At 42.5% G+C, this 71,364-nt stretch overlaps 4 protein-coding genes across 7 annotated transcripts in view; 1 reads left to right on the top strand and 3 right to left on the bottom strand.

Annotated features, from left to right (window-relative positions):
* Nucleotides 1-4,895, top strand: part of fgfrl1a (fibroblast growth factor receptor like 1a) — a 62,609-nt gene extending 57,714 nt beyond the window's left edge. The window contains exons 6-7 of the mRNA XM_030062686.1: nt 1-158; nt 320-4,895. The exon at nt 1-158 is cut by the window's left edge and continues 23 nt beyond it. Of these exons, the coding sequence (XP_029918546.1) occupies nt 1-158; nt 320-744 (583 nt within the window). The 3' untranslated portion in view covers nt 745-4,895. The remainder of the gene's footprint in view (nt 159-319) is intronic.
* Nucleotides 4,896-22,207: 17,312 nt separating this feature from the next.
* rnf212 (ring finger protein 212) lies at nt 22,208-33,509 on the bottom strand. Of its 4 annotated transcripts, none has more exons than XM_030062262.1 (13): nt 33,380-33,509; nt 32,935-33,070; nt 31,179-31,240; nt 30,677-30,751; nt 30,205-30,261; nt 29,892-29,950; nt 29,735-29,794; nt 28,057-28,121; nt 27,375-27,435; nt 25,974-26,016; nt 25,699-25,753; nt 23,051-23,120; nt 22,208-22,707 (listed from the first exon to the last, which is right to left on the bottom strand). In XM_030062262.1, exons 2-13 carry the CDS (start codon nt 33,041-33,043, stop codon nt 22,575-22,577), a joined length of 849 nt encoding a protein of 282 aa, XP_029918122.1. In that variant the 5' UTR covers nt 33,044-33,070; nt 33,380-33,509; the 3' UTR covers nt 22,208-22,574. The 4 variants fall into 4 exon arrangements, with proteins under 4 accessions (XP_029918122.1, XP_029918124.1, XP_029918123.1 ...); XM_030062264.1 differs by having other exon boundaries at nt 29,777-29,794; XM_030062263.1 differs by lacking the exon at nt 33,380-33,509 and adding an exon at nt 33,239-33,323.
* A 3,079-nt stretch (nt 33,510-36,588) lies between these two features.
* LOC115366753 (transmembrane emp24 domain-containing protein 11) lies at nt 36,589-39,677 on the bottom strand. The gene is made up of 5 exons (XM_030062345.1): nt 39,548-39,677; nt 38,693-38,784; nt 37,946-38,071; nt 37,543-37,689; nt 36,589-36,738 (listed from the first exon to the last, which is right to left on the bottom strand). The coding sequence occupies exons 1-5, from the start codon at nt 39,675-39,677 to the stop codon at nt 36,589-36,591; spliced, it is 645 nt and encodes a 214-aa protein (XP_029918205.1).
* Nucleotides 39,678-43,904: 4,227 nt separating this feature from the next.
* spon2b (spondin 2b, extracellular matrix protein) lies at nt 43,905-54,713 on the bottom strand. Its single transcript, XM_030062685.1, has 6 exons — nt 54,650-54,713; nt 50,273-50,533; nt 49,797-50,020; nt 48,001-48,192; nt 47,195-47,381; nt 43,905-44,132 (listed from the first exon to the last, which is right to left on the bottom strand). The coding sequence occupies exons 1-6, from the start codon at nt 54,711-54,713 to the stop codon at nt 43,954-43,956; spliced, it is 1,107 nt and encodes a 368-aa protein (XP_029918545.1). The 3' UTR covers nt 43,905-43,953.
* Nucleotides 54,714-71,364: the final 16,651 nt, after the last annotated feature.

The following is a 71,364-nucleotide window of genomic DNA, read 5'->3' as shown; positions in this document are numbered from 1 at the left end:
CCTTCCCACTGGGGAGGTGTGGTCGCGTCCCGACGGCTCGTACCTCAACAAGCTGCTGATAACCAGAGCCAAGGAGGAGGACGCCGGCATGTACATCTGTCTGGGAGCCAACACCATGGGCTACAGCTTCAGGAGTGCCTATCTCACCGTGCTGCCAGGTGGGCGAGAGAGAAACGTGTTTACATCCAAATGCAAAAACTCACATCACAGATATCCAATAAAAAGAGCTCTTTATTGCTCATGAGAACGTTATTAAAAATAGAGCACACTGCAAATATAGTGCTGATTATTCTTCTTCATGTCTCACCTCCCCTCGCAGACCTGAAACCGCATGTCAACCCTGTTCCCACGGCAACAGCCCCCAGCCTTCCTTGGCCCGTCATTATTGGAATCCCGGCGGGCGTGGCCTTCATCTTGGGCACCGCCCTCCTCTGGTTCTGCCAATCAAAACGCACCTGCTCCAATTCGTCGTCCTCCTCCGCCCTGCCCGCCTCCCAGCGTCCGGCGGTGACCAATCGCGACCGAGCCTGCCCGCCGCTCCCCCAGCAGCCAGCCAGTGGGGATAAGGATTGTCTTTCTTATGAGGACTACATCGCCCACCAGCAGCAGCTGCTCCTCGCCCAGGGCGGAGCGGGATTGGCTCCCAAGGTCTACCCAAAGATCTACACGGACATACACACGCACACACACTCGCACGTGGACGGGAAAGTGCACCAGCACCAGCACATTCACTACCAGTGTTAGCATCAAGGCGAGCGGTAAGCTTTGGCGTTGTCACCTTCAACTCTCCTCTCTGCTACAGATGAACATGTTATGGGTGCACAGAGACTCAGTCGCAATAGTCCAACCGGTTATTGTCACACACTCCGTGGAGCCACATTCAAAGCCCATGAGGACTTGTGTCCAAAAAAGCATGGAAATACACAAAGTACAATCTGTTGCTCCGCTCTGCTGACTCTTCCTGCTTCTCCTGCAGCCGCAGTCGATACTGTACAGAGACTCAATCAGGAAACAATGAAGAATGTAAAGAAAGAGACAACAGAAGTGCATCACAAAGAGCAGCCACTCTGGGAGCCAGTCTGTTGAAACAAATCATCCAAGATGTTTTACTCAAGCCTTTCTGGATTTGTTTTTGTGCAGTTCCATAAATCTCAGCCGACGCTCCTTGAAGCCGAATTTGAAGCGCAACCGAACCCGACGACTTCAAAGTAACCAGACGTCTTTGGCTCCCGTGTAACCCCCGAGCATATTCAGAGAGATTTATCTGTCTGCTTCTCAAGCACCTTGGACACAACTACAGCTTCCTCAGTAATAAAAGAAATGCAGCACACTTACCCGACACGAATCGAAATATATTTGTGTATATAACAGAATACGATCATGGCATTAACATTTAGCAGGCTATTCCTTCCAGAGCAACCTATAGCGCGTATGTACTGTAATCACTTGTATTCAGAGTATAACTCAGGCGTCAGCCCAACTGAGCCATATGAACCACAGAACACAAAACATTGTATCCACTCCATTGGCAAAGACCAGAAGGCTGCTGTTTTTTTGTTTTTTGATTTTTTTTTTTTTTTTTTTTTATTGCTCTTGCCAAGCCGACAGCCTTCTAATAACTGTCCAGCTGCTATCTGGGTACTGTATGAAAAAGACTTCATGTCAAACTGAGCTTCTGATCTTACACAACATCATTAGTTATCCCTGATTTCTTTGAGTAGGTTATTTTTGGCAGCGGCTGCAGCGTGACTGATGCAGACAAGCAGATCTGCCAGAGCCAGAGACCTCCACCAGAAAACACTCCCGTATTTTCAGACGGCGAATCTTGCTTGCGGACGTAATCGGCCTGTTACGACTCGGTCATGAGTGAATGTACGGACAGGTCCTGCCTCAGTGGAAGTCTCCTCACTTCCCGGGGATCGGTGGCATTTCCTGTTTGAAGCCGTCTCCTCTTCCGCGTTGTTTGATGCTCGCTGACTCCGGAGGCGACGGAGCGCGAAGCATCAGGGATATCGGATCTCCTCGTGTCAGATGTTCAACCACCTCAGCCAACCGCGCAAAGGGATTGTCAATGATGCCTTGGTATAAAATGGTGCCTCGTAAAAATTGCTTCCAGATTTTGCGGATTGCTGTCAGATCGCCGGATAAGCAATGGATTCTTGTTAATCTGTTATGAGATTTGGAGGGCTGAAAGAAGAGACTTCATCTTAAACTCGGTAGCAACAATAAAACCTAAAGACCCAGGCCTCAACTCCCTTCTTAGGGCATCTCACAAGACGACTCGGGGGCAGTCGACTCACTCAGACAGACCGCACGTCTTGAAGCGGTCTGGCGTGAGCAGGGATCGCATGTGCTCTGTTCTCGTCCGTTGATTGTTTGTTGCGAGGCAAAGGACCTCGGGAAACTGTTGTCTCTTGTGTTTGCATGTGAAGAAGAAAAGTTTTGGAAAAGGGCTGCCTTCTCACCTGTAGGACCTGCTCTGAAAGCCCGATCAAGGAAAAACAGTTGCAATCAAGAACTTAATCTCATAGCTGGGGGCTCAGCTCATTATAACTGAAATGAATATCAGTATTGTTATGATTATCAAAATAATTTAGAGCCATATCAAGGAGAAAGTCATTCAGGTGGATGATCAGTCAACATGGGAATATCCACTGACTAGCTTTGAATATTTAAAATACTCTTTGTGCTGCACAGTGGCAATCAATCACAATCAATAACTGCTCAGTACATGAAAGTATATGTCTGGGATCTGTTCTGTATCGTTCATCTGCACAGCCAACAGCAACTTCTGAGGAGACTGCGGTCTTTGCTCTGTTGTTCAAATGGCATCAAAATGGATAATATTGCTCTTTTCCTTTTCATCTTTTTAGCAGGTTGATCCTGTATTCTCTTGCAGCAGCTGGATTATATGACACCTGGCCTTAAAATGCATCCCCTCTATGCACAGTAACATCCATTTCCACGTTCCACCTCAAACCAAACGCACATTATCGCACGTCACCTCCTAATATTTAAAGCCTTTAAAATGGACGGTCCAAACCTCAGCTTGCTCCCTGTCTATTACTGATGAGGATGTTATGAATGTATCTGAGCTGACGGCTTCCTGTTTGATTTGAATCCTCATCACATTTGTGCATAAAGTTCATTTCCATTTGTGTTACTCCCATGTATAGATTGGAGAGGCATTGCATTTCCACATAGTTCTCTGGTGATCTGCAGAGGTGGTTTGCATCATGAAATGTTAAATGCATCCTAAGTCCTAATTCAGACCTGGATGTCGGTGAAGATTCTCCATCATCCAGGTCATGGCACCTCCAGTAGTGGGCAGCTGGACTGTGTAATCTCTTAATTCAAGATTATGCTGATAGTCCAATTGCCTTTGACCTGCTATTATTAGACATTTCCAACATGATTTTATATGTTTTTGTGGAACTATAACGGATTTTCACCGGCAGCGAGGAAACTGAAATCAGAGGATTGCCGTTTAAACTGCAGCCATCTACGATCAAAAGTCTTTACAGTGCATCAAAAGTAAAATTGGTACCATTGGTGTATTATTTCACAAAAGCTCATTGGATATTTTACTACTCACGCTGCAGAGACTCACTTACATTATCGCTCATGAGGTGGATTATTGTTGTTCATATAGTTGGATCACAGTCACTTAATATTAGTGTATCACAGCATTAGTGGACAGCCAAGTACAACAGACGCTCTCTTTGTCTTTTGCTATTGAATTCTCAGGTGGCCATCTCGTTGTTCTTGTGTGTGCTTATGAAACTGACCACTATATATATTAAAAAAAAGAAGAAGAAGAAAAAAAAAACTGTGCAACATGTTATTACAATATGCCTTCGACTGCTTCAAAACAGGGAACTCTATTAAAGGTACACTCGGGGATGTAGCCGTTAAAAAAGCGAGGTGACACTGTGCAGAGATGTTTCCAAAAAGGAGAAATCTGCGCCGCCTATAGAGCCGCCTGTGTAAGAGCAAATCTATCTATTAAAAGAAAATTCATGCTTATAATAAATACATATTACGGTACAATTACAGAGAGGAGACGCATGTTCCTGATACCTCGAAGCAAATCCCCTTGATTATGTTTCGGCTCTTCAGTAAACATGGACTCCATTTTCTTCGGTGCCTTTTTGCCGATTTAAAGCTTTTCAAATTTTCCCGTTTATGTAACCCCCTAAACAGCCCAGCACATTTTAATTTCTACCACCATAAGAGAAAAAACACTCCAATTGCATTATGGTTAACATTACAGTTTCCCAAAAATACACTCATCTGTGCTTCTCTGTGACAATATTGGCACTTCAGCCACAAAATAAGAAGTGGGTTAATGTAAGGATGTATAGAATAGATCTAAATCGATCTGTACCGCTGCACATTGTGTTATTTTCTCTCTTACCGGAGATGGGCTAAGCATTTTGACACACTGCCCAGGCCTGATGGACTGTAGCTGAGCCACTGCTTTCTGGTGTCTTCCCCTTTGAAGTGTTTTATTTTTCTCTCCTGTCACCATCTCTTCTTCTCCTTTTGAAACATCTCTCAGCAGAGTCACCCTGAACAACAGCCCCAGTGTGTTTTTGACATCCTGAAGTCTACCATTAAAAGATTTTCTTGTAGCTCTGGAAGGGTGGAAAGCGTGCCAAAAAGCAAAATAATACAACATGTCTCACTCAATACTGTGTTTCTCTGTGAAAACAACTTTGTTTTTTTTTTCTGTTTTGTTTTGTTTTGTTTTTTCTGTTGTTGTTTTACATGTTTAGCCCGTCAACGTTTTACATGTCAAAGCTAATGGACTGCCAAATACAGAGACAGACTGTGTAATGAACATGCACTTACCACTAGTATGTTGAAAGAAATAATCCTAGTGTTGAAGTGAAGCTAATTGTTACATGCTGTGGAAATGAGAAGGTGTGCTTTGGACCATTCAGTGCCTCGAGGGACACATTGGCCCACAAAGAGTTATATTAAAAAAAAAAAAAAAAAAAAAAAAAAATCCTGCAGAATTGTCTCTAGAATAAAAAAAAGCAGCAAAGCGTGTTTTTAATTTATTTTCTTTTGACATGATTGTTTTCATATAATTGGGCATTATATATGTAATTGATACATTACATATACGTTATGATTATCCAAAAAAGGAGAGAGTCATAGCATGAACGGATGACATTTTGTCTTATAGTCATGATGTAAGCTATGTAGCAACTACCACGTACGTATCATTGTAAGATATTTGTGCTGCCGGAATATACAAAACATTATCGATAATCTTTGTATCGACAATCTTGTACAGTCTGTTGTCATTTAGGTTGAAATTTTATTTTCTCCCATGTTGAAGCAAAGTTTTTGTCTCATAGAAACATTTTAATCATCTTATTGGTGCCATTAAAAAGACAGTAAATCTCTGTAACATCGGCCCTGTGAAAGTGTGATATTTTCATGATAAGTGATTTTTAGCGTGTGTGGAACAAAAAGGAAACTCAGCCACAAGCAATGCGTGTCCATACAAATTCATGTGGTGTGAGAGGACCACTGGCTGACAGCAAGTGATGAATTGAAACTGGACTTGGCATTTTATCAGTAGTTTTCAAAGAAATAGACAAATACAAAGCTTTCTGTGGTCGCCAGCTATTGCACACATTTCCACTTCTTGATGAAAGTTACACATTTTGCCTCTCTCTTCCCTTCATAGAGAACATTACATGATTTCTCATCATTGAACCGTTGCCCCCTGCAGCTGTTTGAGCCTGCCAACGTGCAAAAATTGTCTAGTACAGCCCTTCAGAGCGCTCCCACACCTATGATTTGCTTCTTTTGTTCCAAATCAGGCGTCAAATGGCTACTTTGTTGCATTTATCCTTCGGTTTGGTCTTCACATAACAAATGTCAAGGGGGCCAAAAGAATGCAGAATGACCATGACTGATTACTGCATTTTAAAATTTTAGTATTTCACAAGGAAATAAGTCAAATCTGAAAAAATAATCATGCTAATTTTGTATACTGAGACACGGAAACAGTGGTCAGTGTGTTACAACAACCACAATATTAGAACAACAGAGGGAAAGAAACACACCAGGGTAGACTCTGGTCTTTTTATTTTGCCTCTCCAAACAACCGTGAAAATTTGACAGCATATTTCGAGTACAGCTTTCGTCAGTGTTACTCCACGTCTGCCTGAAACTCATTTTGGCCACACTGGCAGCTCCGTCTGGCTACCAGCTTCAACCCCACTTGGTTCACTTGGCACCGGAGTCCCAGTCCTACCAGGCGGACATCGGCTCGCTTGTTTGATTCACTTAAGAGTTTGAATGTGTTTTTCCCACCTCATGATGTGTTTCCCAAATGAACCAAACTCTTCGTTTTAAAATGGTCCAAACACAGTTGTTGTTAATGCACCCTCATGTTGCCAGTATCACTGAGGCTGTGGACTGTGAACAGAGTCGAGAAAAGGCTCTATGGTGCATAATGGCCATGTTGTATTTGTGTTTCTCAGTAAATATCTACAGTATCGATCCTTTCCCAGATCTGTGTATCTGTTTCACTTTATCAGTCTGTCTCTCTCTCTCACACACACACACACACACACATCAGTATTCCAGTGCCCTGCAGTACCATGGGACCGTCTTTAAGTGAATGTCCTTCCCTAAATAGTTGTAGCTCTTCAGTTGTGAGAGCTGCTGCAGGCATGTCATCTGTCAGTGTGTCTGTCCGGGGAGATGACAGATGGACAGACGTTGCGTGCAGACGGAGGGTGTGAAGGCCCAGCGTCTGCCTATCTGACTCATTTAGGAGGGGACGATGATGATGAAAGAAATGACTGATGAAAGGCAGCACAAAAGGGTGTAGAGGTGGCAGAGGAGAGCACGACAGGGGAATGGAATAAGACAACAACAACAATAAACAACTCACAGTGTTATGTCCAGGAACCACGGACAATGGCTGTATGTTAACTTAGCATTTATTCACAGCAGCACACACACACACACAGGCGCGGGAATCATAACAACAACAACAACTTCCTGTGTAGCCGCACTTCTCGGCTGTCACGTCACACACTGTCGTAAATCACATGGACAGCCTAGAATGGTATGCTACATTCACCCCCCCCTTTTTTTAAAACATCAAACCCAGTGCAAACATCCGAACCAAGTGCAATAAGGCTTAACACTTACTAGAGCACAGAATAATATTATGGTCTAAACAGAACCAACCTGACTGAGTAAACCGGGTAGACTGCCGATTTACCCGCATAGCCTTGTGGGTTATTCTGCCACATGACAGGCCATGCACTGAGCTAAAACTCTCTAAAAGTCTGTAACATAATCTCTGAGGTAATAAGGCCTCTGACGGGCCCGGACAGGATGGGGATCAAGCTGCGGAGGCTCGACCAGCTGTGGAGCCTCGATCGGTGCATCTGGTTCAGGGTGGTTCCCAGCCAGGATCCCAGGCTGTGCATCTGGAAAGTCCCAGTCCCCAACTGTGTGGTGATCAGCTACAGTTGCCGAGTGTGAGGCAGGTGGCAGCCTCACCCGCCTAAGGCGACAGGCATGCCAACGTGAACCATCAGCCAGGCAGAAGGTGGCTGGTCCCAGCTGCGCTGTAATCTGCTGTGGCGTAGACCAGAATGAAAGTAGCTTGTGGGGTCGACTGGGCCGACGGATGCGGACCCAATCAGACACTGCGAGTGCAGGGCGTTTCACTTTGTGCCTACTGTCAAACCGCTGCTTCATGCTGCGTTGCCGTTCCGCCACTCTGTCACCTGGGGAAGACACCTTTGCTTGAGTGTCTCCCACTGGAGGGCGCAGACGGTCCAGGGGAAGCTGGAGCTCACGCCCCAGCATCAGGAGAGCTGGAGAACAGCCAGTTGTGGCATGCGTCGTCGCTCTGTAATGAAGCAGGGTGCTCTGCAGTGCCGATGAGAACGACAGGCCCTCCGCCATGTGTGCTCTGAGCCCGTTCTTAAGTGTCTGGTTATACCTCTCTACTCCGCCGTTGGCCTGTGGGTGATACAAGGCCGTCCTGATGTGTTTTATCCCCCTCCCTTCTGTGAAAGCGGCGAAGTCGGCCGAGACAAACTGGGGCCCGTTGTCGGTGGTGATAGCGTTGGGCACCCCCCAGCGGGCGAACAGGGAGGAGAGGAAGTCGATAACCACCCTGGTGGTGACGGACCCAGTGGGCAGCACCTCGGGCCATTTGGAGTGGAGGTCATAGGCCACAAGGAGGAAGCGCTGGTGCTGCGGGGTGCCGTGGAGTTCGCCACAGATGTCCACCTGAATGTGGGTCCAGGGCACCTGAGGCCATGGTACAGGTTGCAAGGGCGGAGGCGGGGGGGGACCAGTCTTACCGCTGGTGAGGCAGGCTGCACAGTCCTTCACCATCGTCTCTACGTCTCTGTCGATACCTGGCCACCAGACCAGGCCCCTGCAGCGTTGCTTGACCTTCACAATGCCCAGGTGGCCTTCATGAACCATGGTCAGGACGCGTTCTCTCAGGGTGCTTGGGATCACCGTGCACAGCCCCCTCGCCACGCAGACATCATCCCAGCAGGAGAGGTCGCTCCTGACCCGGTAGAAGGGCACTAGCTCCGCTGGCACTTTGGCCGGCCAGCCATCGCGGACGAAAGTGCGGACCTGGGCGAGCACAGGGTCCTGCTCGGATGCTGCATGAAGTTCTGGCAGAGAAACAGCTTTCTGGAGGGGTGTGTGCAGCATGAGAACCAATTCCGGCTCTGAGGAGTCCAGGGTGGCGTCTGGTGCAGGGCTGGGTGTGGCTCTGGAGAGTAGGTCTGCCACAACGTTGTCTCTGCCAGGCGTGAACTGGGTGGTGAAATTATATGCCTGCAACCTCTCTGACCACCGGTAAAGGCGCAGTGGCCGATGTCCTGATCCAGTTGTGGCCAGTAGAGCTGTGAGGGCCTGGTGGTCTGTCCGTAGTGTGAAGTGCCGTCCATACAGGTACATGTGCCACCTTTCACATGCCCAGACGCAGGCCAGCGCCTCCCTCTCTCCCACCGAGTACTTCTGCTCAGCCAGGGTAAGTGACCTCGAAGCGAACGCCACCGGGCGTTCGGCCCCGTGCTGGAGTTGAGACAGGACCGCGCCCACTGCCTTGTTAGAGGCGTCACAGGTCACAAAAGTGGGACTCAGTAGGTCAAAATGGGTGAGTACAGGAGGGGAGGTGAGCTGTGACTTGAGTTGTTGGACTGCGGCGGAGCACGCAGAGGTCCAGGCCCAGGGTGCGTCCTGTTTGAGGAGGGCGCGCAGCGGCGCAGTGGTCTCAGAATAGTGGGGAAGGAAGCGCAGATAATACGCCGTCATTCCGAGGAACGATGACAGCTGTGCTGGGCAAGAGGGTTCAGGCAGGCGCAGGATGGCGTCGACGTTCGAGTGGAGCGGGCTCAGGCCATCAGCAGTCAGGCGGAATCCCACAAATTCGATGACGGGCGCCGCGAAGATGCACTTTTCCCCGTTCAGTGTGAGGTTGTGGCGGGCAAGCACGTCCAGCACCCTAGTGAGACGGTCATCGTGCAAAGAAGATGTCGCACCATGCACCACAATGTCATCCAAATATGTGACCACCCCGGGGATGCCAGCGAAAATGGTGGTCATAATCTTCTGGAAGCAACTCGGGGCGGAGCTGAGGCCAAAGGGCATGCGGGTGTAGCGGAAGACCCCCATGTGGGATACAAAGGCGGTGAGGTTGCGGCTGTCCGGATGTAGGGGAACCTGCAAATACCCCTGCCGTAGGTCAAGCTTGGAGAAAACTGTGGAGCCATGGAACTTGGCAGATAGCTCTTCCACAGTGGGCAGTGGATATTTGTCTGGGACCACTGCTTTGTTCACCTGCCTGAGGTCAACACAGGGACGCAGGCCGCCCGTTTTCTTCTTTGCCACCACGAGATTAGAGATCCAAGGTGAGGCGTCGACTCGTTCGATGATTCCGGCGTCCAGCAGTTTCTGTAGCTCGTCCGTGACACCATCGCGCAGGGCGAGGGGCAGACGGCGGAGGGGCTGGATGACAGCAGACACGGCAGGGTCGATGAGTGGTTGATGGTGGAAAGCGGTGAGGCAGCCCAGCCCAGTGAAGAGTGATGGCCAGCGCTGCTGCCAGGATGTAGTCACTGTCAGGATAGTGGCTCCCATGTTATCTGTGATGGAGAAGCCTAGGGCGCAGAACAGGTCAAACCCCAGGAGATTGGCACCGTGGCGGGACACTTGGAAGGTGAAAGCTGGAAGCGCTCTCGAGCCATAGCGCACGGAGAAAGTGGCAGTGCCCACCATGCCGATTTTAGTGTGTCCGTAACCATACAGCTCCTCCGCGTCCGCCTTGATTGTCTGTTTGGGGAAGAGCCGCCGGACAGTGGATTCACTAAGAAGAGACCGGGAGGCAGCCGTGTCCAGTAGCAGAGGTAAGCACACGCCATCCAGCTCCACTGTGCACCATGTAAATGGCTTGGTACTCGAGCCCACGGAATGAATGGTGGTCGGGCTCTGTGGGCGGGGCGAGCGGTGTTGGGATCTTGTGGAGGCGGGTGTTGAGCGGCACACCTTTGAAAAGTGATTAAGCTTACCGCATCGCCGGCATCGCTGCCCCGTAGCTGGGCAGACGGGTGCGCGTGTGAGATGAGAAGAAGAGCCACAGTTCCCACAGAGCCTGCGTGCTGTTGCGTCTTGGCGTCCCGCTACATTAACCTCCAGCCTGTCGTGAGGGGAAGCGGGGTCAGGAAGCTGGGCAGCCGGTGCTACCGTCTGTGCCAGTGGAGTGGAGTGCGAGGGAGGCGGGTCCAAGGCTGCTAGCTGTGAAGTTAACTGAGCCGCCGACTCCAGCTGAAAAGCCATCTCGATAGCCGCGGTGAGTGTCGTGTCGTCTGGTGACATAAGCAGTTTCTCGCGCAGTTTGGGATTAGTTGTGTGCTCGGCTAGCTGGTCCCGAATCATCTCCTGTTCCAAGGTGTCAAACTTGCAGAGACTCGCCAGACACCGGAGATCGGTGACATAATGGTGGACGGACTCACCCTGCCTCTGTCGACGTTGGCGGAAGGCAATCCGTCTGGCTATGACACTTTGTGGAGGGGCGAAATGTTTGGCTAATAAAGCAACACAGTCTGCATATTTTGCCGCGGGTCCGAGAGTACGGAAGATGCGTTGTCCCTCGCTGCCCAGGCTGTGGATCAGCGCAGCCCGCAGCCGGGCGTCGCTAGTCTCTGCGCTGTCAAGTCCACAAGCGGTCACAAACGTCTGAAAAGATTCATACCAACGGGGCCACGGGACCGGGGGCTCACCAGGCAGAGCGAGGAACGAAGGTAGAGGTGAAAAGGGAAAACCCTCCATCGTCGCCAATGTTATGTCCAGGAACCACGGACAATGGCTGTATGTTAACTTAGCATTTATTCACAGCAGCACACACACACACACAGGCGCGGGAATCATAACAACAACAACAACTTCCTGTGTAGCCGCACTTCTCGGCTGTCACGTCACACACTGTCGTAAATCACATGGACAGCCTAGAATGGTATGCTACACACAGTGGAACTGCAAATTCCCACATTGTGTTTTTGGAGGTAGGCGGTCATCGCTGTGGCTCTCGTGCACTTTCCAGAGAATACCTGGCAATCGGAGCCGTCAGTGCTGTGACGTCTTTGTGTTTTATCGTTAAAGACATCTGAGTTTCTGTAGGTGACGCTGTTTTTGTTGGCTGTTCACTGCAAATATTAGCCCTTGTTCTTCTCTTCATTCCTGAACAAACCAAGAATTTTTCACGGGAGAAACCCACCAGATATCAGGGGTTTAAGTTCCCCAGGGTAGGCTACTTTTTTGCCCCCAAAGGCAGCACTTTCGAAACCCTAATTTCAATGCGAACCCGGCCAAAGAGGCAGCATTCATGCAACATTCATGCAACATTCAAGACCAAAAGTCACCACAGCCATTCAGGACGGCAAATGTAAAAGCTTTTATGATCAAGGTAAATCAATTAAAACATGTAATTGTAATAAACGTACTTTTTCAGAACCGAGAAACAAAGTACTTTACACACAAAGCACGATTAATAGAGGTCAATAAATAAGAGTCTAAAGGAAAAAAAGGCAAAAGTAAACATGTTGCCCCCCACGTTTGATGAAGTCACCCTTTCTTTAGTCTTATTATATGTAAATTGCTGCCTTGTTTGGGCCTGTAATTGTAGCTCCCCTTGGGTATAGAAGTGTAATTTTGAAAACGCTGTAATACATCGCAGAATGAGATGCAGCATTTCCCCGAGTCTCACCAAAAGCCCAATCAATGGTTCCTGAGGTATCAAGTGACAGATGATTGATCCATCTCGTTTCCCCTCGTGGAGTTGCCAGGTATTTTTGACCAAACTGTTGACTTTCAATGCACACAACCCACAAAACAATTTTGAAAGAAGACATAAGCGTCAGGGGGGGAGAAGGGGATCAATGGGTTGAAGAGATGAAGTAGGTGGAGGAGAAGAGAAAGGGGCTTGAGAACAGGAACAATGAAAACATAAGAAGAGAAGCGGTACCTCACAGGAATTTGTGGTTTTTAAAATTTTTGTCAAGTCAAGAGTTTCCCACGACTATTTTCAAGGGGAGGTGAGTCCGACCGGTCTCTGTATTTTTACGGCTTATTTCCCCCTCGTATCATTCTGAAAACTGACCAGGCTGTGATTTCCTCACATCTGCTTAGTTTCACCGCCATAAATCACTGAAGTCATCATCGCACTGTACGTAGGATTAAAGCTAAAAGAGGCTCTCTGTGCCGTGGAAAAACAAATACTCCATTGTGTAACCTGCGTCTGGGGCTGCGCCGTTTCTCCAGAAGATGTCAAGGCAAAAGATTGGACATTGAACGTTTTGTGCCTGAGAGTGAGGCAGAGGAAAAGGGAAGTGTGTGAAACTGACCTGATGAAAGGTAAATGGCAGGTGTGCAGCTTGTCATGTTTTTTTTGTTTTTTTTTGACATTCAACCCTCACTCCTCTCTAATCGGAGAGATTAGCGTCTTCCCCCTTTTTCATGTTCCTGCATCACCTCCCGTGAATCTGACTGACTGAATCTGACTTGCAGAAATCGGGGGAGGACGACGTGGAGGACAGACAGGAGAGGATAAGATGAAGGGAAGCGAGGGAGGAAAGGTTGAGGAGGAGGATGACACAGAACTAATCTGCTGACAGATGTGTTGAGCTCACCGCTGCCTGATGAGAGGAGACGAGAAAAAGGGAGAGGAGGGCAGTGGAAGCGGAGAGAGGAGTGAGGAGGAATGAAATGCGGCGGATACAATGGGAGGAGAAACGTCTCGAGGAATTTGGCGTCGGACGCTGAGGCCGCATACCACTTGCCGCTTGTTAACACTCCACTTTGATCTGTCATTTGAATACCTGCAGCCAAAACAGTCATCGTCTTTTAACATTAGAATGAATGGGAAGTTTCTTTTTTTTTCTTTCTATTTTGCTCTTTAGACATTAGCTGACACTGTTGTTAAGAACGACTGGCGATGAATGTAACAGCAGAATGAGGTTCGCCTCCTTGATCTGCAACCCATCACTCACTCGGTGTCAGTGTGTTTTCTTTAGACCGATGACTTACTGCTCAAAGACGTTCCCAAAGATGAACATTTGACCAAAAGCAGAACAAATACAACCAAGCAGGTGGGCTTGTGATCTGGTTTCAAATCTGCTTCATTTCAACCAGGCATTTTTCATTCATTCATAATGGAAGCCTGGGAAATGGCAAAATGCATCTTGATTCTGGGAATTCATGTGTGTGTGACCTGTAAGCAGCTGCTTGCTGTGCACTGACTGGTTGAAATCAGGGGTGTCAGACTCATGTTAAGTAGTGGGCCGCATTTGTTTCTATGTGACCTTCATGGGGGTCGGATTATTTGTCACTAATGTCAGTATGACTCAAGTTGGCACATGGATATTTTAGGCAACTTTTTTGAGTCATTATTTTAAGTCAAATAATTTGTAGCCTACCAATCAACCAGAAAATTCATGTTAACGCATAAAATTAACACAAAATGTAGAATTAGATAAGGCAGAAAAGAGAAACAGAGTAATAGGTACAGGTTACCTCGCAGAGGGAAATATCTGCTCTTTACATCTGTCTTAAAAAAATATGCATTTCATGTCAACCTTACACTTTTTTTGATAAATTAACATCATGCAACAAAGGTCAGCACAGCAACTAGCCTGCTGGTTTTTCCTTCACTTTCTCCAGCTGATGGACAGTTTGTGGTGGTACGTCTAATTAATTTGTCATAATTTATCATTAATCATTAATTACTCAATTTTTCACAGAAGCTTTTTATCTTGCTTATTACATGATAATAAATGGATGCAAATATTAAAACACACACACACACACGCACACACACACACACACACACAAAAAAACAAGAATATTTTGATTTTAAATTATGTGCCACCAGGTCTTATCTCTGGCTTGAGCCAATAGTTTGCACCAAATAAGCAGCTCTGTGGGAAAATGTCTTCCTCTGAATTATGAAATAATTTTTCATGTTACCATGGAGACTAGGCTTAAGAAAGAAAACTTTGGATTTAAGCGACCTCTTGGCTGTTTAAGCCTCTATTAGTACAGAAATTCTGCAATGCAATCCAGCCACATCCCCATTAAAGAAAGTCTGACAGCTTTAAATATAGACATGATTCTGCAGAGTTTTAGTGGAGGAGATTGAGGGCGTGTAGGAAATTCAGAAGGGAATTTGTTCGGGCAACTAATACCTATTTTCAAGGTCAATCAGTTTATTGATTTTTATTTTATTTATTTATTTTGAATTAAAGAATTAATCATAATCTAAATGCTCAAGTGAAGTTTGAAGTGAAGGTACTCCATTTGCTTCCTTAGTCTGACCAGCAGCCAGAAAACTCAGTGATATGAAATGAAAGAAATAAGAAAATCCTTGCATCTTCAGACTGAAATCAGCAATTATTTGGGATTTGAGATACCTTTGTTCATTATTAACAAAGTAACCATGTGAAATCCCTCTCTCTCTGGTAAGCCTGTCTGCTCAGAGAGGTCTCCAGCATGTAGCTGACTTGGTGAGATCCCTCGGCTGCTCAGTCACAGGTAAATCCATAGCTCTTAGCTCCCTCTGCTCACATAAATCCCATAAGTCATTATCATACAGAAACACTTTGCATATTTAATCCTAACAGCAGTGGTTCCTCAGAAGTCGTGCTCATAAGGGAGATGGATTTGTTATCTCCTTCTTTGGATGTGATCCATGACATACACTCCCAAAACACACGGCAAAATGACTATAATGTGCAAAGAGTGTGTGATGAGCAATCAGTGAAACCAGTGGTGGTGTGTGAAGGGCATGACTGTGTGGGCAGTATATGAGGTGTTGGATCATGCAAAACAAAAGATTAAAAAAAAAAAAAAAAAAAAAAAAAGCATGACCAAACAGTACTGATTTTGTTATTTTATCTACCAGGAAGTTGTGAAGAAACACACAAGTAGTGACAACAAGCTCTGGCAGACACAGCAGGGTTGTGGGGAGTTGTTATGTAACCTGAATGAAAAAAAAAAAAAAAAAAAATGGCAAAGTGTACTAAATAGAAGGTGTAAATGTATAGCTCTCCTACTTTGCGATGTACTTCCCTGTGTCTGCTCTCTGAATGGCTCCAGTGGGCTGTTGCCTTGGTAGGAGGGTGTGAATCCACTGATTAGATGCCAGGGCTGCCTGATGTAAATCCTCAGCTCTTGACCTCTAGAGTGTGAACTGTAAAACTGGCATGTACACATCCTGTACTTATCTTTATCTGGCCTGGTGTTCTTTTGGTTTCAAATAGTCCTGCAGTTAGAAATTATGTAAAACATGTCATGGAGGAAACAAGGACGCATACTGAAAAACAGCCATTCAGCTCCTTGTTTAGCAGGCCTGAGTGTGGGCAAGGACCTTATGATTTAATATGCATCATGATACATGGATTGCAATATGATTTAGATCATGATGCACTGTAATACAGATACATGGAGCTTAAAATACGACCAACTGCATACCACCTGGATGGGCTAAAATATATATTACATGATAAATAAGGTGAGAAACTGACTCAGAATACAATTAAAATCTTCGTTCCAATTTATTAAAACAGAATACAGTTACTTAACATTAAAATGTGATGTCATAAGATCAATGAAGTTCATGAACAATACATCTTGACACAAGGGGCCAGAAAGTCAACACAGCATTGCAAAAAAAAAAAAATATTAACACTCTACTTAGTCATAGTCATATCAGGTTTTTTGCACAGCTCTACACTGCTTTTGTAATTTACATGAAGATGTCGCATAGTGCAGCTTTTGTTGCGTTCGTGAGGAGTACAAAGTGGGAATTTCCAAGAAAGAGAAATCCCCAACTGATGTAGTTTTGTGATATCACATAATCAAAACAAGCAACATGATATTTATGGTGTTGTAAGCATTTTAAAGGCAGACTATGCAGTGTGAAATGGGAGGGCACACCATTTCATTTATTAATGCTGCAGATGAGGCTGAGGAAGGATAAAATCCCTCAGGGTCACACCAAGACTAATAACCCACAGAGTTAATGGAACACTTGCCTTTATTGAAGCTATTTTTTTTTTTTTTTTATGTCAAATGTACATTAAAACACAAATAGATTAAAAATCTCTCATATTTTGGGTTATGATGGGGTAAAAGTGTTGTCCTGAGGCATTTCAAAGGTGGATTTCAAACTGCATAGCATGCCTTTAAGTAGACTTTCGACACTGTTTGTGTAGACATGCATTATATAAAAAAGATAGCAGGACGCTGATGATTGGAAAGTTTGGGCATTTTATAGCCTAATGTTGAAATTGCATGGTAAGTCAGCGCCCTGGATCGGGTTTCCACCTCATGCAGCCTACTTGCAGTCGATGATTTATGAAAATGTCAGATTTAATGTCAGTTCCAGCGCTGATATCAATAGGACGTCCATTTTGTTCCGACTTGAACAGTCTGAGGTGGGAAGAAGGAAATTCCAAGTCAGAAACTTACCAGTTCCCATTTCTCATGAATGCGGCATTGAAGCAGGGGGGGAAACTTTTAGCTCCTCAGACCCTCTCTGCTCTTACAGGCCCTGTTGCTCTCTCAGGAAGGGCTGCAGTGCGCGGTTGGCTGGGTTGAAGGGTGTGAATCCATACAGGAGATTCCTACGCCGTTGAGTCAACAGCAGCTGTGGTTGGTGATGAAGAGAAGCTGTCCAAAAGGGCTTTTTACCAGCAACTGCCTTTTCACTGTGAAAGAGCCGCTCAGGTGAATGGAGTCAGTGACCATGAAGAGCACACACACATTCACAGACACCTGGGAAAAGACACCCACGCACACACACATAATCACCTGGGGAAAGAAACTCACACACGCCACACATATGACCACGCGCATGTGCACCGATTGGGCATATGAACACCTGTGTTCATACGCCCAATCTGTGTGTGTTCATAAAGCACACACACATGCATGCACTAAAAGTCAGACACAAGAGCACAGACGCTGTGTGCATTGTGTGTGAGCATGCACGCACGCACACACACACGCACACACAGACACAGACACCTGGCTGGCATTGAAGCCCTGCTCTGTTTGCATACCTCTCCCTCTCCACTCATCCTCCTCCACACACAACCACAAAGCCGCCATTAAAACTAGGAAAACAAAAACACAAAAAAGAGGCTAAAAGGGGGTGACAGGCGGTTTCCATCCTTCCTCTCTCTCCCTCCCCTCCCTCCCTCTTTCCATTCCTCCCTTTCTCTCCGTCTCTCTGTACCAAATGTTTACCTTCCCCCGTGAAAAGAGAGGGATGTGGATGGACAGGGCGAGAAAAGAAAGAAATCTGGCGGAGGGGAAGGGAGCCAAGGCCTTTAATGTCTGCCACAGAGCCGTGACAAAAGCCTCCTAATCTCAGTGTTGTCTTTCGGCCCCTTTTTCTCCCCGCACATCCTGCCAAGTGAGTGTTTGTGTGTGTGTGTGTGAGTGTGTGTGCACGTGTGTGTGTGCGAGAGAAAGAAAAGCAGAAAATTAGTGTGTTAGTATACGCACAAGAGCGTGTTGTATTTGTTCCATAAAGCTTCAGCATGTACAGATGTGTTCGTGCCAATGGCAGGCAGAGAGCATGTGCGCAAAGTGATATTGTGTGTGAGTGTGTGTATGTGTGTGTGTGTGTGTAAGTGGAAGAGGGTGTGTATGCATGTGTTTGTGTGTGTGTGCATGTATGTGTATGACAGGAAAGGAATCTTTCCACAGCCCTGCTGACATCACTCAAGCACGCATAGGACAGTCGGAGAAGGCCGGGCCCCTTCAAAGGCAACTGCCTGCCTGCCTTCACATGTGGGACATCTGTGTGTGTATGTGTGTGTGTGTGTGTGTGTGTGTGTGTGTGTGTGTGTGTGTGTGTGTGCCCGCGTGCATGTGTAGGCCTACTGAAGGGAATACAGGCAGTGTGGGCGACCCCTCCTCACCTGTTCCTCCTTGACTCATAAACCACCCCTATGCAGCCCTCGTCCTCTAAATTGCAACAAACCTGCTTGTGTGTGTGTGTGTGTGTGTGTGTGTGTGTACGTGTGTGTGTGTGTGCGTGAATATGTAACAATTCATAATGCCTCATCCTTCTCACATTCTCCAAATGTGAATATGTGTGTGTGTGTTTTGCGTGTGTGTGAGATGTCCTAAGTGTCTCTTCCTCCTGCAGATCTCTATCTAAGGCAGCTGGTTGTACAGAAGCCTCCACACGCACTTGTGTCATTGATAATGCTGTGATGGACAATAGTGCCATCTACAGGCCATTACCTGTAATGACAAGAGTCAGTTCAGAGCAAAATAATCCAATACACCACTCTGCTTTTTTAGCTATTGCCATTTGGTGTCTCTTGGAGAAATGTTTAATGACCACAAATATGGCTGACATTGACATTAGGCTTAATTTTCTTTTTTATTTATTTTGACAACATACCCATGAGTCAGATCTGTGTAAATTTTATTTGATTTTACTGATTTCTTTTTTGCATGGGGATCAACAGGGAGGTGAAGTGCATTTTCTCAAATTCAGGATTTTCCAGGAAGTTTTCTGTATTACTATTACTACTACTACTACTACTACTTTTTTGTTACAACATGCCAGTCAGGCAGATCTGTAGAAATTTTATGATTAAGAAAGAGAGACCAGTAATATATGAGAAAAGGGAAGAAGCTTAGAAATACTTGAACCACTTCAGTGGCATTAGGTTTCACCTTGCTGGTCCCTTAAAAAGCTTCAAAACTAGACACAAAGGTACAAATCAACAGGCACAACAACTAGGGAACTATATGTTGAACAGCCCTTTTTTCAAAGAGCAAGGCTAAAGTAAATAGAGCAGGAGTTCACAAATGTCTGTCAGGGGACAAGCAATGTGCTTCTTGTTGAGAAAGAATCGAGGGGTTTTTGTTAAGGGAAAAGACATTTCTGAGATATTTCCCCCAGTGGATCTTTTGATACTGCTTGTCAACCAAGAAGGTCTTTATGAAGCATGTTTTTTGCAACCAACTTCAACGTTAGGAATGAAAGATAGCGGGGATCGTAGATCACGCACTGCAGGCTACACAGAAACACTTTCTGTCCAGGTCAGAAAGACGAATAGCTCCGGTGTGAAATCATTTAGTTCATGTCGTGTCTTGCCTGGAGGGGGATTACACTTACAGCACCAAAGGTACCAAAGACTGAAATACTGAGTGACAAAGTGTGAAATCTGGATCAGATTAAGTGAGAAGCTTCTCATACAGAAAGAGAGAGCAAGAGAGAGACAGAGAGGGTGAAAGGGGGGTGGACAAGCTGTGGGAACATGCTGCTGAATAATCGCCACTGACATCAGAATAGTTTTCTTTAGCTCTCTGAAGTGGCAGGGCTCATTTGTACAGCCTGGAGCCATGCAGAGATATGTGTGTATGTGCGTGTGCAAGCGAGAGAGAAGATAAGAGAAGTTAGCGTGTGTGAGAGAGGACTCAGCAATTTTTGCCTTTTTTTTTTTTTTTTTTTTAAAGAAAAGTGCTGTAGATATTTAGTGTTATTACTGTTATTACTGTAATTATCTGTGTGAAAGAGAGGTGAAGTGAAAGAAAGATCAGCCCCTGTGTGTATGTGTGTGTGTGTGTGTGTGTGTGTGTGTGTGTGCATGTGCATGAGGGAGAGATTATTCTGATTTAGTCTTCTCTCTGTCAGTGTGTGACACCATGACAGCTCAGTCTGCCTCAGGGAGCCATTTCTCTCTAAGTGGACCTTAAAAAACAGGAAACGACTTCAAACCCCACTGGAGCGCAGAGCAGGATCAGGCCTACTGCCTCTGTACAATACCCTGTCTCCACACACACACACACACACACACACACACACACACACACACACACACACACACACACACACACACACACAGATCTCTCTTTAACTCACTTCTACACATGCAGTAACACAAATATTACTCAAGGTATAGCAGTTTTCAGCTTGTGCACATGCATTTCAGTATCAGCATACACCTTCACACACACGTCTTCTCTCTTTCTCTGACACACACATACATAGAAATGGTGTCAAACTTGAACTCTTGATAACAGACACAATTCACCTCCATCTCTACCGGGGTAACAGAGGAAAAAACACACAGGCGAGACGAGAGAGACACAGAGAGAGTGTGCCTGTCTGGACACATCAGGCCGTCCTCGCCACCCGCTTCCCTGTCAGCTTTTCATTACTGCGATGACTTAAGGTGATATCTTGTTTCTGTTTGGCTACACTTGACACTGTCTTCATTTGCAGCTGGTTTGTAGCAGGCTGAAAAAATATATATATGATATCAGTGAAGTTGCCTCGAACACGTCCGGAGTGTTGAAACTTGGTTCACTGTGCTGCTGCTCCAAGTGCTTCACACTGCTGAAGGAAAGGCTTTCATGACTTCACTGACAACTTCATTCCACCATCTCTTGTTGACTGCAGCCAATGGGCGTATTTTCTGCTGAACGTAATCCTAGCTTAGCTCCGTAAATTGAACAGGTGCTGGTGTGGCGCAGTCACAGTCACGTAGACTTGTGCCTTCGGCTAGAGGCTACTAAGTGTATATGGGTTGAAACCTGTCGCTCTCTCTTGGATTACTGAAGGTAATTCACTTTCAAATCAGCCTGCTGAATGGTTACTTGTGACTGCATGCAAATGTGAAAAAAAATGGAAAACATGTAAAATGCTTATTTATTATCTGCTGTACAGCCTTTTGTGGCTCAGTGATGATAGGATGATGATATTAACGCTGGCTAGTTTGAAGTGGAAATCTATCATTTTTTTTTTTTTGATAACTTTTTTTTTTTTAATGATAAAACTCTCTTCTGCTATTGAAAAATGTCCCAAGTATCAATCGGCTTGTTAGATCGCTCCTCTCCTGAGAGACAGCTCCACAAAAATCGGTTCAAATCAGAGGTGCTACACCAAAAACCAGATTAATCAACCATACAAGCTCCAGCTGCAATCTCAGCTACACACAGATGCAGACACATTAGCTAGTGCGACATGGAAAATTATCTTTAGAAAACCTGATTGAGATGCACTGTTAGCAGCATGCATGAAAGTTGCTATGAACTTGCTACTATATCATAATTTACTTCCAAATTTGAACACGAATTCACTGCCATGGAGCGTACACATGCAGAAGCTTACAGATTTAAGGCACTCTGGACATACAACAAATGGCGCACTGTGTATTATAAACTGATTGCAAACTAACATTATGTACTCTCCTGCCTGCTCCTCGTCATTTCACCACATGCAAAGCTAAACCTTAGCCAGCAGATATAATGCACACTACACTACAATCACATTTCAAATGTGAAAACAGAATGTGAAACAGAAAGCTGCAATTAAACACAGCAGGCCCCTACTGTCTTTTCCTGGTTTAAAAAGCTTTATTACCTTGAAGAGATGACTTTTTCAGAATTTATTGATTTATCTATGATTTACCTCTACCTGCTTGGTCATCATTTTAAAAACTTCTCTTGTGAAAATATCTTATGAAGGCATCTCTTGTCATCACTACAATATTGTCACAATATCGATACCAAGGCACTACCATCAAATATCAAAGATATTGTGACATTTTGTGCATATCATCCGGACTTAATGAACACCAGTGAGGTTCACATTGTCATTTAATCCATTTAATTGTTGAGATGGTGACAAAGTCAGATTTCAATGGCACAGAAAAAGAGCTGAGTTACTAATGTACAGTATGATGCATCACAGCTCAGGATCTTAGACGTTAAACTGATTAAATTTAGTTTAAGCCTGAGGTGCAGGGCTGTTAAAGCATGCAAATGTTCTTGTGATGTGGGGGGCTCGCTAGAAACAGATTGTTGACTTTTGGCCACCTGTAGTTTAAAATATGCTGGATTACAGTACAAAGACCAAAGTTTAGAGCCGCTGGTGTTCCATTAATGCCTCTAGAAACACACCAGTGAGCAGATTCGTTTCCTTAAGACTCTTTATTATGTGTGTGTGTGCGTGTGTGTGTGTGTATGTGTGTGTGTTAAGGTGGGAGGCAGACCAGGGACGACACAGAGGAGTGTCTGAAGGAAGAGGGGGGTTTGAAGACAGGGGACTTCCAGCCAGTGCTCCTGCCATATGACAAATCTGGGGTGACTGCTGCTGACTGGAAACGACTAGGAGATGAGAGGAGAGAAACACACAAGTTCACTCACACAGAATGATTATCACTTCACAAGAAGCACTAAAATCCTTTAGCAAATACCAAAAATGTAGATTGAAAATTGTTACCCCTGCGTTCACAATGCAAGCAACATGATCAACAAATCACCGGAAGTCCAATCATTTCCTTACAGAGTGAGGAGCTGATAATGTGTACGTGTGTCAGCAAGTTTATCAGATGAGACTTTGGTTATTGAAAAGCTTAAACGATTTTTAGGAAGCCTGTGTTCATTCAAGAAACAGTAGCTATAAAAGTCTGATGTTAAAATAACCGCAGTGCAGAATGAAGTTAGTCACCTGACTGTGGCTGAGCGCGCTGAGTGGTTGGTCAGTGCGTTCTGATTGGTCGATCGGTGAGAAACGGTACCTAAACAATGAGACCAGAAAAAGACCAGTGGAAATACTTAACATAAGTCATCCACATACAACAGATTATAACAACTTAAAATAGTCCAAGAGATATTAGTTTGTCATTATGGGCTCATAATATGGCTGTGCATCAGTCAAGTGAGCTTAATGCAAGATTTATTTGGAAAATCCTCTGCTGCTACGGCAAGACAAATGGGTGAGTCAACATCTGGAGTAATTACCCATGTATCTCACAATATTCCCTTTACACAAACTCACACAGAGCAAGATACCCTACAGGACTTACCAGCTGTGGACACAAGCCTCTAACATAGTTAGCCCTATTATAAATGGCACATTATACCCTTATTGTGGAACAACCATACATCATATTAACAGTTATTATTAGGGGCAACAGTATTTAAAATTAGCCCAATCAATCTTCCACTGGTTAAATATTATGACTTCCTCCCATCCAATATTTACTTACACATTACACATAACATAGTGAATATTTACAGGATCCAAAGAACATTTGCTGGCTGTCACATCACTAATCAGCCACAACAGGAGTCAAAGCACTTTGAGGGAACACATCGCACAATCAAAGCTGGGGGCCTCTGCAAGTATCAGCCAAAGTATTACAGCACAGAACTTCTATATTTGTTGATCACGCTGAGCCATTAAAGTGACAGTTCAGGCTCTTACCTCACAGTGGTGTCTTCTACCCCATACGAATATAACTGATACTCCAAGTTTGACCCATCATCTAATTCCCTGTCTGTTCTCAAGTGGTTCTGGCCCTTTAAAAATTTTAAGCAGCAACCCAAAGCTGAAAAAAAATGTTCTGAAGGATGCACAACAACACAGGTTTGGGATTCATTATTGACAACTCATGCTTGCTAACTAGTGGAACTACTCTTAGCGTTTTTCCACTATACAGAGCCGAGCCGTGAAGGGCCGTGCCGGGCTGAGCCCAGCACGGCCCTGTTTGGCCTTGGAGTGTTTCCATTGCTTATGGTACCAGCGGGTCGGCGTCATAGAATTAGAGAGGCGCGCTCGTTGCCATGGAGTTGTTATAGTAACAAGAGGAGCTGTCAGTTGTTACATTAGCTTTTTGCTACTTTTTTATGGACAAAATCTTGTTTGAATAAATTGCCGGCCAGTGGCTTTGTTATGGGTTGGCTGCAGCACCGGTCGGGGTCAGGCGGGCCGGCCGCGGTACCGGTCGGCGTCAGGCGGGTCGGTCGCGGTACCGGTCGGATTCAGGCGGGTCGGCCGCAGCACCGGCCGCTCACCTGTCAGATCCGGCAGACGTGACCGGGTGGGCGCGGTACCGGCCCGCCTGACGCCGACCGGTGCCGCGACCGACCCGCCTGACGCCGACCGGTACCGCGGCCGGCCCGCCTGACGCCGACCGGTACCGCGGCCGGCCCGCCTCACTCCGACCGGTGCTGCGGCCGACCCGCCTGATGCCATCATTATCATCATCTTCACAGATGCTCTGCTATCTGCGCTTAGTGGTCACATTTCCATTTCCATTTGTAAGAAAAATGTAAACTAGGCTACACAACAGAAAAACCCAACAAAAACTCAGCAAGCAAATCAATTTCTTCCATAATCTCTCCAGAAACTAACGTTTGTAAATAATAGCCCACTGGCTGACGGTTTAATGGTTGACACTTGTCACTTGTCAGTTTGTAGCAGCCTGGTTAACTGACATTCTAATGGACCAATCACGAAGGAGATCTTATTTAGGCCCGCCTCCACGGCCCCGTTCTAACCGAGCAGCACCAGATGTCAAACCGGGCTGAAATCTTTCACGGTTGGTTTCCGGAACCAAGCGGGCTGGTGTAGTGGGAATGAATGCGGAACCGTGAATTTCACGGCACGGCGCGGCACGGTACTATAGTGGAAAAACGCTATCTGTCTCTGTAGCCCTACGCAACAGCTTCATCCATCACCTGTGTCACCAAACCGCCTCGAAACTGAGAAATCCTGATCTGTGACAACAATGCATACATTTGTAAACTCTGGAAAAATGAATGCCAACAAGAACGAAGGATGTTGCATTTCCCTCCAGGCGGAATACTACAAGGAGCAGTGTTAGCTTAAGTAGTGAATAAACACTCTTCTATTCATACATTTCTTATGATAAACAACAAAAGAACATTTGTTTTATGCTGCTGTTGTGTGCTCTTCTGAACACAGCGCTAAAACAATACCCAAATTTCCAACTTGTGATTCTGAGCTGGGAGACTGTTCACTTAGTCTTTTTCACAAGTCATTTTTAACCAGTTCCAAGCTGAAACAAACACAACATAAATTTCCCAACTATCTGAAACAGACTTAACAAATGCATGGTTGACAAGTGGGAACGCTGTGTATACGCTGCCAGTATCCCAGTTCAAACTATAAAACCTGGTCATGCTCTATCAACTGAGCGGGACCAGGTAGCAGAACCAGGTCTGTGACACAGAGAGATCACCCAGGCAGATCAAGCTTTATGAGCAATATTTGACAAGGACAGCACACGTTCAGCTACAGTAAGCACCAAAATATAAATCACAAAGTTTTATGGCAGGAACACTGCATACCCATTCGTCCGTCTTGCGGAGGACTGATTAACGACACTCTGGGAACAGGGTCAGGCTGAAAGACATGGAGAGAGACGCCATATAGCAAAGCAGCATAAATCATGACATTTTATTTGCTTCATATTTCAGTGCTTGTCATTCATCTGCTCTCCATGTACCAAAGCCATGCAGTAAACGGTAGGATGTATGATCCCGAACACAGCTGATGATGAATATACACATTTTATAGGTGAGAGGACAAGTCGGTTTACTGTAAATGAGATCATGGAACTTACTTTCCTGAACAGATTTCTTCCATCCACCTCCATGTTTTCACTCCTGCCAGACAAAGACAGCACACCTCATTAATCCTGCTGAGTCCAGCTGGCTGGCTGATTTGTTTTTTTAATACAAAGCACACTTTTTTAGTCCAAAACATGACAGCCACTATCTGAAAACACCAGGACTATAGTAGAAGTAAATAATTGTGTTGTCTGAGTATAAGCAAACAAAACTGAATTTTAATGAGGTAAATTCAACAATGATTTTTCTAACTTTTAAGCAAAATCTTAAAGCACACCTGAGTGTATTTATCCCTGTAGAAACTGCTCATTTTAGTAAGTCATTTTGTCCCATATCTAGTCTTAAAAACTTTTTCTTGAAACAAATGAAAAATTCTTCCCCTGGAGTGAGATGACTCAGAGGTTTTTCTAATGCAGCTGCAAATGCTTTGGGATAATGCACATCACTGAACCGGTATCACTAGCACTAGCAGTACTTTCACTTGTTCTTAGAAAAATAAGGCATTTAAAGTCAGTAATACATAAAGTCATTTATTTAGAGTGATTTCTGTAATCTTTAAAATTAATTTCATGTATTTAATTTGCATTGCAACAAAATATTATGCAGTTGTATGACTTTACCGAATTTCTAGAAAAATGGAATATGTAAAGTCCCCTTCAGCCTTTAAAAAGACTTCCAGATATGAACCAAAATAACTTTCATTTGTGTGAATGAATTAATAATTCAACTTATTTTTTAAATAAAACTGAACTAACCCCCGGGCATCGTAATAATATTGCTACTGCAACGGGGGTTAATATCCGCTAATCATCATCAACACTATTTTTAACTCAACAGAACCTAAATTCACTTTGAATGAAACAACATTTGTACAATAAATCCAGGCAGTCAATCAATCCTGTGTCAGCGGTGTCTGGGAAACCGAACAGGGATTCCTGACTAAACCAGTAAGCAAAGTCAGTACTGAGCTTATTCAGGTGTGAGTGCACGCGTGTGTGTGTGTGTGTGTGTGTGTGTGTGTGTGTGGGTGTGGGTGTTTGGCTAGCCGCAGGGCAGGGCAAAGTCATACAGCAGCTAAAGCTAACATAAGCCACCGGGGCTGAACCCAGGATATAGCTTGTTTGCACTGTGAAATACCTCCTACATTCTCTCTCTCTCTCTCTCTCTTTCTCTCTCTCTCTCACTCTCTCTCTAAAAGGTTAGTGGTGTTATTAGCAAGCTCTGAGGCATAGAGTGAGATGAAGGGCAGAGTAGAACAGCAGAGCAAGAGCCAGGGAGGGGAGAGAGCAAGTCAGAGGTGAAAAGAAAGAGAGACTGAGATGGAGTAGAGAAAGAGAGAATAGAAAAAAATAGGGAGTATTGAAGAGAGTTGAAGAGAGAGAGGCAATACTCACAGGTCAGTGGTTGATGAGTGTCGTGAGAAGGGCATGGGGGAGTTATATGGGATCTGTAGGACTGACAGTGGGGAGGAAACAGTAAAACAATATAGCAACAACCATTGTACACTCTCAATGATGAAGAGATGTTATCAAATGGTGATCAAATCAGTATTTTGTATAGGATTGGACTTGATTGGTCAGTCAGTGGCCAAATTGAACCGGCATCTGAAAACAAGCTTCTGGTCTTGATACATAAAAGCCTGCCATCTTTGCCTTTATTAAGTTTCTATGAGCACTGCAATGCAGACAGAGTAGACTTCTGATCTGTAGATGTCATCCATGTACATCTATGATATTTACTTTAATCTTGTAAAATAATAACAATTATTCTCTTTCTACATAATTAGTATTTTGAAAGTACTCTATAGAGTTGGTCAGTCATATGTGCTATCACCCATACTGTATGGGTGGTGTAGAGATGCACAGGATAACCTGATATGGCAAAATAATTAGAATTGAGAAAAGTATTGTATACATGTCTCCAGTACTGTGTCACTGTATTATTGTTATATGTAAGCTTACATGATGTCCTTGTATTTGTGGTTATGTTTATGGGATAAACGATCAATAAAAAATACTGAGAAAAATACAGCATAAAGGTAAAATAGATGGACAAAAGAAAGAAAGTGCTGTTTACCTGACTTTGGTCCACATGGAGCGTGGGAACTGTGGCTCATCTGAGGCACTGATGAAGCTTTGGCACTGGATGAAAACAGAAATAAATATATTGCATGAAAATGCAAAGTGGTGCCGGGTTATTAAAGAGAGAACTGGGCTTGAAAAAAATACAGTTGAAGGTTTGAATCCCAGACTGTGAATGAAGAATACTTTCCTCTCTCTAAGCAGTGACTGTCTAGATGCCATTGAGCAAGGCAACCTGCTCTTTTATCGTCAGTATTTGCGTGAGTGTGTGGGGGGCTTAAAAACATGCAAGCTCAATCAACAATTCCACAACAGTCCTACTATGAATGGGTAAGACAGAAAACACACACAGATCTATTCTACCAACTTGATTTCTTGATTTGAACTCATTTCACAGTAAAAGTGATAGATTTATTTGAATGTGAATGAAAAGTATTGTGTACTGCAGAGTAAATGATTTTCACCTTATACTGTGGGTGGCTACAGACAGTTGTTTCAATAAACAAATGTATATGTGCAGTATACAGCAGAGCAGAGTTTTTTCCTGATAGCCTGATAGATGCATTGCAGAAGTCCAGCTTTGTTACTGCAAGCTCATGCCACTTCCTTGCTTGCTGTTTGTGGGGGGAAAAAAATCTGCCTCAAGAGTTTTGTGTTACAGTATGTCTATATTTAGTTGTACTTTACAGAACATTTACGATGGACTTGGCTACAGAAATTACAGAGAACAAACCATCAATGCAGAGCTCCATGAGGGCTACCGCTAAATATTTTCTAAGGCTGTTTAAAGACTGGAACTTTAGTTTTAAGGGGTAGATCAGGTATTTAGTGTTGAAATAGGAATCCCATTACATTATCCAAAAATTGCACTTACATAATTTTAAAAATCTGAATTGGTGATAAAATTAGCTAGCCTTCTATAAAACCTTCTCTACACCTTCCCTTGGCTTCCAGTGAAACTCTGCCCTGGTTGTAACTGGTCAGAACTACATGTGCCAGGAGTGACACCTAGTGAGAGAAGAGATATGACAGCCAGGTTGTAAACAGCTTCACACAGTACAGTTCAGCCAAACCCAAAGAAACACTTACTTGTGTGTTTTTGTCGACACTCCAGCATTTAATTTGAAATCATTCCAGCTTTTTATGCCCCTCAGGCTCCCTCATTTAGTCTAGTTTTCCTCCTCTATCTCACAAGAGCAGTATTATGTCTGATGAGTTCAACTACCAAAACATGCTCTGCATGATGCTTTGTGCTCAACCCTGCGTGCAGGCAAGCTGAAGAGCAATCTGCAGGATGGGATATTAAAACCATCCATCAGCTGGGATAATATGAGTTTAATAAGAGGATAATATGATTTGTGAAATAGTTCAAGATTGAAAGAGTGGTTGATTATCTGTCATAGTGGCTTGCTAATGTAGCCTCCTAGCTACATGCTAAGCTTTTTAAGCATTTACACCCTGGTGGCTCCAGGGTGAGGTTCATTTTTGTAAGTTATTTAATTTTTTAAGAGGAATAAATGTTGCTGAATGATAAAAAGGCATCTGCAAGACTTTTAAGATGGGAGATGGGTTGTCAATCCCCTTTAGTCATCCAATTTCTGTGCCAGCAGCACTGGAATGTCTGAATATATCTAATGAAGTTCTTTCTGATATTGAACTGTGATCTGCCCTACTTTTGATGCTTGAGACAGTTCTCCAGTTTAGTGATGTAGGACCTCTGTTCATTCAGCTTCCTGTGGATGACAAAAAGAAAAGGAACATAGCCAACTTCTACAAAACTGCAGTTTAGAAACACTGCAAAAGCACAATACAAACATGTGCTTAACCTACTTGGTCATTTGTTGCATTTCTTGCTTCATCTTGACCAAGACCTCTTCTAATTTCTCACTCTGAGGACAAAGACACTAGAGTTGGTGTTGTACTATTACTTTAAAAGCTGGTGTTTGGCTTTTTTAATGGGGAAAAAAACTTGACTAAAGAGTATCATTTACATCTATTTTATCTAGGCATACCAGTGGCTTTCGGATTAAATAAAAATTACAAGATTTTTTTCTCACCTAGCATGACTACATGAGCAGACTCTTAAATACACACTAACACAAAAAAAAACAACAACATTGCAGCAGGATCAATGTCCCTTTACCCGTTCCTGGTAGTGAGTCAAGAGTCTCTTCTGATGCCTTGCCTGGAACATTAAAACCTAAGGAAATGAATGATGATTCAGTGATATATATTGAGTCTCCATTGAGAAATAATGTTAAAACAGATTAATTACATGTTATGCTACATCTAAAAAACATTGATTGTCTTTTGTCTTTAGTTGAATCTACACGGGAGACATGCAATTCTGAATATAAGTGTTATGTTCAGGTGACTGACAAGAATACAGTCAACAAAAAAGATGTCTTTTCTTTTTTTTACAGCAGCACAATATTATTTGATAAGTAGCTGCATTTTTCAACGTTTTCAACACCAGGGTCCTCTGCAAACTGAAGTAAACCACCACTATGTAAACTTTCATTAAATCCTGCCACAAAGTCATCAGTTATCTCTTATGGTACAAACATGTATAACACAGGCCGGTACATAATTGTTAATAATAAACATATCCAAACCTTGCTGATTTCTGAGAAGTGTTTGGTCGCAACAGTTTTGATGTCAGAGAACAGGGCCTTCACCTCAGAACTACTCTGTCAAAATATTTCATGTTAGGGTAATATCAATATAAGCAGTACTTAAGTTGAGGGGGGATGAGGGTGGATGGCATTCCCCCCTGAAATAAAAACGGTCAAAATCATCCCCCCTGTAAAACTGCCATCCTCACTTTTCATCAAGTGAAAAAAATTGACCATCCCCCCTGAATTTTTTTTTTACAACTCGACTACTGAGTATAAGTACAAACAGCTGTCAGTCTATTTGCATTTAACCAGAGGTCATGTCTTGCATGATGATATTCCTCTAAAATAAAGGGGATTTATGTCATCATTTGTGCTACCAAAAACTAGGCTATGTCATCCACTTTCCCCGCCTTCACAGCTCCACAAAAGCATTCATCTGATCATGAAGTACAAGAAAAAGCATGTGCCATCACAGGTTTAAAGCAATAAAGATACTTACTTTGTCAGACAGGGGAGACACCTGGCATTTGGCGTTACATATTAAACACTCCCCTTGCTTCCCTGAAAGAAAGGTGACAATTATACATAGACAAAAGTACCAAATAAAGGATAGGATGAATAATCTTTTGATGTAGCCTAAATCCAACACAGGAAGAAGATGTTGGCCAGTCAGCCGACACCCCACATGAATAAATTCAGTGTAACCCTGGGTTCCCTCATATCTACTCATTGTCTTTCACTGTCATTCAGAGACCCATCAGAAATAGCCCTGGAGCCAATGATCATGGTCACTAGTGCCTAAAGTGAGCTCCAAAATACCCCCCAAGTGAGTCTATAAAATCTAAATATTATTATTATTTAACTCGAGGACAGTGAGAGAGCATTACTGGAGTGAGTGTTTGTGTCAAAGCTTTCTCTCTCACAACTGTAATACAACATTAGATGAGTTCAATGCCAAACCCCACCTAACAACTAAAACCTTCTGAAATTTAGGTCCCACAGGCAAAGGGTTATCTAGTAGGGGTTTGGAGGAATTAGGCATGGAAAAGTTTGTGAACGCCTTCCTTCAGCTCTGTAATATCATATAAAATCCAATAGGTGTCCCTGTGTAATCACATTTGCACCACCCCGGGGCTGAGTGAATGGTACAACTTCAGACCGGCTTTGCCTCTGTTACAGTTTTTTTCAATCGCTTTATCTCCTCTGTCAACTCAGAAACCCTGGTATCAAAACAGTTAATCCATAGGCCTAATGAGAGGTGCACTTCCCAAAATAACACATTTTGTTTGCAAAAGGCTCTTACCATGACAAAACATTTCAGACATGCAGCAAAAGCACATTTTGTCACCGCCCAATACAACTTGCAGTCAAGCAACATAACCCAGCCACTCACTCACTTCATACTCAACACCAAAATGCAACATACCCTTTTTAGCCTGAGCAGGTTCAACCTTACTTTTTTCCTGTGTGTATTGCAGTCATATTTTTGACAATTTACATAGTTACATATTGTAAAGCAAGTAGCAAAATCCGATATTTCCCTCAAACAGCTCAACTTCTGCCCAAATGAGTAGATTCCTTCAGTCACCTCTACTGTACTGTAACACAGATGACAACAGAATACAAAATACAGCTCTCAGTTTGAACAAGGTTCTCCTGTGTGCTACACATTCAAATGTAAACTTACAGTAAAGACCTGCATCCAAAGTCAGAAAGACTTTGAAGTGAAATTTTACTGTATTGATGGCAAAAACTGAAATACTGTAATTCACATACAGTATTACACAGAAAAACTCAAAGGAGTTGAGAAAAAAAATACAAAATACAATTTATAGGCCCCTTTTTTGTAGGTGCATACTGATTGATTGGTGAATGGTGATTTGTGGAAAGGGTAGTGATGCAGGTGCACTAGTGATTTCACAGTGATGCAGCTCATTTCTATCAGCTGTGAGCAGTTGTTTGCTTTTGACTACCACAGTGAAGTCAATGGAGTCAGGGCCGTGTAAATGACACATGTGAGAAGTGTTGTGCAAAAGAGCCTGAAAAATGTGTGAATCCAATGAAAACGTATGAACACATTTGCAAAAGAAAACTTCTGCTGTGGTTTGGAGGTGAAGATGACGACAAAGTGGATCCCAGTTTCATTATACTGGAAAAAGCGAATGAAAAAAAATGTAAAATCTGCAGTCACACTTCGGTCGATATAAACATCCATAGCAAGCCTGTATTACCATTACAAATCACCCTGTCCTTACCTTGCTGATAGCAGACACTACAGATGACATGTCCGCAGGTTGTGACTGCTAGTTTCCTGTCGGCACTGACAGGCTGGAAGCAGGAGTTGCAGCGGACCCAGTAGGACATTTTCTGAAGATGAACTATAAAAACCGCCTGTGAAAATGACAACGTTAGCATCCGCTAGCTAACGGTGCTATGCTACCTGTCGCTGTTCTCAGAGCAAAAGCTTTGTAACTTAACTTAGGTGGTAGCTATAACTATCACACCAACTGTCTTTTGAAATGTCTGCTCTTTTATTTTTTATCTTGAAAGTTAACTTACTTTATTTATTATTTCATGAACATGTACCCTTCACAAACAGTTAGGTTAACAGTTAGGTTAGCTTGTCGGTTAAATTAGCTAGCAGGTAAAGCAGACGAGCTAAATAACGGATGTGCAGTTTATATCATTAACACATCTTACCTGTTTACAGCTCCTCTCATTTGTTTGACAGGCTGTTTTGTAAACTGTGTAGCTAACTTCCCCCTTCGTATATTGATTAGTGATTAGAAATAACACTATTAGTGATACTCACGCCTTGAGATCAGGGTTGCCAGATCTGTGAGACAAAAGCAGCCAAACAGCAACTCAAAACCAGCCCAAAACCCGCCCAACCGGGTATAAAAACGGCCCAAAAATCAGCCCAATACCAGAACTAAAAATATGCCCATAAAAATCCATATACAGTGCAGGCCAAAAGTTTGGACACACCTTCTCATTCAATGCGTTTTCTTTATTTTCATGACTATTTACACTGTAGATTCTCACTGAAGGCATCAAAACTATGAATGAACACATGTGGAGTTATGTACTTAACAAAAAAAGGTGAAATAACTGAAAACATGTTTTATATTCTAGTTTCTTCAAAATAGCCACCCTTTGCTCTGATTACTGCTTTGCACACTCTTGGCATTCTCTTGATGAGCTTCAAGAGGTAGTCACCTGAAATGGTTTTCACTTCACAGGTGTGCCTTATCAGGGTTAATTAGTGGAATTTCTTGCTTTATCAATGGGGTTGGGACCATCAGTTGTGTTGTGCAGAAGTCAGGTTACTACACAGCTGACAGCCCTATTGGACAACTGTTAAAATTCATATTATGGCAAGAACCAATCAGCTAACTAAAGAAAAACCAGTGGCCATCATTACTTTAAGAAATGAAGGTCAGTCAGTCCTGAAAATTGCAAAAACTTTAAATGTGTCCCCAAGTGGAGTCGCAAAAACCATCAAGCGCTACAACGAAACTGGCACACATGAGGACCGACCCAGGAAAGGAAGACCAAGAGTCACCTCTGCTTCTGAGGACAAGTTCATCCGAGTCACCAGCCTCAGAAATCGCAAGTTAACAGCAGCTCAGATCAGAGACCAGATAAATGCCACACAGAGTTCTAGCAGCAGACCCATCTCTAGAACAACTGTTAAGAGGAGACTGCGCCAATCAGGCCTTCATGGTCAAATAGCTGCTAGGTAACCACTGCTAAGGAGAGGCAACAAGCAGAAGAGATTTGTTTGGGCCAAGAAACACAAGGAATGGACATTAGACCAGTGGAAATCTGTGCTTTGGTCTGATGAGTCCAAATTTGAGATCTTTGGTTCCAACCGCCGTGTCTTTGTGAGACGCAGAAAAGGTGAACGGATGGATTCCACATGCCTGGTTCCCACTGTGAAGCATGGAGGAGGAGGTGTGATGGTGTGGGGGTGTTTTGCTGGTGACACTGTTGGGGATTTATTCAAAATTGAAGGCACACTGAACCATCATGGCTACCACAGCATCGTGCAGCGACATGCCATCCCATCCGGTTTGCATTTAGTTGGACCATCATTTTTTTTTCAACAGGACAATGACCCCAAACACACCTCCAGGCTGTGTAAGGGCTATTTGACCAAGAAGGAGAGTGATGGAGTGCTGCGGCAGATGACCTGGCCTCCAGTCACCTGACCTGAACCCAATCGAGATGGTTTGGGGTGAGCTGGACCGCAGAGTGAAGGCAAAGGGGCCAACAAGTGCTAAACACCTCTGGGAACTCCTTCAAGACTGTTGGAAAACCATTTCAGGTGACTACCTCTTGAAGCTCATCGAGAGAATGCCAAGAGTGTGCAAAGCAGTAATCAGAGCAAAGGGTGGCTATTTTGAAGAAACTAGAATATAAAACATGTTTTCAGTTATTTCACCTTTTTTTGTTAAGTACATAACTCCACATGTGTTCATTCATAGTTTTGATTCCTTCAGTTAGAATCTACAATGTAAATAGTCATGAAAATAAAGAAAACGCATTGAATGAGAAGGTGTGTCCAAACTTTTGGCCTGTACTGTATGTTGCTTTTAAAGTCCAACAGCATTGCTATAATTGCAAAATGCACTATAATATCTATAAAATAACATCATAAACATTAAAGGCAATTTCCCAGGCAAAGGCAATTGAAAATCATTTCAGCTCACCTGTTAAACTTCTGGCTGTCTCCAACATAAAAAAGAACGGGAAAAAACTCCATGAACCTGAACTATTTACAGCGTTGTCCAGTTTCTTTTTAGACATGTTGAGATCCCTCGCCCTGGTCCCTGTCATACAGAACTGTATTGAACAAGGCCAGCATCTCTCTGGTGGGCTCAAACTCGTGGCAGCAGGTTTCATTAGTCATTCAAAATATGAATCTTTATTCATAGGCATTATTCATCATCTGTATGCCACAGGTCTGCCCAAGCCCAACCCGCGGACAAACTTTGTTACCCGCGGCAACGCTTAAAAAGTAGCCCAATTTGGCGGAAAAAACGCGGACTTGGCAACCCTGCTTGAGATCAATGTTTTCCCTTCAGTGAGTGATGTCACCACGGCGGTTAACGTTACACGTAATGTTACTTATTTGCGTCTTATACATTTATTTAACATTTATTACATGTTTTAGTTATTTATATAGTCACCTGATATTATCCCTGTTGTTCTATGATCTATCGTGGTGATACTGCTATTTTTCAATATATAATTCTGAATCAATATTTGTAGGAATAAGTGAGAAAGCATGCAAGCTGTTGTTATAAAGTGAAAAATAAGACGTGAATCAAAGACCTTTAATTCAGACTTTATTTCTTTTTCATTTACACAATTCAGTCATGTTGATTATTTTTGAAATTCACCACTGATGAGGTCAAAATATGAAACTGTCATTGCAAACAGAGGGTTTAGTTAGAAATATGGCAGCCTGCGTCTTTATATCAACCCAAGCCATGATCTAAGCTGTAGTGAATTCAGGCCTAAGGTCATGTTCAGCCTTTTAAGTGTAATGGAGATGGAAAGAGATTTAAATATGCTTGACATGGCCTAGTTTTGGCAGCAGTTTCCCTTTTATATATTTGCTGGAAAATGTCCATGCCTTCATTAATTGCCACGTCTTTTATACACAACACTTGGAGGCAATGCAGATGGACAATTTTCCAAGTCGTACATCATTTCAGGTTTTCTCTCACGTGTCTCCACATCTGCAGAGGGTATTGTCGCCTACCTCCACTGCATTAAGAAGTTGTGCAGCTGTCACAGGCAAAGTGTTGCTTGTTCAAGGTCCATCACACCAGCTGTTTGGCAATGACAGAGTTTTTAATCTATGCAGTTTACAGTATATTCGGGGAAGGTCATCATCATCAGACCAGTTTCTTGGCGACGAAGAAGTCTTTGAGGCGCTTCATCTGCCAGAAACCGACCAGCAGCAGGATGGAGGTCTGCACCACGGCCCACCACAACACGCTGCTGTTGGTGTCCTCGCTGATCTGACGAAACGTCTCCTCTTTCTCCTGGAAGGGAGAAACGTAGTGATGGATAAAGGGGAGAGTGAGACATGAACAATTTCTCATATGTTACTAAAGGCATGTTGTCAGGATGAATCACTTTTTGGAAGCAAGGAGAACATTCTCCGTTCTTTTGGACAGTTCAATTTTGAGATACAAAGTTTCCTCTTTTTGTTGAAAAGGGGGAGAGGAGGAGAAAAACAGAGGAGAGAGTGAGACATGAACATTTGCTCAACTTGGATAAAAACATGTTGACAAGTTAATGTTCTTTTTGCAAATGGGGAGATCTTTATGTTAATTGCTTAAAGGTTTTTTTCCCTGAGGGGAGGGGTGGAGGCAGTGACGGATGAGACCTGGAGAAGAGTGGAAAAATTCATCATTAGAACAGTTTTTCTGGAGGACATTGTTCCTCATTATTCCTCAAAAGTGGAATTCTTAGAAAGACATAGAAGTGATGGTATGCTTTAGGTAAATGTGCTTGGATTCATGATGATTTTAGATATCTGCTGGTGATGTACATCGAGTTGTCTGAGGCTGTTCACTGGCTGCAGGTTGCCTTTGGTCTTCGCAGCATTAGCACTGAGTACTACTCTGTTTATATAGGAGGTAGAGGTCAGGTAACTCAGTTAATATGAGGTATTTCTCTAATCCTAGTCTTGTGGCTGTCATATAATTCCAGCTTCAGCCCCCCTTATCCTAGAGCAAGATACTCAATCCTTGCTGTTTCTGTGGTGCGCCACTCTTACCCTTTCCTCTGACCTCCCTGTGGAAGGAAATATGATTTTCCTGGATTATCGTATTTGTGTTTACCCTCTGGTACTCCTGGTGCCTGGTGATGTACATCATCTGGTCTATGAGGTGTCTGAGCCTGTTCTCCATCGTCTGCAGGTCGCCTTTGGTTTTCTCAACACCGGGGTCAATGGAGTGCTCTCCCATCTGAACATCCAAATGTAGCTTCTGTACAGCAAATACAGGACAGTCGAAGGGATTTCACTTTCTCACCAAACTACAATGCCAGAAGTTTTTATATTTCATTTACTGCAGAAGTGTATGGGTCTGTTGTCATCTGAGTGAATTTGGGTTTAGAATGTATAAGGGGATGGCAGTGGCTGTGCACAATTAACTTGAATGATGAAACATGCATAATAGTAGTGTATGGCTTGCTTAATGTTTTTTTAGCTGTTTGCACTTTCTGTGTGTCCACAGATCTCACCATCCTCTCTTCAGCAAAGACGGAGAACCTGGTGGAGTTGGTTTGGAAGCAGAGGAAGTGCTGACCGGATGCATGAGAGGTGAAGGTGACTTTACCATGTTTTCCATAACGCTTAGACATCAAAACCTGAAGAGAAGAAAAGAGGAGAGAGAGTGGTCCTTAAGCAGAAACACAAGGAGTTGACGTTGTATTGCCTTTGGTCCTCATGATGAAGAATATGACTATTTTAATGCACCTGCAGATGAGCGTTCAGTGTGTCTCAGTTTGCAAATGCATTAAGAACTAATGTGTTAGACAAAAGTAGTTATGGTGAGAGGAAGACATGAGGTTGTATGAAAACAGACACTATATTTTTTATATCGCCTATAGTAATAACTTTCCAGAACTGATGGAAATCTGGTATGTTTTTTCATTGTTTTTTATATGTTTTTTATATTTTTTTAGCATTACTATTTAATTTCAACATTTGACTTGGCATCAGGGTCATGAGATGTTTTTTTGGATTACATAAGAACTCAAAAAAGATCAATTGGAGCTGCAAGACAAAGACAGAGTTATGCCGCGTCCAAGCAGTGTTTAAGTAGACATTCAGTCAGTCCAGTGCCATTGGCAGCACAGTATAAGACATTTTGGCCTTGTTTGGTCTGGTTTGCATGGGAAATCCAGCAGTCACGTGTTTCAGTGTACTGTTACATGTGTGTTATGTGATGCAGGCTTGGAGATGAAGCGCTCCTGTGAGTCCAGTACCTCATGGTTTGGGTCTCGTACTGTCACAGTGACGCCAAGGTGAGGGGAGTTGGTATTCATCTTCAAATTCCAGGGCTCCAACATGAAATAGCCTGAGGGGCAAAAAGCACACACACATACAGCACATAAGCAAGGTCAGCACCAACCTGTAGCAGCTGTGATATGGATTAGATAAAGCATCTTAAATTAACAGATATGTATTACTTTATATTTTACAGTGAAAATGCTTTACATAAGCTTTACATTACTTTGATGGGTGATTTGTGCAAAACTCAGTAAAAAAAATGCTGTGAATGTGTGATTTGAATCAGATATTGAGATCATTATAATATTTTAATATCCCCAAGAATACACTTCTTCACTGTTCTGTTTTTTCATGTAGCATTAAGCTTCTTCTCTTCTTCTCCTCACTCTCTCTCTCCCCACTCTCTCCCTCTCTCTCTCTCTCTCTCTCTCTCTCTCTCTCTCCCTCTCTCTCTCTCACTCTCTCTCTCTCATTGTATTTGCAGCACTTGTATTCACAAGTGAATGGAGACTGTGTAATGCATTTCATATTTATGACTGTGCATTGCATTTCTCTGGCCTTCTGTCATTGTTTAAACACATAATGCATGCAATTTAGGAGACTACAACACTGTAGGGAATATTGTGAAAGCCAAGTCAGAAATTATCATGCATTGTTTGCCATGAACTGAATTAGAGATAATAGCACGGAGGCCTACGGTATAGTTACAATATGATTGTGTGTTTCACATGCCAATACACAATGGACTTTGCAAAATCAAATTCCCCATTTATCGCCTGTGTGATAATACAAATGGCGCCGTGTAGAAATCCTCCCCTTCCTGAACTCACCCGTCACCAGCATGTCTTCAGGAATCTCCTCAATGATGCATTTCTCCTCCTGTTCTGCCAGATCAAAATACATGGCTGCTGCCAGCATCAGGTAACACTGGAGGAAAAAAACAACGCCTCGCAAACCCATTCTCATCTGCCGTGTTATGGACAGTAAACTAAACTAACATTAAACTGCAATACAGCTAACAATGACAAAATGCCCTTGAAAGGATTCGCCGGTGTTGACTCCCTGCCAAGTGAAACAATCAGTCTGGAAGTGTGTCTGTAGGGCTTGTAATTAAGATTGATTGTCTTTTTTTCCTTTCAGATTTAGTTATATGTTACTGACTACAGCTTGCAGCAATGTGTGAGGCTGTATCAGGCTTTTCTGGCGTGAGAAACTCACAGATGTTGCTTTGCATGACGAGACATTCTGCCGGTGTTGTGACTGGTTAACCTGGGAGCCAATAGCAAACCTTGTTAGACCAGTGTCTGACAAGGTCTGACAGTGTCTGTCAGACTGAACACTTACCTTGGATGCCGAATATCAAACAGCATGGTTTATTTAGCAATTTCTATAATGTCAAGGTGACAAAGAGTGTTGTATGCAAAACTGTGTAGACGTAGCCTGGGCCTCCTGCATAAACCAACAGAGTTTACAGAGGCCAGCTATAATAAGCAAGGCTAATCACAGAATAAAACTTAGTACCATGATAATTTACTGTAGTAGTCCCTTCTCAACCACAGGGCCAGGCGCTACATGTTTACCACACTTGAGCAAGTGAGATATTAATTTATTTTGAACTATACACAATGTGACAAATCATGTGTTTTGCATCTAGATGGGGAAAAAAACAAAGATGGGGAAAATTGTGACACGGTTATTAAATTGTTACTATCCCCAAGTGTCCTTTTAGAAGACTCCCATTAGGTTAGAATAGTCCCTATCTTTCAAAACATACACAAGATCACTCAACATTTCAATTCCCCTGATGTGACATTGTGCCTTTGAATATCTCTGGTTACTTGTAGACATATTACATTGTCATCGCTTTTTTATTACTTAAGCAGTGATGCGTACCGCCAAGTGAATCCATGTCACGTTTCTTGTGGAAAATCCAATCCAAAATAATACTTAATCTTAGATGTCTGCCAAATAAATGCTTACCTTTGAGAGCGGTAAATGTGGTCACTTGTAAATGAAACCACTACACTTTCCAAGAATGAACTGGGTAGCATCTGCAAAGGTTGTCTTCCCTCAAAGTAAGCTGAGAATCAGATTTCTTTCTCCTCCCACACATCAGTACTGTTGAGGAAACAGTTCTCCAAAACATTACATACTTCTGATACATATACCATACCAACATTTAACAGATTAGAGTTTTAAAATGAACCCACATCTCTTATATTTATTCCAAAATATATCATACAGTAAGTACATAAAATATGCATGTATACATATTATATGATGCTATATGCTGCACTATGAACTATACACACAACTTTCTCTGCCACCTGGTCATTTCATACATTTCTCTCTCTTTGTCCCTTTTTTCATACCACTTATCCTGAGGTGAATGTTGCAAAACACCTACACTTGCGCCTTATTTTTATTTTTGTGAATTTTAATTACTAAGATTTCTTTTCATGTAATAAAGGGGTTATACTGTATGTTTATGTGTATCTCTCCCTTGTTCGTTCTTACTCTATGAAAGTTGTACGCCTATAATCTCCTCAATATATATTCAGGGTCTCTTCTCCTCTTTAACAACTCTCAGATTTTGCAGATGCAGATGCGATCATCCTTCAAGGAAAGCCAGGAATCGGATGTCCTCTTTGCCCGTTGCTCCTGCTACTCTCTCCCTCTCAGTAATTTTCCTCTCACTTGTCTTTGGTTTTGAATGGAGCCAAAGTTCAGCGAGTTGCTCAAAACGGAAGGAAGCTCCTCATACACCCAGATGTTTGGTTAGTATTGCTATTCAATCTGTCATCTACAGTGTGGTTTCTAGGTTTCTGCGGTTGGTGTGTGTGTGTGTGTGTGTGTGTGTGTGTGTCTGTGTGTTGGGCTGGTCATCAGTGGTTTTATCTGTTTTACATATTTCCACTAACATTATTCACTGAAGAAGCCATTTGCTGAACTGTTTGAAACTGTTTGTGTTGCTTCATCCAAGAACAAGGTCACTTTCTGTGAGTTTAGTGTCTGTTCTGCCAATCAAATAAGACTTTGACTTCACAGTGGGATACACTGAGTTGAATATCAAATAATGTGACCTTAAGTGAGCTCTCAGTTTGACGTTTTGAACCTAGAAATTTTACATGGAATATATTTGAAGAGTTCATTTGCAAAAAGTGATGTCTCCAACTGTATTCATTCCTATAAAATGCTTTTCTTGATAATATCAATCAAAAAACATACTAATAGGCTAATGTATAGCTGTTATGGGTCTTTGTAGCAAAATGCTGGACAGTATATGTGAAGCATAACATATAATAGTAGGTTGTGTGGCCTCCCACCCCCCCAGCCCCAGAAATGCCATTCATCATGGCATTTACAGCTAATAAATGTTAGGTTGTGGATAATTTTATCCATTTCAAATGTATATTTCATGAGGATTGTTATCCATTTTACAAGTACAGTGATCTCATCACTCTTAGCATGGTTGACCAGTGTATGTATGTATGTATGTATGTATCCAGTAATTTAGTGTTTTAATCATCATAGTGGTATGCTGTGGGTCTGACAAAGCTGCACATTGCTTTTTTGTACACATTTTCTTACATTAACACAGGCTAGGGTGTCTGTGTTCACTCATTAGTTTTGATCAGCTTCACACTGTGCACACCTGGAGCAGCCAGTGAAACCACTTTTGGCCACTGAGCAGCTCTGTTGGAGATAATGGAGGTTAAACATGTTGCTCAAGACCACCATGAGGATTGTTTTTGTTAGATTTTCCCTTTATATCCACTGGCTGTATTACTTATTCACTGTTCCTTCTCTAATCACTACATGCAATAAATAAATATGCCAAGTAGGGGCAACAATGATTAGCTGATCATTTAGTAATTCCAAGAAATCAATCACTAAAATTCTGTTTTTGTGTGTGACAGGGAGGTCAGAGGTCAGGGTTAGCCAGACAGAGGCTCACAGACTTGCATCCTGCCGTCCTGCCACCACAGTGATGGAGGCCCAAATGTAAGTATGTGGTTCAAGTTTAAAATTAAATACTAGGCTGAGAAGAAGTACTACAGATTTGAATCTGTATCCACGAAATCTGTTTGTCATTGCGATTGTGTGATACATGCAAAGTTGAATAATTAGACTTCAGTATTTTCATTCTTACTCCGATCTCTTCTTCAAAGCCAGCTTTCTCTCTTTCTTTAAAAACCTGCCAATCAGTGAAGTCACATTATCTTTAGATGTATTTACACTTTATTGAACATACAAATAACATATAAACATATGAACAGCAGTACAACTAAGCCAAATATTTTACAGCGCGATACATTTTTCTTGTCACAAAGTAATTTCCTGTATTGAAATAATACCTCAATAGCACAAAAGAATATGAGATATTACTATTCTGATATACTGTACACTACAGGTTAAAATCCTGTCAATAAATATATTGTTTGTCTTCAGGAAAAACAACCACAGTGTCTCTGTAAATATTACATTTTGAGTACATCATAACACATAATAGGTTTGAGTTACATTTCAGCGAGCAGATCCTCTGCCAGTGGAACCACTGTAGCACCATAATTTCCCCTGTGTCTGCGCCAATACTAATTGCATTTTCTGTATTTCAGTGTTCCATGGTTTTAGGGTTTGAAGATCTTCAGTAGAATTTAGACTAATTAATTCCACAATGTGTTATGTAAAAGCCACTGGGAGTTGTAATGTGCTGTGTCTGTGAACTACAGAATTCCCTAATTATTATGTAAAAATGTGTTTTCAGTTATTGCTTGTGTTGAAACAATAAATGTTCAGCAAGAAGAAGGAACAATCCTCAGACATTTTTCAAGATCTGAGAAAACTGGATCGGTGTCTACTAGCTATTTTGCCAAACTACACCTTCCTAGAACTTTCAGATCTCCAATATGACTTGAGGATGAGTGTTTGCTTGAGAAATTAGCTTATTTACAGGTGGTGTTTGAAGACAAAATACCTTTCACTCCAACCATGATTCCTTAATTAATCATTCAATCAATCATGGAATCAATCAGTCAATCAGAGAGACAGTTCAGCCACAGAGGAAAGACAGAGAGGAGTCCATTTTTTACACATTTTAGGCCCTGTGTGAAAACAGCGTTGACCTTTTGCTGTTTTTTCTCAGTCTTCGTCTTTTCCTCCCTTTCCTCTCTTTCTTCTCCTTCTTCTCCTTCCTCTCCTTCTTCTCCTTCCTCTCCCTCCTTTCCGGGCCTAGTCATAAACAGTTATCAGGGAAGCATTTCTTCTCCTCCTCCAGCGGGGGGCAGGCTGCTCCGTTGTTGGCCGGCTGCATGAGGATGTAGCGCGTGCGGTGCTGCACGCCCGAGTCTCCACACTTGCCTTTGCACAAGCCCCAGGGCGACCACACTGACACCTCGCAGTCCAGGGGGGTGTCTGCAGACAGAAGGGGGACACGGTTTTACTGTAGTGTTGTTCTCTGGATCTTGCAAATCGGCTTCTATCAATACGCTGCATTTACCACACCATTAGGAGTCAAAAATGAGTGATATTTGTATAGATTTGACTGGAAAGGGGAAGACTAAGACCAAATGCATTGAAAAATGGGTACATGTGCTTTATATGCTGCAAATGCACTGTGCCTTTATCTGTCTTCAGAAATCACTGAGATAAGCCACATTTGATATCAGTAAACATAAGAAACAAAGAAAAACACAACAAAAAGAAAAGAGAGAAAGAGTTCAAAGAATAGTAAGACTATTAAGAATAATGGAAATGATATAAGTGCTGGAGGGATAATAAAAAACGGAACTGCTTTTATTAAACTATTAGTCACAGCTTATTTCTGTATGAGCCAAAGTGAATAAAATAATGGGAGGGAATTCCAATAAATGGTGGCGTGCTGCACGTGCAGATCTTTATGCTTCCATAGCTTCTCGTTATAGATTCATGGCAGCTGCTGGCCGGCCGTATATCCGTTTAGCTGTGGCTCACCTTCATTTATTGAGTGAATTTTTGCTGACTGTGCATGCTGTTTTTCAGTGCTGCCCTGCTCCATTTAGACACACTCGCATTGAAGCTGAACAATGCAGCTAATACCTCCACTGTGCTCTGAGCAGATGGGGGATTTAGGGCCTCGCTAAAGGGCACCTCAGCTGTACCTCAGGGAGGGGATTGCATTTTTTACTCATTTCTTCCAGCTTTATTGAGGAAGTTTTTTTCTTAATGCAGTATGTTTTTCTTTCTGTCTTCCTCTCATACACCATAAAAGTCATTTAGTCCCATCTTCAGTGTTAAAAATGTGTTTTTGTTGCAAGAATTTTCTTGAATCAAGTGTTATTTTCTTGATATTAGTGGGCTGATCTGCCTTATTTTGCCTTGTTTCAACTGCATTTATACTTGTTGAAGTTGAAATTGCATTGAAAACAAGTGAGATTATCTCATTCCATCAGCAGATTTTTTCAGTCTGATTTCAGTTAGACTTTAAGACTGATTATGAGACTAAATGACTTCTTAAGATGGAGATTTTTTTTTGCAGTGTATCTACCAGGCTCCCTCATCCCACGTTGTTCAAGCTTGTAAACAGCTGATATCCTTCTCAGACCGGGTTGGTCGGATAAGAGTAGAAAAGCAGAAGGATGAGGATGGGAGGAAGCACGGAGGCTGGATGGAGGGCGGGATGAATCACGGAAGTGAAGGCGAGGCTGATTTTGACATCTACCTTCATCTTGTGCTTCCATTAAAAACCCACTGCTGACACGGCAAGGATGGAGGGAGGGAGGGAGGGAGGATAGGGGTGAAGGGATACATGGATGTTTGTCAGATTGCTCATCTCATTGTTCATCAGTGTCATATGTCATGATGTCAAGCAGGTAATCACTGATGAGTAATTAAATACATTTCAAATGTCGTGGGGAGGAGGGATAACAGAGATGGAGAGATTGATGGAGATGGAGAGGGGAGGATGAACAGATGGAGGGGTGGGGGCGGGGATGGTGGTGCGTGAGTAGCAGGGCAGGAAACCCCAACAGTTTCTTGGCCTCATTCCCTTGTTTGTTGATAGGTAGTCAGGGGAACAGACTCGTGGTGTGATGCTGAGTCAAACCTTTACAGCCACCAGCACTATGGATTTGATTATTTCACTGTTAGCTCCACCGCCAGGTTGACAAACTACTCCTTTTTTCCAAACGTTCTTCCCCCCCTGCCAAGCGCTCTATTTAGTCTATCTTTACTGTCAGTGCCACACATGATAATGATTTGTTTTTCAAAAGGGTTATTTCTCTCCCACTGTCACATTAGAGTGGGTCAGCCACCTGAGAAATTCATCCGATGGCTGCAGTATTGGCTTGACTAGCAAGATGAGCACTTGCACTTTCCATTTTCACTTTTCCCAGCAATTCCTTTATCTTTCTTTACAGTTGATTTTTTTTTTAACTGTTAAACACTACATTGTACAACAGGGGTGTTTAAACTTTTACAGGCTGGAAACCAAAACTAAGTAATTCCAGCTTCACCTGAAGACTGAGGTCTTGTTAATAACATACGTGCCTGCATCCAATTTTAGGTGGCTGCTATACATAATTCCCACTTTGTTTTCTTAAAACTCTCTTTCACTTTCTCTGGGTCTCATGTTCAGGTTGTTTCGCTGGGTGCCAGATGTGCCCCTGGCATTTTCTGACGCTTCGCAGTCACTTAGCTTCTCTGGTTTCTGGTTGGAATGAATAGAGTGTGTTTGTGTGTGTGTGTGTGTGTGTGGCCTGTAATGGATCCCAAATGCTTTCAGATGATTCAGCAAATGAAAAACAAGTTCCTAGCATTGTGTTAAGTCCTTACATCGCTTTAGAGGTTGGAGAGAACATAATATAAACAGTATTTTTGAAACATCTTAATGGTTTTTCAGCTTTGTCAGACAGGATTCAAGGAAGACTGGCCGTTCAGAAGGAGATTGGAAGATGTGAGGAAGGAGAGATGAGGTGCAGCACTTTGTGTGAGTACATTGCACCTTAATCCTGATCATCCCCTAATCCTGCCAAGTGAGCGGCACAGCAGGTGAAGGTAAAACTGCAGTAATTCTGCACATGTACAAGTACTGCACATGTTCAAGTGCTTATATTTCTACATTTTTGTGCACAATCATTTGAGTTTTTTCAAAGTTGTGCATGTGCATCTGCTTGTTCAACTAATGTGAACAATTATTTTGATATTGCCTGATCTGGACTGCTCATTTATTCTTCAGAAACGTGTGGCAGAAATGTCTGATATTTGAACTGTTTTAAGCTATCTATACCTTGTAATGTGTAATATATAAATGTATTATATATTACCATCATTAACAATGTTTTTGCCATTGCTATGTTGTTATTTCTCTTTTTTTGACAAACAACCATTTTTATGTTTGTTTTGTATGTGTGTTTTTTGTATGTGTAAGGAGTAGATGATTTCAATAACAGTATTGCATGAAGTTAGTTACTTGGACTATGCATATTCCTCAGACTTACTTATAAGCGTGTCTTCAATCTCATTGCCTGTTGGCAGCTGGTTGGACTGCGTGGGCTCCAGAGGAAGGCTGATGATCTGATTGGTCTTCTTTATCTTGGTCAGTGTCATCTTAGCGATGGGTGGGAGGTGCTTCAGGCGGGGGTAGAAGAAGGAGTTGGCAGGGTGGCTTGGGAAAGAAGAGGTAATCTACACAGGAAGAAAAAAAACAAAAACAAATGACAGGACTGAATAAACAGAGATGCGCTGATGACACTCAGTGATTGAGTCAATGTCTCGGATGACTGCTGGCAACACACTATGCGGTTAATATCCATAGTTTAAGGAATACATAATTTACACTTATGATTTTCAGTCAATAATAAGTTTGCACTGTCTATTATATATACAGCAACTTTTATTAGATTACTGGAAAATTACTACATTACCAAGACTATGACAGTATTACCTGCAAATTGTTTGTACTTTAATGGCAAGGTATTATGTTACATTGATCTTACATAAATATGGAGGTGTTTTCCAAATAATTCCCCATGTTGGTGGAGCAGCTGCAATAATAGTGCAGCATGCTTGTAAAAAGTGAGATCTCTACAATGCCATAATCTCTGTTCAACATGATAATATTCTGTTGTACATGACACTATAAGAACGTTTTGTAAGGTTTAATGGTCAGATAACCACTAGAGTTTCAGTTTGATTCTGTAAACATGAATCACATTTCCTCCAAAACAATATTAAAGAATATACATTGTATCTGCACCAACAGTACATTTTTTCTTAGTTTCACCTCACGCTGCTCTTGACCCACCTGTGTGACTTTGTCCTGTGGGATGGTCTCAAAGTTGGGAGAGGAGAAAGTGAAGCCGCTGTCGGTTCCTGCATCGTACGGGAACAGCTCCAGCGACACACTCTCCTTCCATCGGTCGCCATCACACAGATCCAAACTGTCCACGCCCACAAACCAGTCGGGACTAGGAACGATACGCACGATAAACGACAGCTACAGATGGAAAGGAAGTAGGGCATGAGGAAGGAGATGAGGCGTAGAGAGGGATGGATTGGGGATCAGGAGGTGGAGAGAGGGGGAGAAGGGAAACAGAGGGGTCGAAGTTACAGATGGTTATAGGAAGAGAAAGTGAGATGGGGTGGGACAGACAAAATGGAAAATGGTTGTTATTTTATGGTCCCATATATGTTAGTGGCTCATTGCCTGCCAGTAGAAAATGGGTTAACCTCATGTTCTGTCATTAAGACACTGCTTTAAGGCCATGGAAGTGACAAGTGGGTTATGGTGTAAAGTGTTCAGGTCAATTTACTTTAAATTAAAAGATTAAAGATCATCATTAACCACTAAATAATTTCAAAGTAGAAAATTAATTAAAACTATGACTTAGCGTTTTAGTGTAGTGTCCATATTCAGCAATGTCTTCATAAAACACAGATTTTGAAGAAAATCCACTTTTTAAATTAATGTAATTGAGCTTGAATAAATTGCTTAAAACTTGATAAAGTTGCACTTGTGAAGGAGTTAGGACGAGACAAATCATAACACGGATCTCCTTGATATACCAACAATTTTTGAACTGAAGCCAGACGATAGCCAAGCGGGAAAACAAACATTTTCATCCAGTGACCACAGTGGTCGAGGGATTTTTGACTTCAGCTTTGACAGGTTTTCTGTCAAAGTATCAGGTAATTTGACTTAATTTTACTAGACCAAAGCCAGACTTTGGCAGAATTTGGCCACTTTCCCTTCATGGCAACAGTATTTTGCATTGTCATACCCTCCCTTGTTAATTGAGAGGAAAATCAGGCATGTATGATATTTCACTTTGCAGGAGTGTGTTCACTGTAAAGCATTCATGACTGACACCCACATGACCTCATGAACATGTTTATTGCATAACAATCTAAAAGTCATACTTCAGCTCTCACATCTCCCTACATATTTTGCTCTTATTCCAATGCCATTTGTCTATCGCTGGCCCCTATCCCGTTTTTCTCACCCTCGAAACTCCTCCGCTCGCTCCCTTGCTGCCCCCTTTTTCTCTTGTCCCTCATCCAGCTCTAACACAGTGTTTGGTCAGATGGATCCCCTCTTTTATGACCTACCAGGAGACCCATCAGCACGGACTTTAACTGCCAACTCATGCAGAGTTTACATAATTTGCAGACACATAAATTAGACACATTGACATATTGGAATCACTCTTTTGGATGTTGTACCTGGAAGGAACAGTTTGCACTTTTGCTGCATCAACCTGCCTCAAAATACATTCAGCTTTGTGTCTTAATGTACCCATCTGCGCAATTTATTGTGTTTAGTCTGCACATGAAGAGCAGGAGGAAAGCAGGTTATTACCCATCTGAAAAGGCATCAAAGTTACACCTTACACTGGTTTAACACTTATCCTAGAGCTAAATATCTCCCCGGGCTACAAAAGTACATGGCAGGTCATTATTCTGAACATTTTTTGAGCAATTAAGTTTCATGTCCTCAGATCCAGACTAAGGAAAGCATTGCACGACCTATCAGAGGAACGCCTGTGATGAATCTTTGGCCCTGACCCAGATTTAAAGAAACCAGGTGTTAGAATTGCTTACATAGGAGTGCCTGGCGAAGACCTCGAACTCACTGTGCATCTGGCCGGTGCCTCCCACAACAGCGGGAGCGGAGAAGATCCCATAAACACTTTGGATGCGTTCGCCGGCCGCCTCAATTTCCTTGATGAGCGTCCAGGCCTCGCCTTTTTCGGTGAACTCCCTCACTCCGTTGCTGGCAAACTCATTACGCTGCCACATGTGGTAGTCGGAGCTGTGGGTCACCCCTAGGAGGAGAGAGAGGATGTGGGTTGAAATTCACAGTAGGTATTGGCAGGGGTCAGTTTTTATAAATTTGCAAAAAAAAAAAGTAGCAATGGAGCAAAGGAGCAATTACAGCATTATTTATACTGTCTCCATTCTACACTCATCATTCACCAATGGTTCCTGTACTAAGCAATCAATCTATAGTAATTAACACCTGCTCCCTATATGTTGACCAATAAGAAAGCTCCTTTCCAACTTGCTTCTGTACTTACCAATAAGATTTGACCACTGTGCAGGTGGGCGGTAGACAGGATACTGCTTAGGGAAAGCCGCCTGGGTCCATTTTCCGGTAAACGTGAGGCTGTAGTGGGCAGTTTCAGAGGCTGTGCAGATGGGGGCTTCAGTCGGAACGGGCATCGGGTGAACGCCGTGCCCCAAGAAGCTCAAGGTCAGCGCCAGGGTGACTATAGCAAAATGCTGGAGTGGCCCAGAGGTGGACAGAGTGTTTCTTTTGGGGTCCATGGCAATGATGCCTGAATGGGGGAGGATGAGACAGACAGAGGGAGAGAGAGAGAGAGAGCAATGGTGTTGTTTTAAATACTCAGGACTGACTACCACAATGCCGGGAAAAGTCAAGTCACCGCTGGACAGTGCCTGGAAAGGGCCTTTATCGATTTTCCACACAGCTGAGATGCTCAATGCTACAAGTCCTCAGCATTTTACAGCTGCAAATGTATAGGCCTACAGGTGCAGCCACAGCGGAAACCTCACGTTTTACATGCTCGCTCCACTGCTGCTGCACCCTCAAGAAGAGCCATTTGAGAGATTTTTACTTCACTGCCTCCATTCTTAGGATTCAGAAAAGTTTCCCCTCTCTTGCACACATTCACATTCACATTGCACACGTTCACATTCACACATTCATATGACCTTTCTTCTTGCGGCAGACTCTTCCCTTTCAGATCTGAGACATGACAAGACCGACAAGGGGAGCCGGTGAAAGGGCAAAGCGTCTGGCTGCAGCATCAGTGTCAGGTTTAACAAGTGGCCCGTGTGAGTCAGAGGGAAAGAATTTCTCTCGAAAACATTTTCCACTGTTTCTGCAGCTCAGCTGTGACTTGTAAACTTAGTTCCACATTGGGAGATTGGCAGCAAGGGAGGTTAGATTAATTCAATTTAGATGGATGCAGCGAGAGTTTGGCAGTTGCAGTTTTCGGCGGCAGCCAGGTCAGTACTACAATCCTGTTTCAGGGTGATTGTTCAGTAACATACTGCTACACCAGCTGGCTTTTATAATTCTGGGTATCTCAGAGCATCGTTACACCCTGACAAACCAAATCTTTTTACACTCCAGGGAGGAGCAACATGGCACCCATCCTGCAACCTCAACAAACTTTGTTAATGACTCTTGCATGGGGCTTACTTACCTTTCTCTTTAGCTGTCAGAGATCCTACTCACTTAATAGACTTTTTCATGCATAGTCTTGAATAAAGCATGCATGCACAGTCTCTGGTTCATGGAGAGACAAGGTGCTATATTCAATAATTTAGTTAATGAATGTGAAGGTTCAAGGCTTTTTGCTTCAAAGTTATATGTTCATCAGTAGACCACACACAAGAACTGATACGCAATGTGATTGTCAAGTATAATGAAGTAGCTCACCTAATGTAGGAAAATCTGTTAACAGAGCTAATAAATCAGCTCACATACTAGATACTCATTAAATAATTTGTTCTTAATTATCTTGTCCTTTTAATAAAGATTCATTGGAAGGCGGTGCTGTTACATTATACACCACACTTGAACATCACTCATACGGAGCACATTATTTTTGCACACAAGGAAATGAGGCTGTGCATACTGACTGCCTGCAGGTGCATGCACCGCATCACTGATTATTACTGAATATAACAAATTACATTCATAGAAACTCCTATTGCATGCACAATTCACACTCATTTGCTTAATATCTCTAAATATGTAACTTTGTCTCCTACAGTACATGATTGCATAAACTTTCACAATAATACAAGTAACTGTCAGTAGTTGCTTGCATGCTTGGCAGTCTCCTATAGTGCAGCTGTCATTTTTATTCATTTACACATTCACTGACTGATGCACAGCCATTACAAAGTTTAGTATCTTCCTTACTGTTGTGGAGAGAGAGAGGATGAAGATGCAGTGGAGAAACTACTCACTGATTTTGCTCGGGATTCCAGATGAGTGAGGGATTGCAGCAGAGGAGCAGAGAGGAGGACCGGAGGTGAGGAGGAGGTCAGAGGAGGAGAGCAGTGGATGTGGCTGTCTGCGAGAGTGACTGCGAGCCTACAAGTCCTCTTTCGGCTATTTATGTCTTCCAGGAGGTTCACCCCTCTCTGTCTTTCCTCTCCCCCCTTTCCCCCTCTTACTCCACTCCCCTCTTCTCTCTCTTTCTCTCAGCCTCACTATCTGCTCCTAAATGACTTCCCTGCTCCCTTCCTTCACGCCCTTTGACTTTGGCTTCCCCCTCCTTCACTCTCCTCCTCCTCCCCCTCCTCCTCTCTCCCCTTCTTCATAAGTAGCCCATTGACTGGCTAATGTGTTCAGCAGTTCTAGATGCACAGCCAGGGGTCCAGAGCAAGAGTATCATATCACAGTATGACAGGTCACTGCTACCTACAAATAAGGCAAATGGGGCTCATATAGTGCCTTTGTAGAATTCTCTAGGTGTCTGTTGGTCAGGTTTTTTTGTGTTGTAGCTGGATCTGCATGATCCAACTCCAATATTGCTTTTTAACTCATGTGTAGATGGCCCTATGGCTTGTGTTGCAGTCAATTTGTGTAACTCCGTAGACGTGTTTCCCAGCTGCTAGCAGAGTTTGGGGTGTGTTGAAGCATCATCCAGCAAACTGTTGAGGTTGAGGCTGTATACAGTATGCAGTCCAAAGAGCAAAGCAAAAGTGCAGAAAAGTTTTTCAGCTGGTTTGAGACATGAGGCGAAAATATTGTTGTTCCAGGACTCCTAAGTTTTATTGGATACAGTGTCTGTTGTTTATGGCAAGACCAATTTGGCATGCAGTGATAGCAGTTTTAGCCCCGGATTGGCACTGATATAGATGACAATCAGATTCAGCCTAAAACTAATGTGCAATACCAAAAGCCCTGAGTAATATGTCAAAAACAAAATTTCTTACAGTCAGCGGCTTGAGTTTCTAAATTTTTGACACACATTAGATCAGTACTCAGTATTGATAATGACTTTCGTACTCAGTGTCAACACTGAGGAAGTGCATCTCTTGTTTCTTCAAGCTTGTATCTTCCAAAAGTCACCTTTTGGGTGGCAAACCTACTATCAACCAAAGGACTGTTATACATAAACTGATCTGGTTCCCACACAAGAAACAAAAGTTTTTGTATGAAACCTTACAATTTTTATCTGTTTTACTCAACCATTAACCGTTAACAGCTGCAAAAAGGATAACATGTCAAAGTCACATTGTTTCTGACTTCAGATACAGATAATGAGATGATAACAGTCATAAAGCCAACACAGGGAATGAATTTGACCACAGAATTTTGCAAACATTTAGAGGATTTGCATTTTTGATCAGCAACCTCACTCTCAATTACTGAAGACGGGACACTCCTCTGATGCACCCCTAGTCTAATACAGGTTGATAAACTGGGATTATTATATTAGTGCCACTTTCACCATGACAAAACTTCACTTTCATGTCTAAATCATCACAACTGTAGTGCAATAAAAAGAGCCCTCTAGCAATTACCATCAAACAGATCTTGTTAGCGCTCTCTATTGAGCTGCAGTTTTCATCACTCCTCACGTGTTTCCTACCAATAAACACAGGAAACACTGTAAATCACCTTGCAAAAACAAACGCCACCGCAAAAAGTGCTTTAGGTCACATTTGCCACAGCAGAAGTCTGGTTCAGACTGGATGTGGACAGTGGATGCTGTGTCTCTCCCTCACCATTTTACAGTGTGTGAAGTGTGAGTGTGTGAGTGCCATGCCTATACTGGAAGCCATGATAACAGCAGCCGGTTTGCCCTCCGGCTTATGTCGGGTGTCTTTGGTCTCTCAGCCAAGTCGTAGAAGTGGGGTGGGTTAGGTGCTTGGCTTACTTGCAGCTTGGCAATATTGAGAAGCTGGAGGCTGCAGGCAACACCCCACACACTCACGTGTGAACACACACGCACACACATACGCGCGCACACAAGCATGCTGAATCAGCTTTCCAGCCTACATCTAATGATTTCCATATGGTCACGTGTCTGAGAGACACACACAAACAACCCCAACATGCACACACACCACACACACACACACACACACACACATGCAACCCAGTTGCCCTGGTATAGCCCAGCACTGTTTATAGCCACAGAGCTTGTTTATATGACCTCTGCTTTTGTGTTGTGCAATCTGCTAAACAATCACTACGCCTTAGCTTTGGAGAGGCAAAGTTTACTCATCATAGCACACGACTTCACTAACCTCTTGCACAGCAAACAGAGCTGCATTGTATTCAGCTCTGATGGTGGTAGCAGGGTAAAAGAGGAAAGATGGAGTAGGTGCGGGTACCTTAGCCCACTGAGCCCATATGCACATTCATGCTGATGAGGACCCAGCTCCAAAATACATCAGCTCACCCATGAAGGGCAGCAGGTTGAACAAATCAATGGGGAAAACTGATATTCCTGCATCGGGAGGCATGCTCGCTGCTGAAGTGTAATTGAACAGCACACTGAATCTCTGCCAGCTCCAAGGCTGCTGATCTGTAGCTGATCCTACCCTCTGACCTCTCTGGAGAAAGTGAAATTCCCTCACAGACATGATAAAGTTAGTTGTAGTGGCAGTGGGTAGAATTTGATGAGACGTAGATAAATAATGTTGCCAAGTTATTTTATAACAGCCCTGCTGTCCATACTGACTTCATTACATTTGGCCTACCCATATTCATAAATTCGCCAGCCACAGGAATTACGTATATGGCATAGGGGTGTAATGCTTCACCCTCTTCATGGTTCAGTTAGTACCTCGGTATTCCAGTTTGTGTCACCGATTGGCTTGAGGAAAATAAAACAGACTCACAATTCAAGTTCTTTAGTTCAAATTTAAACATATGCCAGTATTCGTTTGTGCAACATAGCAACAGAAAGTCTTTGTATGCAGCTCATGGAGGAGTCACTTATTAGCATGTTATTATTGATCAAAATCAGAGTTGAATGTCCTACGCTAGCAGGCAGCGTGGAGGGGATATTGCATTTGGTCGTGTGTGTCTGTCTCTGTGTGTGTGTGTGTGTGTGTGTGTGTGCATCTGTCTGCATCTAATCTCAAATTCTACTGGGCATATCAGCCTAATATTTTTGGGCTCGGTTGTGTAATGATAACCTGGACATATGCAGGCAGTGCCTCCATATTTTTCCTCGTCCCAGTAGGAAGTCTGCAGCTGATCTCGCATATTACTGGGCCTACCAGCTTAATAGTTTTTGTGCATAGTCATGACTGTCTGATCAAGGACTTCTTTTGGCTGCAGTGATTCAGGACCTTTGAAAAACCTGTTTATACTCCAATTCAGTGCTAAGTCCTCAGCTGGTTTTTCGCTCAGCAGTGGAGAAGGGCAGATACACCAGAGGCACTCTCTGTATTTTCCCTTCTTCTGTTAGGTGAAATAAGGGAACAGGTTTGATTTTTTGCGTTTTTTTCACAACAAGTTTAATAAATTGATGGAACAATTTAATGGACTCTCAAGAAGGTGTAGCTGACTGTCCATTACGCACGACTGGACCCACTGGGATCTCCAGCACAGCAGTGAAACTCTGACACAATCAGCTCCGCAGAAAAGTGTGATAAACAGATTGATCCCAGGACAGCTGTTGACCTGAGGATCTGCTGATCACCATAGAAACTGGAATGAACCCATTTAATTTCTGTGGTGACCACCTAGTTCGCAATTTGGGTCATCTATAACCTCATTTCTGTTCTCAGGATTGGATGGAACTAATGTTTTCTTTTTGTCTCGTATTGCAAATCTTGGAAACGAAAAGTATAACAAAACACATCAGACTCATTGTGCAAGGTTTCTGTGCGTAATGATTTTTATTGGGTGATGGATTAAAAAAAAAAAAACTACCTAACACATGGACTTGGTGGACAAAGGCCTTAAGTCCGGGGAAGGGGAGATATCCCTGGCAGAGATCTGCTCTCTATTTAGTGCTCTCGTCTAGTTTTGCATTGCAGTTGAAAAAAAAATTCTCACTTGCAAAAACTATGGTGAGAAAAAATAGGTGTCTGAATATAAACAGTTAATGAATGTCTCACATATAGTCTATGTATTGTTTGTCTTGCTTTGTCCCCTTGTCTTTCATATGAGCTCTTGTTCTTCTTACACCATGTGACAAATTCCTGTACTTTAAAAAAAGTTACTCTGACTGGCAGTATCATCCGTCTACTGCCCATTCATTAGTGCATTATTGCCCCGCAGGCCGCTGTGGCAGTAAACAAACTCTAGTGACCTACAGACGTGCGTGTCTTTCCTTTATGTTTTCAGCATATGCCTTGAATACTGACTGGTGGCCTTAATGCAAAAGCAGGCTGGCATGTGTCTGTGCCGACGGTGTGTTTGTGTCGGAAGCCAACCAGTCCCATTGTGTTCGAAAGGAAGCTGTAAATACCTGAGAGTCTAAGAGAATATAGGTCAAGAAAGACCAACAAGACTCGGAGAAATGGGGGTGAGATTGACACGTGCCTGCCGGAGCCAGTACTGTGGTGCTAGATGAGGATGTGATCAGACTGCTGCAGGGAGGTGGGTGAATTATATCTTTCAGTATATATATAGGTGTACACATCTGAGACCTGTCTTTTTATGTTTTGGAGCCATTAAGTGTCATTGCATTGTGGATACCAGGTGAATAAGGGATCAAACTGAATGAGAAACATACCTACTGTAACATTGAGAATCAAATCAGACTTGTTATTCGCACTCTCACACCATTTATCCTCCTGCTAAATCTTTCTTCTTTGTTATTTTTGTTATTTTGATATCTAAGTGTTACCTGTGGTGTGATATCTAAATATTACTGTTGCCTGTGGACCCTCGGCTACACGTTATCATCATTTGCAGGGAAGGTAAAACCTATATTTAACTATGACTTTTAAACTTTTCTAACTTTTAAATTTATGAGAAACTCTAAATGAAACGGTTCAGTTTCTGTGTTGGGTCCCTGTTGATTTCAGTGACCGGGCTTTTTGTGTAGAGAAATCCCAGGATGCTGAGGCCTCAGGTGTCCATATGTCATCCCTAATGGGGCGCACAGCCTGTAAACAAAATGGCAGTGTTTGTTGTTCTTGTGGGGGTTAAAGGCTGGCGTTGCTATGGTGACAGGACATGAGGTCATGGTTCTGAACTGTGTGGCCAAAGGTTTAGGAGTGACCAAATACAGATAACCAGACACACACACACACACACACACACACACACACACACACACACACGGACAAACACAAGCGCAAAGATTCTTATGCAGGACTCCACATTTATTGTAGTGACAATGCTGCACACAAGCATGCACACACACACACACACACACACACAGACACACACACACACACACACACACAGGAAATAACACAGACACTTATCAATAGCACATATACATGCAGTTCAATTTAGTCAGTCACTCTTTCAAACGCACACACACTCCTCAGTGACACCTGGTTGAAACATTCAACTTTTTTCACGCTCTTCCCTCTCCTAACCTCATTTCAACTCATCCCTGAGGCCTTGTTAGGGTGATAATCACCCCTGATTTCCGAGAATAATTTCCTCCACTGTGTGGGAGCAATTTGTGAGTGCATGTGTGTGTATGCGTTTGCACGTTTTTGTGCATGTGTGTGTATTCCTTCTATCAGGCTGTTAGAGAGCTAATGGAAGCTGCAGGTCAGAGCTGAAACAGGAGGCGGGAGGCCAGTGGTGATATTCGATATTCATACCACACAGCCCTCTGCTGTGTTTTATCTGTGGCCGACCACACTATACTGAAGCAATATTTGTATTTCAGTTTGTATGAAACAGCCTTCCTCTGCTTACTGTTGTTTTTAAACCCGATATTTGTCACAGATGAGTAGGCATGTGGACCCATGCAGACACCAGAGGCAAGGATGTGGTTGTCTTTACTGATGTAGGCGGCTGTAGCAGGTAATTCCAGCAGAATTGGAGGATAATAGACCACAGAAGAGCAGGCAGGCAGAGGGCTTGGTGAACACCCTGACTAAACTGAAGCCAAGACTGGTGACAGGAAACAAGATGAAACAAATCGGTAACTGAGCAGGACTGATAACAACAGGCCCAAGGAACTAAGAGGACGATCTGACAAAAGACAGAATAAAGCACAGGTATCTATAGAGAAGGGAACTAATTAGGAGATGAGGAACACCCAGGAGTTTTGCAGGGGAACAAGAGGATTGGCCTACCATACGCTAGACGACTTTGAAAAGACTTACAAAAAATAACGTCTGATATCCTCTCACATCTACAGACAATGTGTCATAAGTCACAGACAGTAAGGTTCTGGCAGTGTCACTGTTTATGTGTGTGTGCGTGTGGCTGTCTGGGTTGCCTTGACTACTGGTGTGTGAATCAGAAATCTTTTATTTGAAGGTGTGGAGTCTAAAAACATTGTTGGTTATAATGGATGTAGCGGCATTACATGACAGCCGAAAGATGGTGGGAGCCTTCAGCAACATTGCACACACACTTAAACACACACATACACACACACGACATGCTTACCGAGACTTGTTCAGGTTCTTCCACCTCCCTGGCGGTCCCTGCCATGTTTAACCTGCTATCTACCCAGTGTGCTTCCTGTTTGGTGCTGGAGAGAGTGCACTTATCAGTTGCTGATAATGTTCACGTCATTGAACCTGACTATTTGCATGAGCTACGAGTAAAGACTGATAAGTTTAAACATGTTTGATTTTATCGGAATGTCAAAACGAGAAAAAGACTGAGTTTTATGGCCACCTTACACCAACCGATCAAGATGACAGGAGCGTGCACAACTCTAGAAAAACTCATTTTATGCCAACATTTGAAATTTGTTACGATCTTCCACCCCCAAATAAGTACAAATTACAGGCAGATACGGTTTGCCTGTATTCTTCAGCAGGAAATAGTTCCCAACAAAACTCAACAAAACCCCTGAAGGCTGTAGATTATGTTGGGTATCGGTGTCATTGTCTTTGGAAAGAGCTGTTCTTATTGAGTTTTTCACAAGTAAATTTTTGATGGTTTGAGCACCACAAATAGCGATCCAGCCTCATTGCCCCCGGTTGCCAGGAGACAGAGAAGATCGCGACTTGAAACCTCACCAAATCACACAAACTGCTCTGGATAGATAGAGTGCACCAGGGGTAAGTGGGAGAATATCTTTCTTGCATTTTGGATGAACTGTTTCTTAAGGCTGCAGGATTTCTTTTTTTTTTTTTTCTTTTTTTTTTTGGTTCTTCTGTCTGGACGCCGCTGTTTTAACTCTCATAGTCCTTATTATTGGCTGCTAGTGATATTTGTGAGACAGGAATTTAAGCCTCAAATGTTTGCTGTTTGACTTGCCTCAAGCCTGTGGTGATATTCTATCTGAATGGCCCTGCATGACTAACACCGACTCGTGGAAATATAACTGACACTGTTGGATGTTTGTACCATCAATCATCGAAAGCCGCCGACATCGGACAAGCCTATATTGGATGTCGAGACCAAAGCGATTCCTATCTCAGAATTATAGATGGATAGCGCTTGTCCAAGGTATTAGGTGACCACAGAGTATTAAAACACTGCATGTCAATTCTCCGTTAGGAAATCCCAACTGCTGAGTCTGCTGCTCTCTCTCCCTTTGACCTCACACTTGTGTCTGTACTTGTATCACGCTGCGCTGTGCATCATACGCATTGCACGGTATGTAACTATAAATTTTGAACATTATGAATTTGAATAGCACCCCTCTCCTGCACAAGACACCAGACTTGCATTTGGACCCCTAGAGCGAGGTCCTATAAGCACACATTTTCCATTTTTGCATGTGCAGTATTTTTGTTTCATTTGCAGACTTGTTGATGTTGCATCCTGCACATTTACAGAAACTTGTATGCCATTGTGCTTTCTTCAGTTCTCATATTTTACAAGCTGCTTTATTGTTTTTCTTTAATTGCTGTTTTTGGGTGTTACTGTTTATTTTTATTGTTGCACGGTGCCCTTGCTGCAAGCCAAACTTCCCCTTAGGGACAATAAAGATCTGAACTGGACTGATCTGAGCTGAATAAATAGACGAACAAATCTAGGTCATCCCGGTCACTTTTGCAGCCTCGCTTTGCGATTTAGGTTGTCAAGATGACTGCGTTTTTCATAAAAACGTATTGCTGAGTGCAGCATAAAACAGTTGGCATGGACAGTTAATGGTTTGCAGTCCTTTCTCTGGTGGGTCCCTCATAACAAGAGCGCTGGTTTTGTTTTTATGAGAGCTTGGTTACAGGGTAAAAGACAACATTTACTCTGTTTGCATCCCCAGATCACAAGGGTCCTGGTGTACTCGTATGTTAATAATTGTTTTAATAAAACTTGTTTGTATGGGGAGAAATTGGGTCATTTATTTGGGGTCCCAGTTTCATTCCCAAGTGTCTCAGAAGCCACCGCTGTAGAGCAGTAATTTTCTCTCTGTATTTCCAGTTTTGTGACGCTTTAACCTTCACTCTTTGGTTTAAATGAAATGGCTGAAAACAGTCAGCCCATGGCACACTTGACTACTGCGATTTACTGGTAGCATTGCCTAGTGGTCACTTACAAATCACAGGTTTTTTCAAAGTATCCTTGAGGATGACACTCAACTTCTACCTGCAAACTCACAGCAAGTTGCTGTGGGTGATACCATCTGCTCAATACCTACAAGGTAAAATTGCAGCCAACAACCCACGTCAGTGAACTCCTGCACTCTTACACTTATTTGTGGAAGGTGGCAAAACCAAAATATTGAGTAGCTGCTGTATTCTTTTTTTTTTCTTTCAGTGTTTGTTAAAGAAAGCGCTTGAGACGTCTGCCACCGCATCCTTCCTCCCCTCCTTCCTTCTGTTATTGAATACTCTCCGTATGACATCTTTTAAACTGACGTGCCCTACTAAAATGTGAAAGGGAGAGATTTTTGTTTTCAGACCCTTTTCAAGATTGTTTCCCTCACCTGTCATGACTACCATGTCTTTTTATGGTTTTCTTATCTTTTTATTCTGTTTTTATGACCTTTTGAAAATATGGCATTTGTCTGAACCTTGCCCGCTGCTTTAAAGTGTTTTGGAAAGTTGGGATGGAATAGAATTGATATAGAGAGTCTGATTTTTATTGCTGTCGCTGCAGGTTCACCCATCTGTCTCCTTAAGACATTATTCTGCTCGCGCTGAATTCAATCTCCATGTGCAACTGGCTTTATTTCTCAGTCTCTGTCTGACTTTATCGCAGTATTTTACCCCCTGCTATGTCTCTCTCTGCCTTTCTCTTACCCACTAAATAAAGATCTTCATGCCTCTCTTACAGCCCCTTATTCACTTTTCTCCTCTCTGACCCACTAAAATGAGACCCCATCATGTTTTTCCATCATGCTCCCCTCCCACCCTGCGGTGAGTCGGTGAACCCCCGGCCGGAGGTATAAAGGACATGATTTACAAGGCCTCTCCACAACAAAAAAAAGAAAAAAGCATTAAATGAGAGATCAGTTTTCCAGCATGGTAGCCTTGTCCTTTAGCGCAGGTTTTGGCGTTGAAACTTTTTCGTTGATATATGGATCTCTGGCAATGACATGGTGTGGTCCAATTTTGTCAAGTTGCAAAAGTGCCAAAATCCATTTCCACAGGAGGTGAAAACAGTGATAAAGCAGGTGTAGGTTTTCTCCATGTGTGTGCTGTTGAAAGGTCTGGTTGGAGGCACATATCGGATCAGATGAGGGAGGAGGTGCAGGAGTGCAGGGAGGTGTGAGGCAGAAAGGCTCGAGGCTGCAGTGTTCACACTTTGTAACTCTAAAACAGCCTGAGAACAGAGAATATGGAACTCAAAGTCACGATGAAATCAAAGTGTGTGCCTTTTCACCTTGTTTGCTAGTTCATCTTGCTATAGCGTGCATATCTTTAAAAATAAGTGGCAAAAAATCTGCAAATCATTTCATCCTACAACATATCCCTTACATCCCGATACTCTTTTTTCCTGTAAAATGACAGTTTAGTGGTTACCCGGCACACCAGTTGGCATACATAATTATTCAACGTAATTGTACCATCATATTTATTTCAATAATCCTCACCTCCGCCTGCTACTTTTATCGTGCAGTTTTATGAAAGGTGGAGTCGGTTTGTTGGTTAAAAAAAAAAGCAAATTTTGTTATATGAATCGTTTAATATTGTTACTTTTTGATAGACTCGAATAATTGTAGCTATTTTACTTTCTTACATGCCACTAATTACTCCCCTAATGTTATTTTCCTCACATATAGGCTAATCCAACAGCATATGTGTTTTCCCATGGACTCACCAAACCACCAGCAAACCAGCAATGTTAAACCCCCGTAGTCTTCATCTGCTGACTAGGAAACTGCTCCAAGCTGCCTTGCTCAAGGGCAAAGTTGCTTCTGAAGGGGTGGAAACTTTACATTTTGTTCATTTTCATTTATCAGCCAGTCCAGGTTTAAATTTGGCAAGCTTTCCTTCACAAGGCTCATATTCTAACCTCCCGGCTACCGGCCTAATATTATTTATGAAACCAATGATATTTAAGGTATCACATGAACCTGTAGTTGATTCTTTACTGTTATTTGAGGAAACAAGAGTGGTTTGGTATTGCTTTTAGAGGCTCTCTGTAAAGCCACATGGAGTGTGTGTCATGGATCCTCTGTCGTCCACTGGACCACAGAGGATCAATGAGACACACACACACACTCTCACTTCCTAGATTTCATTTCCTGCATTATGGCCGTCCCGATTAATTTGTGTAATCTGTCATTGATCAGCGCACACATACATTGTAGGATAAAAATTCTCATGTTTTTAGATAGGAGCTTGTCTGTGTAACTGCTGGACCACCCTGCTGCCTCGTAGGCAGAGGAGGCCGATAAACAACATCGCTCAGACAGGTAGCTCAGGACCTCTGTCCTCCAGAACCCAAACGCTGCCAAGCAGTGACAGGACTATAACTCTCAGCACTGGATCCTCACTCCAAAGTCAAAGCAAACCAAAAATACTCAGAAAATAAGGGTTATTTAACTCTAACTATGACCAAAATTAGGTCTAAAAGTTTGACAAAGATGTAACCCTTAAGAAACAAGCTCACTTTGAAAAGCTGTAAACACAAAATTCATGTGAAATGATCTAATCTGAAAAAAGAATAGAAAATACCAAAATCAAGTTTTTTTTTGTTTGTTTTTTTTTTTTAAATCCTTTCCGAGAGAGAAAATAATGCACTTTTCTGTGTTGTGTAGGAGCAGGAGGTTAATTTATTTTACAGTTTAATTAGGAAGAGTTGGGCTGCCATGTATATGTTCAGTTTGGTTGAAGCGGACACAGGAGTAGGTGAAATCTGATTGCTTTTTAATTGAGTCAGTTAATCTTCCTGCAGCGGACATTCAGGACAGCTACGGATGCAGAGCTGGATGTTCTTGTGCTTGCAGCTGTTGGCCTCGGTCCAGGAGTTTGGATTAAAAAGCCATGTGAAAAGATGTAATCATCACTGCTGTCAAAGAAACAACAACAGTATAACACAACTGCATTTGTGGTTGTGTTTTCTAATATGATCTGAAAGTAAATGCACATTGTGTGTTGAGAGACATTTGTCCACCCCTGACACCTGTTAAACCCCAGCTGTTGATTTGCAAAGTTACAATACTTTATAAACACAGCACATGGCTTCCATCTGGCACCAGCAGCATGCTTATTAAAAAAAAAAAAGCCAAAACCTGTGTAATATCCATGATAAATTTTTGTAAAGATGACGCTATTTGTAAATGTGACGTGAGTTGATTGTGATTTAATTCACTTGGTTTATTTTTTCTGCAGCTGATAAGCTTGTGTTCAGCTCTGTACTTAACAGAGTAAGAGTAAACTGATTACAAAAGGCTCCTTGGGTCGTTCAAACAGCCTTTTTTGGTAATGTGATTATGCTAATCAAAGTTTAAAGTTATACATAATTCTGATAGCGATGTAATTTTGCCTGTAAAATCATTAAAAACAACGACTGCCATAAATTAAGATCAAATTGGATTGGAAAAGTATCCTGTTGAAATTGCAGCGATTTGTCTCTCATGCCGATTAAATGTAATCTGAGGAGTGCAGTTGGAGATAGCGCGGTGGTTTCTGTATGTCGGGCTGTGGTAAAACGATCAGGCTTTGCTTGTACACAGGGGTCTGGGCTGGAGAAAACTGCATATAATGATTAAATGCTGGTAAGAGGGTTGAGGCCTAATTACCGACATCAAGGCCAGGATGAAAGCTTCCTCTGTTCAGGACAAAGTTACGCTGCAGAAGCTTGCTGTGCTGAGCAGGAAAAACTAATGGGTTACCCACTCAGGCCCTCGTCAGAGATTCCCATCGAAGCCACCATATTTTTTTTTTAGCATATCAGTGTGTTTCTAATGTGTGTAATTGTCAGCATTTAATGGTAAGAATGACTTTTTTGACTATATAATAAATAAAAGAAATCAGAATATAAAACAAGGTACAGTGAGAAATAGACCAAACTGAAACAAACCAGTTAAAACATATACACATGAAAACATAAGTCAGGGATGAACATCAATGAAAAGGCTTACTTAGAACAGTGAGGTAACATATTAATGAGTTAGCTGTCCTTTACAAGTGCCTGCATGGCCGTCATTTACGTTTCCATACGTCAGGATCCGTCCGCACATTCTGTCACGAGGTGGATGACGTCTGCATGACCCTGATTTTCAAATGATGAGTGCCTTAGTCCACTGACAACACACGAAAAAAGGCAAAAGTGAAAGTGAGTACATGTGCATATCACACTTTGGACACAATGTGAAGATTATACTCCACCATGCAATAGTTACATGACAAAAGCACCAACTGGGCAAGTGGACTGGACCCACTGGACTTTCATGTGTTGGTTACATGAAAAGATCAGCGTACCATCACATTAAGGCTTATAAAACAACTTGGATAAGGTTTAAGATATAGGGCAGGCAACTTAATTTGGTCAAAACATTGGTAACCCTCATTTAAAAAGGGGATTTTCTTATTTTGTGTATTTAGTCACTTGAGTTCTGTCTTCATCATCCACCAAGATTTTAGAGCTCCTAACGGACAATATTTTGTTGTTCTATTGTTGCAGGGTTTGCATTTTCCACAGTAATCCATTCTGGCAGGGCTGTGCTGGGCTTTAGTTGAAAGCAAAGCAAAAATGTCTCACTTGTTGGAACTGAAATAGCTGCAGATCTTATTAGCACTGCAGCAACACCTTAGCGAATGTTTTCATAGTTAACATTGCTGCAGGGCTTACTTACTAAAAACTCACACTTTGAATGCCTGTAGTGGTCGGAGACTGTCCTCCACCAGAAAACAACCCCATAGCTCCTTTGTACAAGCAACTTATTGTGACCTATAGTTACGTTTTAAAGTAAAGCAACCTTTACCAGGCTTTGTAAATAACAACAACGTGGTATGTTTGGAAGTGAAGTGATGTGTCGTAATATGACAAGCAACAAAATCCATGCTGGGAGGTCGTTGGTGAGGTGGATGGGTCACCCATACACAAGAGACCAGCACTCAGTTCTTTCAACAAGCGAGTCTGGTGTTCATTTTTGGGTGTTTTGTTTTGTTCATTTCTGCTGGTATATTATTGTCACCATGACGACAAAGGTCCTCTAACCTTAACCTCAACCTAACCCTTAACCAAGTATTTTTGGTGCCTGAACTTTTAAACCGAACTGCGACTGGCACTAATTTAGGAAACGCTCCTGTGGGTCGTATTAGAGGGTAGGAACACACAACCACATGGGTCTTATGGGAGGACATGTTGAGTAGTAGAGTTGATGAGAAAAAGTTCAGAGATGCCATCTCTAACTAAAGCTCCATATTAGACTGAAGTGCTTTGCTATCCCTCGCCTTCTGTGATACAGCGTCAGATCGGTAAAATAATCCTAGGACTTCATATTCTCACCGTTTCATGATGACCTCACCACCAAATGATGACAATAACAACCATTTTGATGAAAAATAACCTATTTTAGTTCATCGCCTCCTTAGGGGTCGTAATCATGTATTCTTTTTGTCAAGAAGAAACTTACTATTTCTTTCTTTTCATGCATGGAGGACATTATTTGCATTTTCACAGAATCTAATAAGACCAGGCTGCCCTTTGAACAACAAAGTACCATCAGTGCCAGCAAAAACACTGAAAATCTGAAATATACAGAATTGCTGGGCCAATAATACACAAAACGTGGATATAACAGGTCTGTGTAAAGAAGCACTTCTGTCTGATTCCAGGAAAAATAACTTGTAAACGTAAAAATTCCTTACATGCAAATCCCTAACCATATTACATAATATATTACTGTACTCAGTATAGCAAGAACTCAGCGCATGTGACACACAGGCATGTTGGATCACTCTATTTTTCCACTTATAATATGGATGGGAAGTTGTTATCTTGTCATGTTCTTGCGTGCCGGCATTGTAAAGCCATCAGTGGCTATAAATAAAGGCTTTAACAGGATTTAGCTTGTGCTTAATGATGGAATACCAGCAGGAGGGTTGATGCTTAATCATCAGCGTAAAGGACAACCTTTTGACTGCCACAAGCCGAGGTCAGTGTCAGGGCTATTTTCTTTATTTTCTTTTTTCTTTTTTTATTTTTGGGGAAGGGAGTGGAGGGGGTGCTTCTGTTGCATAACTATAATCTGTAATAACATGAAACTGGAAATGTAGACAGACAGAGGCTGGATCCTTTTTCAAATCCAGGAAAGGGAAGTGAATGAGACATATTATTAATCCCTGCTCAGCAACTACAGTCAAGTTGCCCTTAAGCAAGGCACTTATGCTGCAACTTGGCGACATGTGTATGAACATAGCCCCTCCTTCTCGTCCCTTCCCTCCCAAGCCAAACTTATATATAGAATATCATCTTAACTTAAAGTAAGGTTGGGAAAAAAAACTTGCAACAAAACAATGAAGGCTAACCATATTCTATAGAGGAAATAATGCAGATGGCAACTGATTTGGTTGCAGCAAAGCCAAATAGTGATCCATAGCAGCAGCCATAACATCAGTGTAGCAAGATAGTGATCCATGATGTCGCCATAGTGCAAGCATAGCAAAACAGTGATTCATCACGCCTGGACCCTCATCCAGATGGGATTTATTAAAGGCTTTTCATGCCATGTGATAAAGTGACAAACAAAAACTTATTTTTCCATGGACTCAGTCGAGTGAATCCTTCAGTTCCTGACTGGTTGCACCCATTCCCTCATATGCTCCCTGATTTTTTTTTTTCTCAAAGGTTTGATGAATGCCAAAATGTTCATGTTGATATTCATTTTCTCCAGGCAATTGTTTGCACATTCATTACTGGCACATCCACATATTGAAATTCTAATAGGACACATTGCAAACCGCATTCTCTTTAAGTGAAGTTCACAAGTTCACAAAGAAAATGATAACTATACACTGTGGCACCTGAGCAGGATTAAAGCATCCCTATGGGAATTAAATATCCCCTGTGTTTATATAGCCTTACAATTAAAACTGTTTAATGAAGACATTGAAATGTGATTTTGAGTAGATAGATTAAAATGAACATTTTTTTTTTTTTCAATCTATTTGTTTTCACAGGCTGTTTCCAACTAACTCCAGGCAACACATCTGGACTTGCTCTTGATTGGCTCCCTTTACTAAACAATTGTTATAATCCTTCCAGTCAAGTTAATTCTTAGCATTTCAAGTGACACAACCAACTGGAAAGCCTGAACTCAGCAGGTTTACCTCGTTTGAATCAGAGGAATTGTTGTTGGCGGCCAATCAGAGTCCAGTATTGTGACTGAACTGCCATTAGGCCTCAGTCCTCAAATTCATTCAGTGAATAACTTCTCAACCAAACCACGTCTTATCCTGTATCCTACATGTTGTGAGCCTGAGCTACATAATGCCTTTAAAACAAAAGCTTGATAACTGAATGATACGAGATGTTTAAATGTATAAAGCCACAAGGATTTCCTCGAATAGTAAGCAGTTCGATAACAGAGTGATGTTTCTAAGAATTTGTGCACTCAGTGTATAGTGAGCATATTTTACGATTGGAAAAACAGACACTTTCTTTGCACGACACTATGATAGAGCTGTTAAGCAGCCAAAAGTACCAGACTGTGGTTGGTGGTAAAACTGGGCAGCATGAGTTCTTACTCATTTTTCCTAAATCATTAAATGATTTCATTTAGGAACAAAATAATAATAATAATAATAAAAAATGTATGGAAGGATGTACGAAACATCTGAGGGAGATGATTTCCCCAAATTGTCTTAGCAAAATGAATCCATAATGAGTATACCCACAGCTGCAAAGCAAGTGAGTACGAGGGCTTCTGTGCTTTGATTTGTGATTGTTGGAACAAATTTCAGTGACGGAGGGGAAGAGAAATCTATTGGACAGAAGTCTGTCCCACTGTCAGGCATCGATACAGATGAGTTCCTAATAGTTTGGAAAAGGAGAGACAGGGGAGGATATTAAATTATCACTGCAGTCGAAAGAAAACCTCGAATCTCCAAAGACGTCTACTGTTCCCTCTGCAAAAAAAAAATCCATCTGCACAAGTGAGTTAGTCAAGGATTGAGACTTAAAATCGTGTTTTCTTTAAATAAGGTGAAAACGTGTGGTGGGATATTTGTTATTTCCAATGCGAATTTTCTTACATCGAGTGATGACATCTGGAAATAGGGCCGATTGCTCCACTCGTGTCAAGGTCGTGTCACTTGGAAATTGCTGTAACAAGCTGACTCGCTTTGGAAACAAGCGAAATTATCTCACCTCACTGACATGTGTTTTTTCACTTCTTTAAAAAAGAAATACGATTTGAAGACTCCGCCGCTGGACCAAATGACTTGTCAAGATGGATGGCTTTTGCAGTGCAGGAGTTAAGAAAAACGAATTCTCATTTTCCAAGTGACACCAGTGGCTTTTTGAAATCCTCCAAAAGCATTCGAACGGTTTCGACAGACACAAAGGTCATATAACTCCCCGAGCGCGCTGGGGATGATGTCAACTTTAGAGTCAAGTTATTGAAAATACAGCAAAAGCCAAAAATGAATATACAAGTTTTCCACACAACAGAAGCATTACATAATAACACTTGGACGATGACACTTTGCATTGAATCCCCTGGTGGCATATAAATGAGACTCCGGCCAATTGGTATTGTAAATCAAAGCCTGATTGATGGGCTGCTGAATTGCCTGGGAAGAGACAGATACACACTCAGGATGACACTGGGCGAACACAAAATGTATTATACAAGAGCTGATAATACACACATGCATGCACACACACACAGTCACATCACACGGGGTGTTTGATGAATAAAAATGCAACACACAGAAACCGATGGTGAAATTTGCCATGATATTAGACTTATGTGTGTATATTCCTACATATATATATCAGATATGAGCACAAAAAGAGCTTTATAGACTTTCTGTTTTCGCCATCATACTAAGGCAGGGTAGTCGATTCCAGAGAAACACTGTAACACACATTCACGCACACACACACACACACATTCCCATTCACAGACAAAAATGCTTTGTCATAAAAAATACAGACATCTCTATCCACAGCACTGTCGCAGGAGAGGATTTTTCTGGAGAAACAGTGTGCTGATGTGTAAAATGTATGCATTTTCTCAGCCAAACACACACACAGACTACAATATATCCAACATGTGCATGCAGACGAAAGTATAGACACACACACACACTCACACGCCTTACTGCCTTTCAGCTAGTCAGCCAGGAAGACCATTGTGTGTCTTTTGTTGTCCCTCTCTGTTCAGGGATTAACTGTGGCTCTCTGAGGAGCCGTTAGGTAATACTGTAGCTCTGCCCAGAAAAGCTATGCTGGCTAGGAGCAGAACTATACACCAAGCGCAGAAAAATTATTAACAACACCTGCTCTTTCCATGAAACGGGGTGACCAGGTGAAACCAGGTGAAAGCTCTGATGCCTCGTCGAGTTCACCCAATAAATCGCCCTCAGCCATGAAGGGTTGAGACTGGTTAAAGCAGGAATTTTAAGCCTCGAGGCAATTGAGACACAAGCGGTGCCAAAGCGGGTGCAACTCGATATCACAATCAATAGAATAGCCAAGCGCAATAAATATACGGGAAGTGGTCTTGGTGACACCGGTGCAGAGATGTAGGACCTCATTTGTGGTACAAAGGTGCAGTACAAGAAAAATGACAGACAGTGGGCTAGAGCTATCACTTGACATGTGTTTAGTCCATTCAGAATCAGAATCAGAGACACTTTATTGATCCCCGAGGGGAAACTGGGTCAGCTGCACTTACTCAGACTCTAGAGACAAAAATCTCTATTAGCATAAGTGAAATTATATGAAATAGAGAGGACATTGCACACATAAAAATATGTGCAATAGATCGAGTGAAAGTATGTGCATTAGACTTTGCACATTTTTTACAAAGTCCATAATTCTGTTTCCTTCTATTTCTTATATTTTCTCTCTGAAGTTTGAACAACTGCAAATGCATTCAGTATTAAAAATCGGCATGGCACGTGTTGTAGCTCAGGTGCAAGAGGGAAATGTGCTGAGTGTCCACCAAGAGTCAGAAATCAATGAGGGTGGAGGCAGAAATGCCACTGACAAACCATGAAATGCCTTTGAAATAAAAGATAACTGGCATGAAACACCCGTCATTGCTATATATTCTTGTATGAATATGAATATAGTCCCTTGTGGGCTACTGTAGATGATTTGTGGCAGCCTGTCAGGTGATTCTTCCAGTACATTCTGTGCAAGAGGAGTGAAGTCGCTTTTGACCACAAAACAACCAAGCACACAGCCTGCTCATATGATGGCATATGATTTTAAATAAATCAAACCTAAGAGGTACAAAGTGTTTATTTGCTTCACTGCAATGCAAATGTGTTACAAAAAAAATTGGATCATATGCCTCTATAAATCAAATCAATGGGGAAAAGTCCCGTCTGAGAGAAGTAAATTTCTAACCCAGGTGTCCGCTGGTGCGTTGGTCCAGAAGACCCCAATGCTTCTAGTAATTTGTACACTCACTGCATGTTAACATGAGCACTG

The sequence above is a fragment of the Myripristis murdjan genome, chromosome 10, assembly GCF_902150065.1.
Source record: "Myripristis murdjan chromosome 10, fMyrMur1.1, whole genome shotgun sequence".
Lineage (NCBI taxonomy): Eukaryota > Metazoa > Chordata > Actinopteri > Holocentriformes > Holocentridae > Myripristis > Myripristis murdjan.
Note: the sequence above shows the minus strand (reverse complement) of the source record. Positions and strands in the feature narration are given on the sequence as shown.

What these genes read in the sequence shown, in the direction of transcription:
- rnf212 (XM_030062262.1), bottom strand. Translation starts at nt 33,043, where the DNA reads ATGTCCTACTGGGTCCGCTGCAACTCCTGCTTCCAGCCTGTCAGTGCC. An exon ending in TGACTCACTACCAGGAACGG is followed by an intron (nt 29,951 to 30,204) that starts GTAAAGGGACAT and finishes CTTTGTCCTCAG; the next exon opens with AGTGAGAAATTAGAAGAGGT. An exon ending in TCCGCAAGACGGACGAATGG is followed by an intron (nt 23,121 to 25,698) that starts GTATGCAGTGTT and finishes CTCATTGTTTAG; the next exon opens with GTACCGTTTCTCACCGATCG.
- LOC115366753 (XM_030062345.1), bottom strand. Translation starts at nt 39,677, where the DNA reads ATGGGTTTGCGAGGCGTTGTTTTTTTCCTCCAGTGTTACCTGATGCTG. An exon ending in TGAAGACATGCTGGTGACGG is followed by an intron (nt 38,785 to 39,547) that starts GTGAGTTCAGGA and finishes TTTGCCCCTCAG; the next exon opens with GCTATTTCATGTTGGAGCCC. An exon ending in TCTTTGCTGAAGAGAGGATG is followed by an intron (nt 37,690 to 37,945) that starts GTGAGATCTGTG and finishes TTTGCTGTACAG; the next exon opens with AAGCTACATTTGGATGTTCA.
- spon2b (XM_030062685.1), bottom strand. Translation starts at nt 54,713, where the DNA reads ATGCCTCCCGATGCAGGAATATCAGTTTTCCCCATTGATTTGTTCAAC. An exon ending in CAACCTGCTGCCCTTCATGG is followed by an intron (nt 50,534 to 54,649) that starts GTGAGCTGATGT and finishes TCCCCCATTCAG; the next exon opens with GCATCATTGCCATGGACCCC. An exon ending in TCTTCGCCAGGCACTCCTAT is followed by an intron (nt 48,193 to 49,796) that starts GTAAGCAATTCT and finishes TTCCATCTGTAG; the next exon opens with CTGTCGTTTATCGTGCGTAT.